The 50,830-nt window shown below is 30.3% G+C and overlaps 6 protein-coding genes and 1 pseudogene across 6 annotated transcripts; 5 read left to right on the top strand and 2 right to left on the bottom strand.

Moving 5' to 3' along the window:
* Nucleotides 1-670: 670 nt before the first annotated feature.
* LOC101222843 (very-long-chain aldehyde decarbonylase CER1) lies at nucleotides 671-6,153 on the bottom strand. The gene is made up of 10 exons (XM_004153152.3): nucleotides 5,931-6,153; nucleotides 5,442-5,662; nucleotides 4,624-4,856; nucleotides 3,644-3,863; nucleotides 2,539-2,914; nucleotides 2,035-2,142; nucleotides 1,706-1,906; nucleotides 1,463-1,558; nucleotides 1,197-1,370; nucleotides 671-1,056 (listed from the first exon to the last, which is right to left on the bottom strand). Exons 1-10 carry the CDS (start codon nucleotides 5,988-5,990, stop codon nucleotides 889-891), a joined length of 1,857 nt encoding a protein of 618 aa, XP_004153200.1. The 5' UTR covers nucleotides 5,991-6,153; the 3' UTR covers nucleotides 671-888.
* An 8,484-nt stretch (nucleotides 6,154-14,637) lies between these two features.
* Nucleotides 14,638-17,432, top strand: LOC101214769 (endoglucanase 13). Its single transcript, XM_004153649.2, has 6 exons — nucleotides 14,638-14,853; nucleotides 15,417-15,830; nucleotides 15,964-16,050; nucleotides 16,177-16,329; nucleotides 16,453-16,734; nucleotides 16,948-17,432. The coding sequence occupies exons 1-6, from the start codon at nucleotides 14,638-14,640 to the stop codon at nucleotides 17,263-17,265; spliced, it is 1,470 nt and encodes a 489-aa protein (XP_004153697.1). The 3' UTR covers nucleotides 17,266-17,432.
* Nucleotides 17,433-17,704: 272 nt separating this feature from the next.
* Nucleotides 17,705-20,387, top strand: LOC101214526. Its single transcript, XM_004153648.3, has 4 exons — nucleotides 17,705-17,929; nucleotides 19,578-19,674; nucleotides 19,814-19,868; nucleotides 19,981-20,387. Exons 1-4 carry the CDS (start codon nucleotides 17,789-17,791, stop codon nucleotides 20,156-20,158), a joined length of 471 nt encoding a protein of 156 aa, XP_004153696.1. The 5' UTR covers nucleotides 17,705-17,788; the 3' UTR covers nucleotides 20,159-20,387.
* An 858-nt stretch (nucleotides 20,388-21,245) lies between these two features.
* Nucleotides 21,246-24,368, bottom strand: LOC116404609 (annotated as a pseudogene).
* A 3,177-nt stretch (nucleotides 24,369-27,545) lies between these two features.
* Nucleotides 27,546-33,847, top strand: LOC101220640 (ent-kaurenoic acid oxidase 1). Its single transcript, XM_011658410.2, has 8 exons — nucleotides 27,546-27,954; nucleotides 31,793-32,270; nucleotides 32,372-32,641; nucleotides 32,713-32,802; nucleotides 32,931-33,009; nucleotides 33,134-33,240; nucleotides 33,339-33,460; nucleotides 33,567-33,847. Exons 1-8 carry the CDS (start codon nucleotides 27,740-27,742, stop codon nucleotides 33,658-33,660), a joined length of 1,455 nt encoding a protein of 484 aa, XP_011656712.1. The 5' UTR covers nucleotides 27,546-27,739; the 3' UTR covers nucleotides 33,661-33,847.
* A 3,732-nt stretch (nucleotides 33,848-37,579) lies between these two features.
* Nucleotides 37,580-42,955, top strand: LOC116404785 (putative two-component response regulator ARR21). The gene is made up of 8 exons (XM_031888246.1): nucleotides 37,580-37,721; nucleotides 39,068-39,220; nucleotides 39,489-39,701; nucleotides 39,921-39,997; nucleotides 40,522-41,202; nucleotides 41,858-41,890; nucleotides 42,431-42,544; nucleotides 42,899-42,955. The coding sequence occupies exons 1-8, from the start codon at nucleotides 37,580-37,582 to the stop codon at nucleotides 42,953-42,955; spliced, it is 1,470 nt and encodes a 489-aa protein (XP_031744106.1).
* Nucleotides 42,956-47,218: 4,263 nt separating this feature from the next.
* On the top strand, nucleotides 47,219-49,132 carry LOC101203652 (E3 ubiquitin-protein ligase PUB23). Its single transcript, XM_004145024.3, has 3 exons — nucleotides 47,219-47,860; nucleotides 48,183-48,469; nucleotides 48,553-49,132. Exons 1-3 carry the CDS (start codon nucleotides 47,300-47,302, stop codon nucleotides 49,058-49,060), a joined length of 1,356 nt encoding a protein of 451 aa, XP_004145072.2. The 5' UTR covers nucleotides 47,219-47,299; the 3' UTR covers nucleotides 49,061-49,132.
* Nucleotides 49,133-50,830: the final 1,698 nt, after the last annotated feature.

The following is a 50,830-nucleotide window of genomic DNA, read 5'->3' as shown; positions in this document are numbered from 1 at the left end:
AGTTTGTTCGCTTTATATGCTACAACAAGATTTAGCAGGTTTCTGAACTGTGATAGTCCACATGTCGAACTGTCTAGAGAAAGAAAATGTTATGTGTAAAGATTTGGATTTATTTATTGTCTGTTGAGATAGTGAATTTTTTAATATGATCTTTGGTTGATGATACATGTTTTAATCAATTGAGTTAGGTTTAGGTTGACACTTTCTTTGCATCGTTGCAGTACCTTTACATATGCTCAAATATGACTCTTCTAAATTTATGCGTCACCTTTACATATGCTCAAATATGACTCTTCTAAATTTATGCGTCCTTCCTTCTAGCAATATAATTGAAATGAATGAAGGGTTTAACATTCATCACAAATTGATCTATCAACTTGACTTGATAGGTCTATTAGTATTAGACTTGATAGGTCTATTAGTATTAGATTTATGATTATTTTGTTCTCTAAATTATTTAGACATAAACTTTGGCACAAACTCTATTTTATTCACTTATTAACTTAATCCTAAGAACTTTGTGAAAATTTTGGAAGGTATGTAGGACCAAATTGTCATTATATCTGGAATAAAATCATAACAAATAATTCTCATAAAAAGGTAAAAGTCAAAATCATTGTAGTTTTACTATTTGTAGAAATTATTCCATGCCATAATTATCACACATTAGTTCCTTCAATATTTCATCACATTCTTCATTACCATTTATATTAATAGCAAAGTTCATAAGGGTATCAAAATATAAAACACCAGTAAGGTGTTGTCCACAAACATCAATAAGTAGCAAAAGATGATATAAAATCGAAACTATCAAATCTTTCCCTTAGTGTAGTTTTGCTATGAATTTTTGAAAGATGTTTCGCTATAGTACTGTCTCTTAGCTTTATTTTAAATAGAAGGAATTTCCAAAGGAAGAAATCCATTTTCAAGGCTTGCTCTCCATGCGTCGTCCAAACTCAACATTGTTTCTCCACACTCATGCCCTTCTCTTCCTTCCAAAGCATGCAATATTCCCGCCATTCGCCATGCACTCATCACTCTTCTCGGCAACCAATTCTGCAATCAAAAAATTGTCAATTCAACCATAAGTACTCAGTAGATAATAAATATATATATGGACAACAATGAATGGATGTAGTATTTGAATATCTTTTTATTGATTTGTACTACAAATTTTTTTGACTGATATGACTGACCTCGCAAGAGTCGATGTTCTGAAAAGAAGAAGGAACCCTCATGGAAGGAGTGATGTGATAATAGCAATCTTTTCTAAGTCTTTGTGGAGGAAATTGTGAATAGGGAATGAAGATTGTCCCTTTTGGTGCATTTAGTTGTTCAAACTCTTCCAATCCATCTCCCACTATCCATATCTGTCAATACACATTTTGGTTAAACACAATGAATTTTTTTTTTCATCATTTATGGGTAGTAATTACATAGGTATGCATAATGTAAATATTACCTTGTGGGTAGTAATTTTTGCAAGGACCAGGTTGTTAGAATTGGTAGTGACCTTTGATTTAAGCTTCTTATGCTCATTCTCATACAAGGTAGCCACCTGAGAGACAACAATACATAGAAAAATCAAAACTCAGACTAAATATTTTGAGTTTGTTGACTGTTTTTTTTTTGTTTGTGAATAATTTACTAATTAAAATGGTTATATATGTAAATTAATTAAAAGAAATTAGAGAGAGAGGGAGACCTGAAAACCCAATTGACATAAGGCATCTGCAATGGCATAAGCAACCTTAGAAAGGTTTCCTCTAAGAAGCACTTTTGTTGTGGCTTTTGGGATTGTATTGATCACAATAGCAGCTGCTAAACTACTTCCATCAACCAATTTTATTCTCAAATTTGGATACTTGTGTATGTAAAATTCTCCATATTCATTTAGCTCTTTTCCCTGCATCCAATAATCTCAAAATCATAACCTTTTTCCTTAAGATATCCTGACTCAATAAAGTTCAAAAAATGATTTTAAATCTTGTTGATTTTACATCGGAGAATAATGAGTTTGAGTTTTTTACTTGCCTGATTAAGGAGGCCTAAGCTTAGCACCTTGACTCCCTTCTTATCAGCATCTAAAATGGCTGCTTCTATCAACTTGTTGATTGCTTCTCTTCTCCCTTTCATGAAATACTTCAAATACCAATTTCAAATTTAGGATTAATTAGAGTTAATGTTAAAGAAATTAATTATTTATAATTAATTTCATATTATTATATTAGTATAATTAATTTCATGATTATCATTGTACTAAGAATATACATTAATAAATATAATTTATCAATTCATATTATTTTATAGTTTAACGATGATATAGCTTAATATAAAAATTACAGTAAGAAGACAAATTCAACTGCATTTTCTTCGATTAAATATTGATCTATAATGATCCTAAACTAAATTTAGAAAACAAAACAGATCCTAAACTAAATTTAGAAAACAAAAACAAGTAAAAAAAAATATGAAGGTGGGATATTTTGTATGATATTGAACAGTAATGGAAAATAATAATTAATAATAATGGCTTACTTGAAGATTGAATCTAGGGATGACCCAAGATTGCAATTTGAGTGCCTTGAAAGTGTTTCTTTCATAGACAAAAATGTGGCCATAGAATGAAGTGGCAAGTACATAGAAAGAAGTGAAAGGCCAAAGTAGAGTCAACCACCACTTTGAGGTAAATGGTTGTGAGGCCACAGTTGCCAACCCAAGCCTCATATGATATATAGATTGTGGGGTTGTCAAATGGCTTAAATGAACCACATCTGCCACTTCTTCTTCTCTTAGCAATGAGTTTTCATATAAACTATCTGAGTTCTTGTCCACTGTCCCATATATGTAATCATATATTGGCATGAATAGACTATAGTTGGTTCTGAATTGGGTATGGTGTAGTGAATGGAACCTGCATTTTGTATCAAAGTCGATTTCACTCTCGTCACTTGTCAACACATTTATGAGACTCGTATTGAAATTTGACGAAGTAATTGTATGAATTTCAGTGTAGCAAGCTTTATTTAATGCATGATGTGATTTAGAGCTGGAGGCCATGTGTCAAAGCCAAAATCAATCCAGTACAAGCACTCCTGTCTTTTCAAACTCTTATTTGTTCATATCTATGATTAAGACTCGAAGAAAATCACTTTTTGTTACATTTAAAATCCTATTGAAACATCTTTTTAATTATTGAAATCAATTTAGTTTTTAATTACACCCAAATTCGATTATCAATTATAAAAGCATTTTTCCAGTGATTCTGAAAATAATAAAAATTTAAACCCTTTTAAAATCAACCTATAAATTACTAGTTTATTTTAGTTCTTGATCTTTCACTTTATGTTTATAAATTTATTCCTAAACCTTTAAACCTTTCGACTTTTGAACTTCCATTAGGTTCAGCAAATGCCTAGTAATTAGGTTGTTTGATTAATAATTTTATGTCTATTACATTATTTATGTGATAAGTTACAAAATTTATTAGATACTTTCGGAAGTTCAAATGACGAAATATAGGTATACACACAATTTGAAATTAAAGTTGAAGAACTCAACATGTCTAAGTTTTATTTTATTTCAGTAACTTAACTTTCAAAACGATTTGTCAAATTAGATTTAATTAGAGAAAGAGACTTACGAGGGAGTGTAGATGAGATACTTGAGAGGAGGGAAAATGAAGAAAAGGCTCTTAGGAACAATCTCAAAGTTGCAATGACCCATATTGTTCATAAAATCAATGAACATCACATAAAGAACAAAAGACCCTATTGATGCTGTTTCTGTTAGCACTGTCACCAACAATGGTATTGTAAACAGCAAGAAATACACTATGTGTTCTGCAAATGGATGTATCACAGCTGAAAAACAAAATACACATACATTCTAATCAAAATCAATTAAAATACATCTTATCAACTGATTTAGACAAATATATCGATTAAGATCAGATCAGGTCTAAAGTTCCTCTAACATGTGAGAGACGACGGTGTCCCATTTCATATATCAACGTCAGATATTAAAATTGTGGTCCTTAGGTGCAATTTAATCATCTATTACATAAACTTGGGTGGTAGTTAATTAAAAACCTTTATCTTTATATGGCCATTCTCATCCTTCGTTCCTTAGTAACATGCATGTGATCCACTAGATTTGAGGAAGAGGGAGATGAACAATTAATTTGTTCATTGAAAGTGTAGGGTCTAAACTCACACATCCACTTGTTGCTTTTTTTCACGTCTCTTCTTCACTTTATAGAAAAGCATTTTTTCAGGTCAAATTACACCTTTATCTTATATTAACACATTTGACTTATCAAATACCCTATATAACAATCAAAAGAAATATATAATCTTTAATTTCTCAACCATTATTCTAAGCAAAACCAAGAAACCAAATAGTTTTGAAGCAAAAATTAAATAGAAGAATTAAAAAGTAGGGCCTCATTGATGGAACTGCTAAAACAACATTTAAAGAAAATGGACACGTTATACGCTTATTTGTTAAGTATCTAATTAAGTTGATTAAGACATGGTGAATTTAAAGTTCAATATGAACGTTACGTCATGAAAAATTGGTAGATCGAGACTTGGAAATTAAAAGAAGAGAGATATAATTTACAGGTGATAGGCTCAGTAGCAATGGAGGAATGGTGGTGAGAATGGTAGCGAGAGTAAAGAAAATGGTGATGAAGAGCTCTATGAAACCAGTAGTACAGAAACTCCACCGGACCAGCGTGCAGCAATGCTGCTATAACCACCCCGTTGGTCCTCCATAGCGGTAGATTTTCACCCTTCTCCACCACCATCCTCCCCAAGCAAAACAGCAGCCCATTGAACAAAATTTGGTCATCCCTGCAATAGAACACATACCATTACTTTTTTTTATATATATAAAAATTGCAAGGATAAGAAATCACTTCAGAAAGAGAGGGTGCATTGTACTATGTTATTAAAAATAAGAATGAAATTCTAAATATATAGTATTCAATTCACTTGTGCTTTAAGTTTGTTGGTACGCACGTAGTTCAATAGTGTCGAACATAAAGTTATTGATGAGTATTTATGAATCTGTGATACTAGAAAATGGTAGAAATTTAATACATATATAAGAAGATGGGACTTCTTTAATTTATTATTATAACGAACTTAAATTATTAAAGACTTCAACTAAAAATACTTTGGAAGTTAAATAATCATTAGAATTTATAAGCAATTAGGAAAATAACTTCCATTAGTATGAGACCTCTCCATCAATTATAAAACCATAATCACGAAGGTAAACATATAAAGTGAACAGTATATAGAAAATTTTCAACGAACATCTTTAAGAAATCAATAAACCATTTTTTTTGTCAACAAGAGACAAAGGTACTAAAAAGTTCAAGACCAGAAATAAGAAATCAAACCAGTAGGGAGAGAGAGAGAGAGAGAACTAACCATGAACTTTCTCTATCAACTTGTTCGAACTCAATGGGTTTATCAACAATCCTTTTAGTTCCTTTAGCCGTTTGGTAACGAGAGAGAGAAATCCAAATCTGATTGTGAATCATTCTCAATACAAGAAATGGAAATATAAGAATATAACTTAAATCTCTCTTTTCTCCTCCTTTGAAGTACAAGTAAGAGCTATGAATCACCCATGGAGTCAATATCACAAACTAGAAAAAAAAAAAAAGATAAGAAAAGAAAAAAAAAACTCGTCAGAGATGAATTAATACATTATATATTATCAACTAAAAAGTTAGCAGTCGAACTCATTAGAAAAAATAGCCCATAAAAGATATATTGTTCATAACATCAATTCAAAATGAAAGGTAGAAGAGAATTAAACAACGTTAACACAATATATATATACTCTCAACAAAAAAGTCGAGTCAGTTGAACTAAAACCAATTCATAAAAAAATGAGCCAAAGAATTTATATACCTTGAAACTTCCAAGTGGCTTCCATGGCCAATCTGTGAGAATGCCTGGTTTGGAAGCCATTGTTATTGTTTTAGAAGGTTACAATATTTCATGGCAATGGGTGTCACAAGATTATATATAGAGAGAGTCTCACTTAGCTTGGTGAAAGTGAAAGTGAAAGTTCACCATATTAGCCACCAACATATGAGGAAATTACAACTGCATGCCCTTTTGAAGTTAAACCATTAAGAAAACACACTTGGGCTACTTGTTTGCATCCATATTCTTTACTCATTCAGAACAGTGCAGTGTGTTTGAATTGACTAGAAAAAATATTTTGATTTAAACTCTTTTGATAACAAGTTTTTAAAATTTATCTACTTTGGTGGAAAATTAATGATTTAGGTAATTTGACAGTTGGAGGAATACAGTATACTCTCCTTTCTTTTTCTTTTTATTACTTTTATGGGTTGGTGAGTACGTAGCATATACATAATTAGGTATATAGCTCTCGCACTTGTTCTTTCATCCATATCTATTACATTATTAGAACAAAGGTTTTGAATTTATACGGGGAGAGACATTAATAATATAAGTTAATGTTTTAAAATATTTATCTAACAAAGGTATCTTTACCATCAACAGTCCCATAAATCACTTACAAAATATTATAGTAAAATTTTGTAATATAGTAATGATAGACATGATAGACTTCTATAACAGTCTCTCAATCTATAGATTATATAAAAATTTTCTATATTATTTTGTAAATATTTTGATTTATTTTTGTTATATTTAAAAGTATTATTTTTCTAAACTAATACAACTTATTAAAATAAGAATAAATTCCCTACTCATTATTCTTAGCGTCTACAGTTCTTTGTGTACAGTTTCTTTACATTCCATCCACCTTGTTGTATGTATTGAATATACAAAATTTTAGTGGTTGTGTAATATATCTCATACTTTGCCAAACTGCCTATAAAATAAAATAGTAACATTTGGTGGATTTTGTAAGATACACATGTCAGGTTGAAATTAAATTGAAGATAGTGAAAATTATTAGAGAGGTTTTTTATTTTGTTATTATTATTTACCTATTTGTACAGCAATAATGTAATTCTTACACCAACAATTGTGAAATTAAAAGAGAAAAAAAAAAAAAAAACTAGGTGTTATATTGCAACTCATATGTCTTTGCAACTTGCACACCAATAAACATTAAAATGTGGCAGATGTTTTCTTTTATTTTAATTTACTAGGTATATATGGAAAATTGGATTCATGAGATTATACATATTTACATATATGTTTGGAGATATATGCATAATGAATGTCCTTGAAGAAAAGTGCTTTTAGGTCTATGTGACTATGAGATCTTTTCTTTTTCTCTCAACTTTTTCAAACTTAATTCAAGAAAAACCTACATGCATCTTTTGTTATTAAAAATTTATTTTATTCTTATTGTTTTATTATTAAATTAAAAAACTTATATTAAATACTCTTTTCTTTTTTTTTTTGTCTCTCTACTGTCTTGAAGTTGATTCCTCTAACAATTATGCCCATTATATTATGATACATTAATATGTCTTCCATACCTATGTGTTTGAGACTCCATCTTTATATATAATTATTACTTTCAAACTTAACAAAATGAATCAAAATATATAGCAAAATATCGTAACGATGAATTTTGGTAGATCAAGATAGTAGCATGTTAAAGATTGTGATATTTTTAGAAGTTGTCATTTAAAATAATTTCACGCATCGATCAACACAATTAAGTATATTTTCATAAAAATAGATTTTATGATAAAGATAATGATAATAACTCAACTTCGATCATATCCCACCAACAATCTATGGCTATGTTTCTTCTCCCACTTTTATTCAAATTGATAAGTTTAATTAGATCATACATATTTAATTTCGTTTTTCCATGATTTATTTTTGGTATTATTTGTTTCTTTCTATCATTATGTAAATACTCTTAGAATCTACTTCAAATTAGTGTGAATTTCAATTACTTTTACATGGTGAATAAATATATGATATATATTATTGTATGCGAGGGTAATATAATTTGTGAAGAACTATATATATATCATTAATGGAGAATATAAAATGATTTACTAATTAATGGTGTATTTCTAAAATCAAACTACAAATAATCCATCAGAAGTTATTCAATGTGGTTTGGAGTTGGTAGTTCGTTTTTTACTAGTTTGTATTTTTTTTTACAAAGTCACAGGAGATTGTATTCAAAAGTTGCACCCGATCATCTAAACTAGGTTAACATAACTTTAAGCTATATATTTTTCACATATCACAAAATTATCTTTTGATAGGAAAAAAAAAAAGGAAATGAAAGTAAAAGAAAGGAAAGAAAAGAAAAAGAAAAAGATACCCCTAAAATAGCTCAATTGATTAAAGTGTGTATCCTCGATTAATTAATAGGTTAGATATTCAAATCTCCTACCTCAAATACATTTTACCTAAACAAGTATACATTAAAGTTTTTTTCACTATATGTTTAATTAAGTTGTAGTTGATTAGAGTTGGTCACATTGATGCCACCAAAATGTTCGACTATTATATTAATTTTGAAGCTAATTGTTGTTATACTTACACACATATATCTTTGGCATTTCTTCTTATAAATGTAGCTAAAATAAAAAATAGGTGAGTTTGAGTTTAGTTGTTGACATCGTTATATAACGTTATTGTTTTAAAACGAAGAAACGAAACATAAAATTACCTATGGATCCTTCCCTCTTTACTTTTATTTTTTTATTTTTTTGAAAAAAAAAATAGAAACATAACATAACATTAACCAAATATGACTCAAAATTTGCTTCTAGTAAGACATTGAATATAAATTGGATGTCTGCACCCCTAACTTAATTGTGATATCATTTGGGTGGTTGGATGATTTTTTTCTAGAAAAAGAAAATCTATTTAAAAGAATTTATTAAGCTTGGTAGACACACACACACTGTTGTAGTAACCACTTGATGTAATGTTATTATTATTTTTGAACAGACTACATTGATAATTATTTCATATAATTATTTTCCAATAGACTATACATTGATAATAATGTCATATTATTATATATACATGGTAAAGAGAAATGATGAATATAATTTATTGGTCTCACAAAGGAAGTTCAAGTTCAAGGGAGGCAAATTAAAGCATTATTAATTATTATAAGATAGGTGTAGCCAAAAAGGAAGACTAAAATTTACATTCAAACTCTTTTTGTGAAGAGCAAAGAGAATGGAGACAGCTAGCTCTTTAGTTATTAAATGCATACAAGAGGTGGTTCCATTGTGGACACAACTTTCTCTTCTTAATTCCCACTTTACAAAACTCATCCACTCTTCGAAACCTACATTTTTTTTTATTATGATCATCCTTATTATTATTTTAATATATGATCAAATCCTTGGGGTTTTAAAAACCTTATCACCTATGTATAATATTATACCATTGAAATTTATTTGGAAAATAATATTTTAGAATAACTTGACACCTTTAATTGCAACACTTGAGATATTTTTGGTTTTATTGGGTTTATAGGAAAACAATTATTGGTATTAAGATGAAGGATTTTTCATTAATTAATATTCGCCTCTTTTAGTGTTGAAATTTTCTAATCTATATATCTCATCTCTTGAGATTATTGCACAATAATGGATCTTTCTTCCTTCAAAATTAAAAACTAAACTCTTGTCTTTACCAAAAACAGAAAGAAAAGAACCCCTCAACACAACACGTGTATGTATGACCTTAGCTTCTTCTTTTTTCCATATTCATAATTGAGAAAATAGGCCTATATATATATAATTAAATACACATCATCAACCTAAAAGATTAATTCAGAGGTGATGAATATTAAAGTGTATTAATTGGCTATAGGAGCAGAGTTGTTGTTTGTGTGTGAGAGCTGACCAAACGTTAAAGCACCCACCAAGGAGGAGATGTTCTTCCAAATGTTGATGAAGCCATTTCTTGAGTATCCTTCAAGTTTTGGTTGTTTTGAGTAATATATCCTAAACGACGGCATTTATTTTGACAAAGATTTGTTTTTAGTTTTATATATTTAAAACTAATAAGTTCGCTCGATTTTTTTTTATAAATTTATGTACTACCAATTGTTATTGTTAGTGTTATTAATTTTATATATAGTCTTTACATTATAATAATCTATATTTTCTAAGATAAATTATTTTAGTTTGGGTAAAAGAATAGTAAAACACGAAGCGGAAAAGAGATGCGTATAAAATAGGTGCAAACTATAATAATTAGAGTATAAAACATAAAATGAACTATAATAGTCTATTCGGTTTTGGTAGATGACCTAAACACCCGTATAAATTCTTAGTCTATTTCTAAAAATATTTATATATTTTTGTTAGTGTAGAAAGTTTAACCTAATAATTTCTTACGACATTAGTAGAAAATATATAACATTTCAAAGGAACTTATAGTTAAAAGTAACATTCATAAATTTAAATTCTAAAATCCAGATGATTATCCACATGGATGTAAGTTAATTCTAATCTCAACTTATTATTTGTTTAAAAAGAAGGAATTTTCATGCATTTTTCCATAAACATAATTATAATTGTCATGGGTTAATTTGGACCATAGAAAAAAAATTGACACATTTGTACTGGATAATAAATTTAAAATTTAAAATGAAAAAGAAAAGGAAAGTTGGAATCAGGAAAAGACTCATACCACTCGAGTCGAGGTCGAGGTCGAGCCGTATTCAACCCCAACTCAAAGAAATCCTAAAGAAGCCCACACTAACCCGCTTGGCCTCACCTCAAGCCAAGGCCAAAACCAAAAGAAGTTCTAAAGAAATCCTATATAAGATAAGAAAGAATATGGATTGTGCGAAAAACCCTCCGAATAGGTGTTGATTTCTTTTCTATTCAATAGTTCTCTTGCTGACTTAAACATCATTAACCATTTTCTTGTTTTGCAAGACTTAAACATCATTAACCATTTTCTTGTTTTGCAAATTCTTTCTTTTCTAAAATTTAAATTTATTGTTATTGTTACGTAAAACTCATATATATGTTTTTGATTGAACAAAAACTGACATCAATAATTAGAACAGAAAAGGAAGATAGATACAAAGATAATAATGGATGGGTTTAAATATGTATTGAATTATGTGCATGCAACATTCACCTAATGTAAGTGGGTGGAAAGGTGGTAGCCAACGCTCTCATGGCTAACTAATAACTTTTTTCTATAATGGTTTTGTACTATTCCGTACAATATATAATTTCTACATTTCACCAAAAGAAGAAAGAAAAAAGTGAGACGAAAAATCGCATTTAAAAGTTTATAATTTTAGTGTATACATGTTTGTATAGTTATTTACTTTTATATGATTTTGTGTGGATGTGATAAGTTTGAAAAAAAAGAATAATAAATAGATGTAAATTAGTTAGGGTAGTTGAATAAACGAGTGTTAGTGTCAAAACGTTTTTGTATTAACTAACATAATTTAAATGATATAGTACTATTTGTATTAGCAAGCTCGAAATAAGAGGTTCAATTACTATCCTCTTTGATCTCTCTATTGATAAAAGGAATAAAAACTACTACGTTTAGCACAATTAATAATACTATAAAATCATGAATAGACTGAAAAATGATTGTGTGTATAAAATAATTTTCAACCAATTTATAGTTTTCATTCATTGAGAAAAAAGAAATATCTAAATAAAATCATATGTATGTTGAGAAACAAAAAGTTTGTAGTTCAAATCTTTCACTTCGTATGTAAACTAAAAAGCTTCATCCCAATTTGAAAGTATGGAGTTCCATCTCATAACGAATTGACAATAAAATGAGTAGCTGATCTACCTTATATGGAGTATGAGTCTCCTTGGTTTTTTCAATGTGGGAGTCTCAACTTCTCCAATATGCCCAATCAAGATGGTGGCACTTTTGGGTTCACCTATCTTGGACCAGATACCCGTTTCGGTTTAGTGGATTTTGATACCATGTTAAATTTGATAGTACGAGGTTCCATCACAAAACCAATTGGCTATGAGAGGAATAACTCATCTATCTTATATGGAGTATGAGTCTTCTTGGTTTTTCCAATGTGAGACTCTCAACTTCTCCAACATAATGTGATAGACATTAGAGATTACTAGGGTTCTTTTTTTTTTTTTTGAAAAAGATACGATGGATTAGTAGGTGCACCCATACATCTCCACTAGGTGGACACCCCTTAGCACGCTCACCCTACTTGCTTCATTAATATATAATAATAAATACAAGAGAAGCGAAAAACAAAGTACATCAAAAGATCCAAGGGCTAGAGACAAGCCTCGATAAACCCTAGAGATTACTAGGATTAAAATTAAAATTAAGATTCATATAAATTATGTAAGATTAGAAAATACTAAGATAAAAATTGAGCAAAACTCTAAAAATAGCATCTTTAATCTAACTTTTTTAAAATGGTAACTTCTCATTTGTTTCCTTTTTTTTAGTCTATGTGCATCCAATACATATAGGAGGAGCACACCTCAATGGTCATGCGATGTGAGGGCGGACATGCCCTGATCCTTTGATAGATCCACTTCTAAACAATGAACGTTAAAGTTGGTCATTAAAATTGGTTACCCAAGTGTTATTGATCGTCGGAGGTGTGGTGGTACAATATTTTATTTAGAGAGATATATTTTGTTTTGGCAGTTAGATTAGATATGGAAGTTTATTCTTTTTTATATGGAAACCTAAATTTAGGGGTTTATTATTAAAATATTTGTGTACTTATTATTAATTATTTGGTTTTTTTGTAGTAATTTTTAATGAGTAAGTTGGGCTCAATTTTCATATACTTGGACACATTAAATAAACAAAATAACATTTATAAAAACCAAAAATATTTAAAATTTAATTCTCTAATAATAATAACAAGAAATATTTTAGAATAAGTTACAATTGAATTCTCTACAATCTCTATGATTAATTAACTTAAAGTACTAACTATATCTTCTCGATCCTCGTATGCTTGCATTTGGTTCTCAAAAAGAAAAAAATATTTTATATATATATATCAAATAAAAGTTAATATTTTCATATATTCATATATTACCATACTCTTTCATTTTGGATGAAAAGCCCTTGCTCTTTCCTTTGCTCAATAAAACTACGCAACAAAAGGTATCATCATTTTTAATACCATTGCATCGGTACTGTAGAACTTATAGTTGGAGAGAAATAATCGCATTTATAAGGACAAGGAAAAATCTACCATTGATTTTTGGGAAGACATTCTTTCTCTCTCGGGATTGTGGACTAGCGAATCCTCTATGTTTGCAAATTCTAGTGCTTCCTCTATCGCTATCAATTTAAGTGCTTTTTAAACTTTTTTGTTATGGGCTTAGGTTTAGCCCTTTAGCTTTTGCACTGCCGTTTGACTTTTGTCTCTTGCTATAATTGTACTAATTCTTACTGTATTAATGAAAGCGGGAATGATGAGGGTATTAAGAGAGTGTCAACCTAGTAGAGATGTCCATGTGCACGACCTAACGTATATTTTTTTTTAAAAAAAAGATATACTAAAAGTTAAACTAGAAATCGATTAGTCTTAAAATCCTTAAGCATATAGGATGATATAATCTTCAAATGTTTGTAACTTATTAGAAATTCTCTCGTCTAAGAATTCGTTTCGATTCACTAAAGTAAAAAAATATTTTTGCAAAAAATTATTTTTATTTAAATGTTTGGATGAAAGTTGTTTAAATTATATTTTAAAAGCTATTTAAGTGGTTACTAACCATTCTAATATTTTTTTTTTTCAAAATCTAATTATTAAAATTAGACACAATTGAAACTTATATTCCAAACATACTCTAAAGGAAACCACATGATACCTAGTTAAATTTCAAACTAGAGTTAACATATTCATAACACTCTCCATGATTTACAAGCCATACATTAAATTTCAAAATCACTTTACATCACATGTTTTGAAAACGGCTCCAACAAAAAATCACTCACCAAAATGAGTTTAATTTAGTGGTATTGACCTAACCTATTTTCTTAAAGGTTAGAGATCTAATTTCTCATCGGATATTGTAAGATATATATGTTTTTTTTTTATTGATTTAAATCTTTGAAAACTCATCCCAATTTCTTTATAATTCACTTAAAAGTAGATGAAATGAAAATATGTATAATTATTCTCCCAATCAGTAATTCCTTCCCAATTAAGACTTTGTTCTGCATGCAATGGTAAATCGATAAATAAAAAAGGTAAAGTTTTGTGTCTTTCGATTTACTTGCAAAGTGAGAAAGAAAATAATAAAAAATGGGAACTTACTTTTGCATATCGAGAGAGTTATTATTATAAAATAGACTAATTAGGAGAGTTAATGGAGATTTGAGGAGGCAATTGAGAATCACATAAATAAATGAAACTTTTTTTTTGTGGAAAAATCAAATAAAAATTACCAAAGTTCTGAGATTTTTTTTTTAATCTAGTCAACTTTCTTAAAATACATATATATGTCCAAAATCTTGATTAATATTTTCTCTTTTTTTCCCTATTAATTTACCCAAAATCACTCTAATTAGCAATCAACGAGGATTACTCTCTTGTTCATTATGATATCACAAAGATATGTTTCTCTATATAAACAAACCCTAATGTCTTCTTCTTCTTCAATAATAGAGATTAACAAATATGGCTTCTTCTTCTTCAAGTAGCATTATTGTTTGTGCTTTGGTTGGGGTTGGAATATTTCTTGGTCACATCCATGGGTGTGTTGGAGCAGATTATGGGAAAGCTTTAACAAAGGCTTTGTTGTATTATGAGGCTCAAAGATCTGGAAAATTGCCTCATAATCAAAGAGTTCAATGGCGTGGAGATTCTGGTCTCCAAGATGGGAAGGATGTTGGAGTAAGTTTTCATAATTTACTCCCTTATGTTTGTGTGTTATTACATTAATTCCACTTTAAAAGGTTACTTACTTACACTGATCTTCATTTAATAAAAGAAAATTTAAAGTTTAAGGTTCAAATAATCACATGTTTAGTTATATCTTTATTTTTTTACCAGTAGATTAGTTAACCGTTTGTACATCCAAATGAGAAACAAAACCTCGAGTTTAACATTCAAATAATCACACATTATTTACTATTATACCTTTGGAGTTGAGAATAACAATTTTATGAATAATTAAGTATATAATTTTTTAAAATATTTTTATATATGTTAATATTTTAAATTTAATTATTGTATTATGCCATTATTCATAATTTATTACTTCTATGGTAGAATTTTAAATTTTCATCTACATCTCATTTTTTTTATCACCAATTAAACCTATTTAATAGATATATAACTTTTATTTGTTTATAAAAAAAAGTGACATTTTCATAACATTGAAACCTCAACAATTTTATAATCTTTTTACGTAGAAGACTTTATTTTTATCAACTCAAAAGCTTAAGTTGATATAGGTAGATTTGACCGGAGGGTACTATGACTCGGGTGACAACGTGAAGTTCGGGTTACCGATGGCGTTCACATTGACAATGCTATCATGGAGCGTGGTGGAGTACAAAACCCAACTTTGGGCCAAACATGAAATAAGCAATGCTCTAAACGCCATTAAATGGGGAACAGATTACTTGGTGAAGGCTCATCCATCGCCAGACGTGTTGTATTGTGAAGTTGGCGATGGAAACTCAGACCATGCTTGTTGGCAGAGACCCGAAGATATGACCACGCCCCGCACTGCCTACCGCATTGACGACCAGCACCCTGGCTCCGACTTAGCTGCCGAGGCCGCCGCTGCTCTCGCCGCCGCCTCCCTTGCTTTTAAACATTTCAATCCTTCCTATTCTTCTATGCTTCTTCGTCATGCAAAGCAGGTCCTTAATATATATATATATGTGTGTGTGTGTGTGTGTGTGTGTGTGTTTAAAGGATTTTCTTAAATTTTTGTGTTCGACATCATCATGGTTATTCTTATCATTTGTTTGTTAATTTTACGTTTATCTGTAGCTGTTTGATTTTGGTCGGAATCATCAAGGGCTTTATCAAAACAGCGTACCAGTAGCCGGCCAATTCTATTCCAGCAGTGGATTTCAGGTAATATTTTTATAAATGATTTTCAAACGTAGTTTTTGAAAATAGTAGTTAAGTGTAGTACCATATACATATATTTTTTATTGCTTTCTTCATATTTGTAATGGTGTGTTTGAAATAATAATAAAGGATGAACTATTGTGGGCATCTGCTTGGCTTTATCGAGCAACAAACGATGAAACGTACCTTAATTATTTGGGAGGCTCTGGTACTACTGGTGGAACAAGAACAATGTTCTCTTGGGATGATAAGTATGCTGGTGTTCAAATCCTTGCAGCTAAGGTATATATTAATCGTTTGGGTTTTACTGAAATAATTAGGTGATGATATATATGTCTGTTTGGATATATTTGAGTGTAGCTATTATTTTGGTATTAACTGATTTTTGATTTGGTGGTGGTGCAGCTAGTTTTGGATGGGAAGGTTCCATCCTCAGGTTTGTGGGCAGATTTCAAGAGCCAAGGTGAGCAATTCCTTTGTTCTTGCCTCCAAAAAGGAAACTCCAATGTTCAAAGAACCCCTGCTGGCCTCCTCTGGTTCCAGCCATGGAACAACCTTCAATATGTCACCTCTGCCGCCTTCCTCGCCACCGTCTACTCCGACTACTTGTCTTCCAAACATGCCTCAATCCAGTGCCCCAGTGCCCGCGTCCATCCCTCTGACCTCATCTCCTTTGCTAAATCTCAGGTACATAACGGGCCACACGTAATATGTAAACTTGATTATTTAGTATATATGTTTGAGACATGAATGAGGGTGCAACTACATAATTTAGATATCTTGATGTACTTATTAATCCCAGACCTTCTATTTACTTTTTTAAAAATAGAAAACATTGAATAAGAGTGTAAATCATCTCTAGATGACCAATTCACTCCTTATTGGACATTGATTTTTCAGGTTGATTACATTTTGGGTTCAAATCCAAGTGGAATGAGCTACATGGTTGGGTTCGGGTCAAAGTATCCAACTCAACCTCATCATAGAGGAGCATCTATTGTTTCAATCAAGAGGGACCACACCCCAGTCACATGTCATGGTGGGTTTGACTTATGGTTCAATCGAAACGGACCAAATCCAAATGTTTTACACGGAGCAGTAGTTGGAGGACCAGACCCTAACGATGTATATTGGGATTCAAGATCCAATTTCAAGACAGCTGAACCAGCAACAGTAACTCCAGCACCATTGATCGGCGTCTTGGCTCGTTTGGCTTGAAGTACTAAATCGAGCCCTAGGTCTTTTGTGATTCCTAATAAGATCATATTTGGATTGGACTTTAGGGAACATTAATGTTGATAGTAGGGCTAAAATTGCCTTTTCAAAGATTGTATTTGTTAGAAATGTCTTTGAAATAGAAATAAAATCCCCTTTCATTTGACACATATTATTGTGCATACTTTATACTTTATAATATATACATTCATCAATTAAACAAAAATAAATAGAGGGTTAAAGATGAAAATTATAATCTAATACAAATTTTATCTTATTTTCATGAAAGGAACTAAATAATTTAAGATTTGTGAAATTAATATTGGATATGTTTTTCAACTTTTCACAAATATTAAATAAATCCTAATAAATTTTAAAAGTATATATAAAAAAAGTAAATTAATAATGAAAAAGTTATTAAAATTTATATACTAAATTGTTACAAATTTAGCCACTAGAGCTCAGTCGTCACCGCCATAAAACGAAACGGCAAAACTGAGCGACGGAGGTCGTCGGCCGGTTTTGGATGGCAGCGAGAGCAACGCCGATTATTCTTCCAGCTCTTCAATTGAAAGCCACAGACTCAAATGGCGTAACTCCTTCTGGGAATTCAATCTTTCTTCCTCGTCTATCAATTTCAAAGCCTTCTTGGATCGTCAGAACAGAGGTAATTCCCTCAACTATACTTTGAATATTACCTTCTTCTATCTTTCGTTTATCTCAAGCCCCTTTTTTGTTCTCTGTTCTTGAATTCTCTTCGTGTTTAATGTCTGAAGGACATTTCTTAACTGTAATTGAACGTACTCAATGTTAATACTCTTGTTCATATCATTCCCCGACGTGGGTTAATTAATTTAGCTCTTAATTGAAGTTAGGGTGTATTATCTGCAGCAGAAAACTTATAATTGTACTTCTGTTTACTCTACTGATGAGGGATATAATTGTACCTGCTATTTTACTGAATGTGAAAGAGCAATCCTTGACTAATTTACCAAATATTGTTTGTTCTGAAGACCGTTGGAAAATGAAACCACATAGTACCTAGCTTTTTCTTTAATGGAACTTATTTCTATTTCCTTCAGCTCATTTTATGGTGCTGATTTCAACGATAGACTTGATTGAATCATTATTGGAAAATTTTGAAGTAACCCCATTTTGTAACTAGTTGGTTTTTGGTTTTTGGAAATTATTCTTATAAACAATACATACACCCATGTTTCTATGTTTTGCTCCCCAATTTCTACTAATGTTATTGAAAAACCAAGCAAAGTTTTGAAAACTAAAAGGTAGTTTTCAAAAACTTGTTTTGTTTTTAGAATTTTACTAGGGGTTCAAGTGTCCCTTTGGAAAAGGTGAAAACTATAATTCAAAATTAGGAAGAAAACCAGCAAAAATTTAAAAAACAGGAAACGGAAAATGAAACCATTATCAATGGGACTGGAACCTTAAAAATTAGTTAGGGAAGTTAGGGTATAGGGAAATAAATAGAGGGGGTGGGAGATTAAGAAGGTAGGCAGTTTTTTGAGTGAATTAGAATTTGAAAGATATGTAAGAGGGAGGGTTCAATACCTCAAATACTTGGGCGAGTTCTATTTAATTTCATCATCTTTTATATTTCAATAGATTCTATCAATACTCTGTTAAGTAATTTTCCTATTGATATAAATGCTTTTACTACTTGGGTTCTGTTTTGTGTGTTTGGCTTTCCTACCTACCAAATAAGATTCTAAGAAATGTTTTCATACAATCTGAGGCTACAAATGATATGATGTAGTTTTCTTCTGTCTCCTATACTTGTGATTATTAGGTGTATCGGTTTTGATACTTCTATGGTACTTTTATCTCGGTTCTCAAGTTTGTTTTGCTAACACGAACATGATTTACCTAATCAAACTAAGTGGCAGTTGAATAAGATGTTAACGGAGGATTAAGGCTTGCGTGGGAGTATATTTTGCCATTGCTAAATCACTTCCATTTTAATACGATTATGTGTTGGCAATGTTGTGGATGTTTTTTTTCAAAATTTCTTAAATCACTTTTACGTTAAGTCACTTGTGAGAGAATGTGGGTCAAATGATTGACCAATAACTATTCAAGAAAGTAACCAGTTTTTTAAATGGCGGTCTTTAGTAATTCTATGATTCTGTAATCACTTTTATAACCAACTATTATAGATCTATCATTCAACATCACCTTTAATTATATAAAATCTTCATTTTATAGTGTAAAACCAAACATTAATTGTTATTATTAAACACATTGATACCACTTTTCATAGACAGTCTCATTGTAGTGTTTCCTCTCTTACTCTCCAGTCAAATGTTAGAAGAGAAAAAATAAAGAAGCCAGATCCACCTTGTGTGATATGCAACGGAAGTGGTAGAGTTGACTGTCACCATTGTTGTGGAAGAGGTATCTCTTCTCCCTCTCTCTCTCTCTCACCACAATCCCTCCATTAGATGGCTAATTAGGACCTGCTGTATCAGAACTTTTGAGTTGAATTTGTTTGTTCAATCCCTTTAAGTAACATGTCCTTATTTTCTAAAACTAGGGAGGACAAATTTTGTTGACTTAGAAATGCTTCCAAAAGGGGAATGGCCAAAATGGTACGAGTGTTTGTCATATTTCCTTTCTCCTACTCATAACTTCGTAAACGTTCTCTCTTTTCACATCACCAAAACTTGGTATCAAATAAACTGCCGTCAATTACTATTGCAGGTGCAGGACTTGTGGAGGGAGTGGTCTTGGCTACTGCTCCCGTTGCCTTGGGACGGGAGAGTATCGATATATTATGGGGTTCCAATTCATGAAGATGGAGAATGATGAAAGTAAAGATCCTAAAAAGTACGAGGATCAAACAAAGCAACATCCCAGAAATGCAAATCCAGAAATTTGAGAGAAGTTTACAATGGTGTGACAATAAAATACTAATTCAAACTGATGAATTCCCTGTTTAGTATAGAAAAAGTTGTAATATAGTTGGGGTATATGATAAATTTTTGCCCCTATTTTAGGATGTTTTTCGAGTTAATAATATTGTAATTGGCAAGATGTGGTTGCGACTCAAGTCTATTTGTTATGGTCATTTGGAAATTATCAATTCCAAAAAATCTTCTTTTCTTTTTCTTGCATTTTTTTAGTATAGTAAGAATGAAAAATTGGTACTACATATCTCTTAGTTGCTAACTACGAATATTATATCTTAGTTTAAAGACAACAACTTGTATCGTAGGATATCTTAATTTGTAATTTGGTTTAATATGATTCTCGTAACAATTACAGTAATTTTTCCACATTTTAGGTATTGTTTAATAATTATTTATTATTTTTAAACGTTAAGTTTATAGATACAAAAAATAAAAGAGTTGTTTTGATTGTTAGAGAAGTCCTAGAAATTGAAATATCCAACATAGGTAGTTATCATTGTGTTTGAACTTATCCCAACAAAGTTACTTTTAACATTTCCACTTCATCTCAATCACCACTAGGCCATATTTGTTGCACTTCGTACCATACATAAGACTCGTATGATCAGATTTTGCGAGGGAAAAAAGAAAAGTTCAGATTATGAAATCTCTGACTTAAGACTAAGAGTTTGAATTCATGATTTTGAAAGATACCAAACTATCTCAAATCTTAAAAGCTATGGCCACCAAATGGAGGATCTACACACCCAATGGTCTGTCATACGTGAATTCTTTTTTCTTGACAGAGAGCTCCAAATAGTTTAAGTGCTAAATTTTTCTTCATTCGGATATCTCACCATTTTAAAATGTATGAGTCAGCTTGTGCACACCTTAGTGAATCTCACAAACAACTCATCAGTGAAAAGAATTGATTCCAAAAACCTATCAAAAGAAGAAAAAGAATACGAGAAATGAATTTTCAGCAACATGATGGTTAATTGAAAGTGATTTTAGCCCTACCAAAATCCTTCCCCTTGAAAGGGAATTCAATTGAAAGGGCCAGATTCCAAGATAAGATAATCAGGAAATAGATAGTGTAAACTTAATTTTTCTTGAATGTATATAAGCTGCCAAAAGCTTATTGCCAAAATTCTTGATGGCAGGTTATGACAATAACAGTATATCTATACAGCAAAAAGGACCAAGTGACTCGATAGTTGTAGTCAGTCTACAAATGAGTAGAGATCAAAGCGCTAAGTAATACTTGTAAGATTTGAGAGGTAGAAGAATCCTGCAATTTAGAGGCATCCATAACAACAACCGAGTCTGGCTCTGGGCGGTGGGTCATGAAGAAACTCCATAAGGCAGAAGCGCTGCAGCTACAATTCTACCCTCCTCATTTAGGATATTATAAGTTGATGCCGCATTTCTCTGCAAATAACAAAGCTTTGTTAAGGATAAACATGCCAACTCGAACATAGGTCAACTGGTCTATACATGTACTCTCAACCCCCCAAGGTCTGAGGTTAAAGGTTAAGTGAAAAGTAGTTGTACAAGAAGAGACAGCCCTCTTCCCAAGTAGAGTGCATAATTCTGCCCTATATCTGAAGTACCCTCATTTTTCAAATATCAAATATCGATTAGGTTTGTAGTGTACGGAAATACATAGGATATGAAGAGAATTGCTGGACATGGATGATTTGCCTTGAGAGAAAGAGAGAGTGCAGATAACTACTTGATCTACAGTAACAAATTATCCATCGTGTCAAAAACTAGTTAAATTTAGACAAAATGAGACCATTCGAGATTCCAAACAGCCCACTGTTTAAACTAGCAAGTCCCCGGTTGATCATTGTAATTGGTAATTTACTCAACAACAACCCACTTGTTTCTTTCTTAAGCAAAAGTTGACATATGGCTCTAAAGATAGTTCTTGAACAGTTGAACTTAACATCATTCTCAAATATCACCTATAATTCAGATCCTATTTCCACTACATCATGTGGGTTAGTTTTTTTTTCTTTTCTTTTTATTGATGAAGAAACATGTGGTTTTTAATATCCTACACTAAAAAGTCTTTAATACCCATCTGATCAAGGGATTGTAAGGAAAAGAGGATGTTACTGGTGAATTGATGACACGTTAATTTATCTTATCACAAACTAGACAATACAGTAACCCACTACAATCTCTTTTGACGAGGCTATTATGGTTGGTGGATGTTTTCCCACCTATTTTCTTATCCTAAACAAAGAATATACTGTTTCCCACCAATAGTCACAGATCCATAAGATAGCTCAAAATCTTGATTTTCAGATGCATGAAAAGTAATTATCTTATGGATCAAGACAAATTCGACAAACAACATAATTTCAAACCAAAAGTACCGTGTCTACAGCTTCCAACTTCATGCCAGTGGAACGAATGAACTGCCTCAATTCAGGATTTACTGGTTCAGTATATCTCCCACAGCCAAGTATTAGAATTTCTGACAATAAGAAAGATTTAAAAAAAATTAAAATTAAGAAAATTAATCAGTTGACAGTAGAAATCAACAAAAATGTGCTAGCAAAGAGCAAATATGAACAATACACGGCACTAAGATGATGACGGCAGAGCTCGAAAATAAACAGAATATTTGGTTTACAGGCTAGCTTATGCATTCAACTTTAAATGGAAGTAATCTCTCATGTCAGATTCTAGAAGAATGCCTAAGAAAGAAAACCATAAACCTTGTTAACAGAAACGTACACTTGACATCCTCATCTCAGAATCAGAGAAAGAATAAAGAAACAAGAGTTTAGGTCTTGGGTAATTCATTCAATGGCTGAAAAGTGCAAATCTTTCACATATTCAAGAAGCTTTTAATTGATAAATATTACGAGTCCACTCTAATTATGTTATTCCTCCCTTTCTCAATAACAAATTTGCGAATTCTAGATTCATTCTCCCATCTCCTCTACAACATATTACACGTCCCTTACAACATTAGCTAGCTGATGTAAATATCTCATTTGGTCCTCTTCCCTCTTCTAGCATAATCAAAATATATGGAGGGTAGACTTGCTTATCAGCCGAAAGAGAAAGAAGGAAGAAAAAAACGAGAAAGAGTGAAGAAAAAAAAATCCTCATCATCTTCCTGTTTAAAAGCTTCAGATCCGTCTACATTTTTAACTAGGTACACGAGTCAAATTATCAAAAATCTAATTATTAAACAGCAAAACTAAGGCATGGTTGTATTGTGGGATACTTCAAAGGAACAATTAGGCCACAAACCTGCACTATCTCACAAGATATCCTCGTCTAAGGCAGACGTGAAAATCTTACCCCACATGTTACAGTATTGAAAGAAGGAAAGGAATGATAAAGTTAAAGTCTTGCTCATGCTCAAGCACAGAAAAACTAGTCCAAGAACCTTACTCGTCCACAGTCGCGGGCCAGCTTGCACTTCACCTCAATAATCTGACAGGACAATACAACTTACCATATAACATTTGGGCACCAATTGCCAAGGAAAATCACAGACGTCCTTTAGTAATAAACACATTTCAATAGAAACGTCAAATCTAGGTATCTTTAGACACTCGTATTAAAACTACTTCAACAATGACCAATAATTCAACACATTTTCCGAACACAACAACAGATTTTACCTGTAATAGGGCGCACAATCTGGAAGATAGATAAGCTGCAAAAAAAAAAAAAACATTTCAATCACCAAAAAGAACAAAAGAAGTAAATCGAGTATTGTAAGTTAGGAACAAGAAATGCAAAGCAAACCTATCAGACGTAATTTCCGAAAATTTCTTAGGAGTCCAAGACATCAACAAATTCCCAACACAAAGCAAGCTGCCCTCATAATCCACTCCATTCACAGTGAACCCCGTCTCAGTATACCTTAAATCCCCGCATAAAAGAGTCAAAGATATAAAATTGAGGAAAGAAATCGATGCAAAAGACAAAAAGGAGAAGTTAGGGCAGTACCGTTGAAAACGAAGCTGATCTTCAGGGACATTGTCGATGAGATTGATCTGATCGTAAAAGTGAAAAGGCACGTCTCAACGACGGCAGAGGCTGGCTGAAACCAGGCTTCCGGCGATCGTTTTTAAGGGTTCTAATTAGATTAAGCAGTGTCGCCACCGCTTTCTGCCTTGCCGCCATTTTTCTCAGGCCCTCTGTCCCCATCACGGAGTTTCGCCCCCAAATCCCTTTTTCTCTTTTACTTTTCTTCTTTAGGACATCAACTTTGATATAATTGCATTTTTCACCCCTTCTAGTGTACCCTTCTAATTGATCATCGGTTCATCGGAGTCGGTCTTTTTTTTTCTTAAATCAATCCCAAATCAATCATGGTCAATTTAATAAAATGTCAAATCGACTTTGACATCCAAGAATGTCAGTCGGTCAGTCTGTCAGGTAAATACTTTCTGAAAATTTTCGATTTGAAGCTTTCTAAAACCGACCTCTCTCGCTTTTTGATCGACCGACTTTGATTTTTCGGTCTATCGTGCTCACATCTACTTCTAAATTTAGCCTAGAAGTCGGTGATTTATCTCTCTTTGAGTCGAATTAACCTAAATAATGTCAAAATAGTATTTTGAGAACATTAAACGTATGACAAGGGCTAAGCTTTAATTTACGCTTTTTAAAGTTGAGTGACTTGTATGTTTTCATTAGGATCAGACTTTTTAAACGTGGGACATTAGAATTTTAAACATCTCGACGTAATGAATAAAAGAAATATAAAAGTTGGTTGTATTAATTGAATTGGAGTAGCATATAATAAAATTGATTGATAAAGTTAAATAGATGATGAACTTATATATATAGGTAGAGTACATGAAGATATAATAAAACATACAGAGCATTCCAACTAGCTAAAATCCTTAATATGTAATGTTAAAAGGCAAACATATGTAGGGAAATTAAACAAGTGGAAGAATGATGAAGATGAAAGATGAATGATGAAAGATGAAAGATGAAGATGAAGGTGAAGAGGGTTATAAACCATATATGCCCAATGGTAGCTAACATTTTTGTTTTTGTTACCAACAAAAAGTGATGGTTAGGAATGAGTGTATATAAGATATAGATCTAAAGACATTATGATAGTTTTTTAGAACAAAGTTTTAAGATTGGATAGGATATGTATTGTCCTTTGCTTCATTCTCTTTTAAGGACCCATTATCTTTTTTTTTCCTATATTCTTCTCTCTCTCTCTCTTTCAAAAGGAGTATATATATATGTCAATTTAATTATATTATAGTTGTTGGTTAAATCAATGGATTAATTAAAATGTTCAATTATAGGTTTTATAACAATGTCACATACTATTGTCCAAATCTATTTGAGTAGGACCATGAAATATAAAATAATTCTCAACCATGAATCTTTGATCAGTACACTTGAACTTTTATTAACAACTTTAGATATGCTCTATTAATTCTACTTTACATATATGAGGTCTAGAGTGTGTTCTCAATAAATCTCTCTTTTTCTCTTTTAATAATAATGGATATATGACCTATATAATATATCATGATATGATATATTATTGCTACAATTCACTTCAAAATTCATTTTTCTCTCCACCTTACAAAGTTGAGAACACATGTAATTATAGAGACAAGTTATAAAATGGATTTTGAGGATATAATGCAATAGTATAGGAACAATTACAATTTTCAAGTTTCTTGGTCACAATCAAATGACTTAATATGATTTGAAAGATTAATTTTAGTTTGTGACATTTAATTATGTAATTTAACATTGTCAGTTGTTAAGTTTCAATTAATAATTCTCTTTCTAATTTAAAAAAGAGCAATATTAAGTATATAGTCTATGTTATACTTTACACATATCACATTTTAATTGAATGGAAGGAGGGTTACACATATATGTGCAAATCAAGTAGAGCCAAATGTTTTCCTTTTAAAACTATAGCACTATCAACAAAGAGACCTCAATATAAGGCAAGGATGACTTTTTTATAGTATATATTTTGTAATGATTCGTGGGAATAAATATATTGAATGCCTTGAACTATTTCAAACATATTATTATTAAAGATATATAAAGCATCAGTCCCAAGGTATGTATATATATATATATATATATATATATATTAAACATGTCAAAGAATAACTTGTGGTTGGACATGACATAATCTTAACTCCATTATACTTTTAAATTAATTAAAATATAGTTCATTTTCTTAAATAAAAAAATGAATTATTACAAAATTACCTAATCCTTTAATTTGTATTAATTAAACAACAAGAGTTTCAAAAAGTTGCATCCCATCTAGTGGCAGTCTATTTTGCTACAATGAGATGGCTTTGCAACTTTTGGAATGAAATGAAATAAAAATAAATGAATGTGGGTTTGATTTAGGGTTTTTGAGTTCAATTTCTAATATCAATTTTATCAATGATCATTCTTTTTTACGTTTTAGATCTCATCTTTGTTCTATCCTTCATATCTCACATATTACAACATTTCCACTTTTGTTTTTCATTTTTAATTGTATTTTCAATTATTTAGTAATTGGAAAAAGCACATAAAAAATTATAAAGTTTGTCATTGATTAGACAAATGAAATAACATTTAATTTAATCAATAAAAGAACCCATGTACGTGTCAAATCTTATCATAACTCTATTAACCTCCAAAATTGATTTAACAATACAATTGGCAAATTTAATTAAGATAGTGATGTTATAATTAATTAAACACATCTTTATTCAGTAATAACAAAAGGAACTTTACAAAATAAATTATATAAACAGATATACATGTGTGATAGCAAGTACAAATAACGACTAGACAATAATAATTAATGATGGATCGATCTAGTGGTTGTCAATACTTATATGTTATGTGGTTGATGTATTTAAAGTTATGTTTACCATGGGATGTCCCATTTTCAACTCAACAACCAAAATAAAATTGTTAGGATTTTTCTTTCTCCAAAAAAAATATTGTAAGAAAAGAACCTCAAACCTAAGAAATATCTAAGATGTAAAAAGTTTAGCATTTATTTTTAGGAACAACGTAGATTAGCCTTGATACAATCCAAACACTAATTAATAAAACAACACATCCTAGAAGAGGCTAACAAATTTATCCTTCAAATAAAAAAGGGTAATTAAAATATGTATACTGAAAAATTATACGAACTATTTCAAGTCATTGAAAGTTTGACGATGGGAATTTTACCAATTTAAGAGTGTAATTGTAACTAGAAAACGACCAAATTGGACCGAAAAGGGGAAAAAAAAGGGTTGCATGGGGGTGTAATTGGTTGTAATGTTTTAGCACCAAACTTCACAAAAACAAAATCCATTCTACCTTTCACATGTTTTGTACAAAATGCAATATACAAAGAATCAAACTCCAACTCACTAAACGACAGTTTCTCAAAAACAAAAAAACTCCCAAAATATAATTCTCAATTCTCAATTCTCAATTCCCAATTCTCTCTCTTTTATAATTATTATAAGTATCAACCCATAACTCAATCCCCTTTCAACCTTCACCCTTCTCTTCCTCCTTCCCGGCCTTCCCCTAAAATGTACACCGCAGTGCTCCTGGCAGTGATCCCCTTCCTCCTCTGGCTTCTCAAGAATGCAAACCACTTGCTCTACGAAACCGCCCAGTTGGGTTCGAAACGCTTCGCCCTACCGCCCGGCAACCTCGGCTGGCCCTTCATTGGCAATATGTGGTCTTTTCTAAGAGCTTTCAAGTCTCCTTATCCTGATTCTTTCATGGACTCCTTCCTTTCCAGGTCTCTCTCTCTCTCTTTGTCTCTTTCTTTCTTTCTTTCTTTATTCATATGCACCTATGGAGTTTATAAATTTTGCTATACTAATAATACTAGAAATGGTTCTTCTTTTCTTTTTAATAAAAAAAATACGTTTTTGTTTTTATTCCAATAAGACATTGTCGTATCTCTTAGACGATACCACAATATCAGAACAATAAGTTTGAAGCAAATATATATATATATATATGATCAAAAGTAGCCATAGTAATTTCTTTTAAGTAAATAATAATACTTTAGGTTTGTCCAACTTCGTATATCTTCGTTACTCTCATGGTAGTCATTGGATGCCATATTAATTATTAGTACGAAAAAGTTTTCATTCCTAAATTTTTCTTAAATGTGTCAATTTCTAATAGGTCATTATCTATATAAATATGTCTATACATAGTCAAATAAGTCTACATGCACCACTTATTGAACCATAAATTAAAAGTTCATTAGACTATTATAGTACTTTTAAATGTTTGAATTTTATTGTTTGAGGTATCATCTACTTTTATTTTCTTGATTTTAGTGGTTTTGAGTACCACACCCTTTATTATTTCTATAGTCAATGATAATTTTGTTTAAGATTATTTTCCAATTTAGCATTTTCTTTAAAAAAATTTAAATGACAAATTTGATTAGTTACACAATAATCTATCAAGTCCAATATGTTTTCATACTTCTTAGATTTGTTTTCTAAAGTGATTCAAAAAATACATACTATAGAAGTTCTATGAGTGGACCCTCTAGTAGTTTTCATGAGATATATTAGTGTAGTTTAAGATTAGGACAAATATTTTTAAATTTAACTATTAGATATGATATGATTTTATTTTATTTTATTTTATTCAAACTTTTATACAATATTAATTATTTCTTAATCCCACCTTTTGAAAAATCTATTTTTTGTTTTTTTAAATTTTGACCCATCTTTTAATATTTTTTAGATATAAATAATAGTCCATAAAAGAAGATTTAACTTTAACACACTTTTTAAATTTTAAATTTTAAATTAAAAAATGTAACCATTTTACTTTATTTTTAATTAATTAATATAACATTAATACATCTTTAATTTTAGTGAGTATTTAATAAAAATAACATGGATAAAATTGAAATAAAATTCAAAATTTTATCGATAAAATTAAAATATTATTTTGAATTGTAGAGATTAAATAAAAACTAGAAAGAAATAAAATACACACCTTTGTTAAACCTAGTACTTTATTTATTTAAAAGAAGAAAACCTAGTACTCTATTATATTGAACACTACCATTCCAATGAAAACTCCTTTTTAGGATAGAAAAGAAAGGTCTTTTTTAAAAAAGAAAATGATAAGAAAATTAATTATTTACATTTTAAGACAAAAATTAATATTTAGTTCATTTTGTAATTTTTTACCATTTTCTTAGAAAATTAGTATTTTATTTCTTATAGTCAACTTTAAAAAGGTTTTCATGGAAATGATAAGGATCCTAAATAATATATAGAATATATATTGTGACAGCAACTTTATGCACTTTAGAAAGCCTTCTCATTTTAATTCATATCTCTATAAGATTGAGAAAAAATAATTGTCCATAGAAGTTACAAAAACAACTTCATTTATTGGAAGACACTTTTAAATATAACAAAATAAACAAAAATATTCACAAAATATAGTAAAAATTTTAGATTCTATTGATAACAAATATTAATAGATATTGATAAGTTTCTATCGATGTCTCCAATAGTTACTATAATAAACTTTGAATCTTTATAAAAAGTATTTAATATACTCTCTAGTACTTTTGTAAAAGAAAATTTTGAATTTTCCTAATATGTTTTAGATTTACGAGGTTTGTAGTTTGAATTCTCAACGAGGATATTTTTTACGTGTATTATAGAAGTTTTTTTAAAGAAAAATTCAAAAGTAAATTTATTAATTTAGCAATTTTCTATAATTAATATATATATATATATATATATATTAATTTTTCATTTTACTTTTAAATTATAATCAAACTAGAAATGATATTATTACAAACAATTTTTAAAAACATATATATTATTAAAAATTACGTAAAAAAAGAATGAAAAAATAAAATAAGAGGGAGAAGAAAAATCCATAGTTGTAAAAGTCATTGGAAAATCAGAGCGGCATGGCAAAAATACATCTCTTTATTCAAAACGGTCATTTCGTCTCTATTGCCGTCGCGGTTAGGCCAATCCTACTCTACTTTTATTATTTTTATCTAAATATGTTTCAGATAATTTATATCGTTACTGCTTACGTGAAACCCATAAGAATCACAAACTTAGCTCATATTGGTATATGGGTTTTAGAAACACCTTCTTAATGACCTTAAAACGCTTTTAATGGCTCTCAAACAAATAGCTCCTAAGATTCAGATTCAAAACACATTCTAGTTTAAGTTTAGGGATAGATGAAGCTACTTATAATAGAATCCCAACCACTTAAAATAATTGGTAAAATTGTGAAGGACTAAATGAGAGAATAGCTAATGATAAGCACCAATGTGAAATTATAGAGAAGAAGAAGAAAAGTGTAAAAGATATATTTAATCGGAGCTATGAGACAAAGCTTTGCTGCGTCGGTTTCGGTTTCGGTTCTCCAAGGAGTATCGTTTCGGGTAAACCTAACTTTGCCATCTCGCCCCAAGAAATATTTGAGAAAACGTTTAATAATATATATTTCTTTTTTTGAACTTTTTTTTTTTTTTGGTATTATTGTGATTATGATTATGATTATTTATTTATTTATTTATTTGTGTTTGTCGTTTTCTAATAATAAGTGAAACACCTTTTTTCAAATTTGTGGAAAAGATTTGTTGGGATAAATAATAATGACTTATGAATTACTTTATTTTGTTTGGTGGGTGTACCCAAGTTTGTGTAAACCACTCTTTTCAATTTGTTCCAAATTTAAAATGGTGTGTTGTGTTATATTGCCTATGCTTTGATGTCTATTTGCATTTGGAAATGTCTGCAAAGTGGTTTTTGTTTTCAATCTCAGTGCTCTGAAGATTTTGATTCTTTTACCTTTTCTTTATTGTATGAACATAATCTTTTGTTTTTCTTGTTATTCCCTTTCTTTTTAACTTTCTCTATTTATATATATATATATGGTACAACTCCACTAGTTTTAATGCTTCTTGTTATCTTTTTAGTTTGATGTTTAAGAGGGTTAGTTATAAATTTAGTCTTCAAAACTTTTTTGTTTCAAAACTTTAGTGAGTGTCTAACATGGTGATTGAACTTTCAAATTGGTTTCTAGAAAACATTTTTCACTTTGTAAATGTTTATAGCCTAGTTAGATTCTTAAGCTTTCAATTTAGTCTTTAAGAGAAGAGATTGAGACAATGAACTTTCTCGATGTTAGTATTTTTCTTTTTACTAAAAACATATTTTAAATCTTAAGTTAGTCCTTGCATCCCTTTTGAATTAGGGTATGATGAAGATACTACGCATGAGTCAATCAAGTTTAGAGATGTTTTCGGTAGTACACCCCAAAAAGCAAGTTTAGATAATACCATGAGGATACTTATTTTTGTTATTGAACTTTTGAAATGTTCATGAATTTCTTTGTTTTTCGTTTTTGTCTCAAAACATTTTGATTCATACTTGAAGATGACCAAAATAGAGTAAAACAAAAATTTAGTGCAGAAAATTAAAGTAACGTAACATCAATTCAAAATCTTTGTTTTTAGAGACGATTAAAATAAATGGTTAAATAGAAAAGATCATATAAACGTTTAGAGACTAGAACGGAACAAATTTGAAATATACGTTTGTGTATTTCTTTTGTTTTAGGTATGGAAATACAGGAATGTACAAAGCCTTCATGTTTGGAAGTCCAAGTGTGATTGTAACTTCAGCAGAAGCATGTAAAAGAGTTTTGAATGATGATGAAGCTTTTGGCTCAGGATGGCCTCCTTCCACCATGAAACTCATAGGGGAAAACTCTTTCATTGGCATTTCTAACCAAGAACACAAGCGGCTCCGCCGTATAACCGCTGCTCCGGTCAACGGTTACGACGCTTTGGCCACCTACCTCACTTACATAGAAAAGATTGTGGTTTCTTCCTTGGACAAATGGGGTAATATGGGAGAAATAGAGTTCTTAACAGAGCTCAGAAAGCTTACCTTTAAGATCATTATGTATATATTTCTTAGCTCTGAAAGTGAGACAATAATGGAGGCTTTGGAGAGAGAGTACACGATGCTTAATCTTGGAGTCAGAGCTATGGCCATCAACATTCCTGGTTTTGCTTACTATAAAGCACTCAAGGTCAGACATATATGCAAATTATTCGGTTTAGTTTATGAACTTTCTAAATTTTTCTGAGACTAATACTCAAGGTAACACTAAACTTGTAACTTAATTACTAGGCACGAAAAAATCTTGAGGCAACATTTGGATCAATTGTGAGAGGGAGAAGGATGGAAAGAGAGAGGAAGGAGAATTCAAAAACAATGAAAAGAGATATGCTGGATGCTTTGCTAGAAGCTGAAGATGAAGATGGAAGAAGGCTAAGTGATGAAGAAATAATTGATGTCTTGATAATGTATTTGAATGCAGGCCATGAATCTTCAGGTCATACTATGATGTGGGCTACCATTTTCTTACAACAACATCCCCATTTTCTTCAAAAGGCCAAGGTAATTAAGTATATATAATTTAAGCCAAAAATATATAAATATATGATCTAACTTTGAAAAGAAAAAATTAGGCCGAGCAAGAAGAGATGATAAAAAAACGACCTGTGGGGCAGAAGGGTTTAACTCTCAAGGAAGTTCGACAAATGCCCTATCTTTCAAAGGTATACATATATATATGTTTAATTTGTTACCTTTTATTTTTTTTACAAAACTACTCTTAAATTATTTACTAATCAAAACCAAAAGTTGAACTATCAACGTTTATGATAAATGGTGTAAATTTTTGTAGGTGATCGATGAAACACTACGAGTGGTAACATTCTCACTCACTGTCTTTCGAGAGGCAAAGCATGATGTTAAAATTAGTGGTTAGTTCCATTCATTTTCATGTCCAAACTTTATCTTTATCATATCATATGGTATTATCCATTATTTGTACATATATAGCTTATAAATTAAGTAATAGCCTTCTCTCTTTTCTTTTCAATGTAGGCTATACCATTCCAAAAGGTTGGAAAGTTCTAGTTTGGTTTAGAAGTGTTCACTTCGATTCTGAAACTTATCCAGACCCGAGAGAATTTAATCCTTCAAGATGGGACGTAAGAACAAACACATATTTACATAATTCACTACTCTTTTTTTTTTTTTAAGCATATAGACATGTAATCTCACTAATATACGTAATGTGAACGTTCAGGATTTCATACCAAAAGCAGGAAGCTTTCTCCCATTTGGAGCAGGAAGTAGATTGTGTCCCGGAAACGATCTTGCAAAACTTGAAATCTCTGTCTTTCTCCATTATTTTCTCCTCAATTATAAGTGAGATCAAGCTCTCTTAATCAAATTTAATTAATTTTTTTATTCTTTTTGACTTATTTTCCCGACGAAACGAGGATATACTGAATCGGGTTGTTTTTGTGGTCAGGTTGGAAAGGGTTAATCCAGAAAGTCCAATTAGGTATCTACCACATTCAAAACCTGAAGATAACTGTTTGGGAAGGATCAAAAGACTTGTTTAGCTTGAAGCAATTTGGGATGAAATGAAAAGATGTTGGTTGAAATATAGAGATTATTTTTTGAGTCAACTAATAATATAGTTTGTGTTTTTAATTCTCTGTTATTGTTAATGGTATCTAAATGTATGAATATATATAGTGTATGAAACTTATTATATATATATAATCCAAGGTTTTTATTATTAATCAACTGATCATTCTCACAACTCTTCTGTTTGCCAGTTAGCCATATTCAAGATTATGGTCAATTCAATCTCAAATTTTAAAAATTTACTTAATCTCAACATTTAATTACTTTTCACATCTAAAGCATGGACCTAAGGGTGCATGAAAAAAACTTGGAAAAGCGGGCCACAAATAGGGGGAAAAAAGTTCAATTGGGCCAAAAACGAAAAGGTGTGATCCAATCGATTTAATACTTTGAATATCACTCATCAATTTCTTTTTATCTCAACTAGTTCGATGTATCTATAACATCATCCTACCTTAAATCTCTACAAGTGTTTTGCGTAATCACAAGAGAGAATTACAAGGGCTTTAGTGCACTCCATATGTTGTTTAACTTACAAGAAGATTGTTGCTTCTTTTCCTTAGAGTTAATTCATAAATATTGATAGGTTTTAGTAAATTTTCTTCACTTGCATCTTAAAAATTGGTTGATAGTTTGATAGGTGGAGTTCATTGCTACTTAGGAGGTAAAATAACTTCATAACAATAGTTCGAAATTCAAGACCTCCTATACCTCTAATAATACAAGTCAAAACGTACATTGGTCAATCTACGAGCAAAATTGATGAAAACTTTTAGGATAAACTTAATAATGTTATGTATCAACACTCTAACACATAGGTGATGACACTTATAGGTTTCATCACGATGTTTTCATTTTGAGCTAGTGTGTGAAAGCATACATAATATTATGAATCCCAAGTCAGTTTTAAAAAGCATTCTCTCATTGTAGGGAAAAAAGTTTGTCTCATTCTCTCACTCTCTCATTCTCTCGTTGTATACTTGTCTTATCCTTCCAATCAAAGAGAAAACACATATTTTTCAATAATCTACTGAACACAAATGGAATCTATGTGTGTAACTTCGACTTCAAAAACACAACAATTTTGAAACTAAAAAATACAAAACATCATACAAAAAAAAAAACATAGAAGAAAATGATATATATATAGTGAGAGACATTTACATACTTAATTCATTAACAGTATGTTTGCTACATCTACAAACATGGGAAGCAATCAACTTATTGTTAGAGGAAGAATAACAAGTAATATGCTAGAGTGTTGACGAAATCCACGTTTGATCATTGACAGCGTTAAACAACATGCATACTATTCAAGATATTCCAATACTTTTTAAATCCTTGCTTTTGCATGTTTATAATGTCATAATTACTCTTATTTGTATTAAGACAAATGGAAGGGAATCCTAACTTTAATCCCTCTTTTCCTTTTCCTTTTCTTTTCAACCCACTCAATTTTTCTTTAATAATTAATATCTGCCTTATTTACACAACTGTGGGTTTTATTTTTTCTTTGGTCTAAAACCTTAGCTTAATTAGATGTTGTTTTCTTGGTATTAGAAATGTGAAAGTCTTTGTCTTGTTGTAAAATCTTGTCTTTGTCCAAACTGGCTATTTGCATGCAGAACAAGTAGCCATTTACTGAGGCTGTGGTTCAGACCATTGGTTGTTTCTTTGTAAGAATAGTGATATCATCTTTTCATAACGCTTATATTTCTCATTTATGCTTTTCAGCTTCTTGGATTAACAATTCACTAACTCTCATATAACCTTCTTTTTTGTTTTGATCCCTTTCATTTTTTATTCCATCTTCGCACATTGAATTGATTTCTCTTCTGGGTTAGTTCAACATGCAGCTAGCAGTGAGAAAGAAGGATTTCTACATATATATATATATATAAATATAGTTCTATATTTCAGCTAATTAAATCATATGTATATCAAAAGATTAAAAGTTCAAATCTCTTTACCTTTAAAAAAAAACCTACCAACTAAGGTGTTCCTTTCTTTTTAAGAAATGGTTTGCATGTGTTTTTTCCCTTCATGTTTAGTATGTGTGTATATACACCCAAAAAACTCAAATATATTTGATGAAGGTTGTTGAGCAGCACCCTGTTTAGTATTAATTGTTTTTCTTCTTATTAATATATATATTTTTTTTGTTTGTTTGAGGGAGAAGTTAAAGTGTTTATACCATTTTTAGGGTTTGTTTGAATTTGAGTTGGAAGTATTTAAAATAATTCAGTCAATCAAAATGGTCTGCTTGTTTCTTGATTTCATCATTGCTTACCTATTAATAAAAGTGTGAGTTTGATCCTTGATGAAACCCAAAAACAAGAAAATCCAAGAGATCAATTCTTTTTCCCCTTAAACTTGGTTCATGACCTTTTAAAAAAAAAAATAATAATGTATAATGTATAATGCAAGACTACATAAATATTACTTTTTCTTTCTTTCTTTTTTCTTAAAAAAAAGAAAAGAAAAAGATATATACTTCATTATATATAGCCAAAAAGATCACTTTTGAATTCAAAATGACCTTTCAATACATATAACATGAAATTAATCAAAGATAATTGTGTAAGGAAACAAGAAATCCATGTTTTTTCATTGATATCATTTCGAAAGAAAAGAAAAGAAAAACTCCTTTTATATTCATGCTCTATATAAATCATAGGCTTTAATTTTTTTCAACTTAAATTGAGGATTTGTTCTTAAAATTCAAGCTAAAACTTGATCTTTATGATTAAAAAAAATTCAACCATATAGTTTGATCAAAATCTCAGTAACTATTTCAAATGGGTTTGATAAAATTCTAACTAGGATGAATGCTTAAAAATTAATTAATTTTAAGTTCTTAGGAGGATTATTTTAAAGAACAATAATTAATTAAATGTAATTAATAAAGGAATTTAAATGATATATTAAATGTAAATTATAATAATTTATTAATATCCATTGGTAAGTGATCACTCTATTCTCTACTATACCTGAAAGTAAGTGTCATTAGATTGGTAACTTGTTCAATTCTTTTTCATATTTGTTTATAAAAAATTGAGTAAAATACACCTTTTTTTTAATAAAAATAAAAATAATAATACTTATTCTCCATAATAATTCACATGATATTATAAAGATGGTAAGACTTGCATTTTGGACACTAAATTCAGAGTTGTCACATTACTACCACAAATTAGTATCAAAATTATCCTCATTAAAAGCTTTAAGAAATTTATACCAAAACAGTGGGACTAGAAATAGCAGGAACAAAAATAAAAATGTTACTTTTTAAAAAATATATATATAGTAGTATGCTTTTAACCTAAAAGAAAGAACACGATAATGCATGGCTTTCAAAAGGGTGCAATACGGAGATTTTTCAAGTGGTCATTTTCGTCTAACACACTTAGCTATGGAGTTACGTTAGAATTTGATGCATTAATACTTGTATGTTCGCACGAAAAAAGAATATATATAATACACCTTATCTTTTTCGTATGAACAATTGAATGGTTTAATTTAATTAAGTTATTTTGTGATGAAAGATGATATACATTTTAGATTAACTGTTTAGGAACCTCTTAAGCTTTGGTAATTTGCATTCAATTTCTTTTTTTTTTTTAACCTAGATTTTGCCACAAATTTATTACCATTTTTTAAAAATGGTTCAAAGGGGGTTTTTTCTTTTACAAAACATTTTATTCACTCTCTTTCTCATTCTCTCTCTCTTTCTCTCTTCTCTCTCCTTTTTAATCTCCCTTTCCTTTGTGCTCTGATCTGTTTTATCTTTGTTCAGAAACTGAACAAAGCTCGAAGTGATTTTCCTCAAAAAAGAAAGAAAAAGCCTTATTATAGTTTTTTCAGAAAAGCTCTGATATCAAGAACACAACCATGGATTGTCAGCAAGAAGTTGAAGCTTCCAATAACATAATTGCAATTCCTGATCCTCTCACCATTCATGTTATGGTTGTTGATGATGATGCTATTTCTCTTGCTGTCCTCTCAAACTTGCTCAAAACTTTGAACTATCAAGGTAAAAGCAAAACAAAAACAGAAATACTATTAGGTTTTAAATTCCCCTCTTCTTGTTTTGTGTTTCTATATTTTTGTCTTGCCATGTTTTTTTAGGTAAGAAAAAATGTTTTTAATCTAAGAAAGAAAAAAGAATTGGAAGAATTGAAGGTAGAACCAAGTTTTTGGAATATTGGTGATCCCTAATTCTCCTCTTTGTTAGGTTGGTATCTTGAATTTCAAGGTTGAATTCTTTTTTTCTTTTTCTCTTTCTGTAATTGAGACAATCAATATTAAAAACAATATATCTTTGTCGGTGTGTCTTTTATGTTATTCTTCCCTTTTTTTCGATACATAGCACATAAACACGTGCGAGTATCGACGAATATAAACGTAGATATGATCATTATAATTTAAAGTAGAGCTAACAAAAATGAAATATCTCTTTTTGGTGAAGAAATTATTGCTTAGATTGGATCAAATCCAACTCCTAGATCTTTTTACATCATAAGACACACCAAGACCCTTTTTTTTTGAGTAATTTACTCATTTTAATGAATTTCCCACAAATCATTTCCCTTCATAGATACAATTTTGTGCATTTTGAGTATAATTTATCAAACCCTAGCTAGCAAATCACTTTAGAAAATATATGTATTTATATTTAGAATAGAAAATTGATTAGAAATCAGTTAACTTTCAAATATAATTTTTTTTTTTAAATAATAAACTTAATGTTAATATTGTATATATAATGACAGCTTAAAGTGATGATGAAGATGATCAAGAGATGTATAGCTTTTGTTTCACAATTACACATAGAATTGTTTTCTAATTGCAGGCTACCATGTATATAATATTCCTTTCTTTTTCATTTTTAGTAAGCATTTAACCAACTTAATTTTTCTCTTTGAAACAACCATAACATATATATTATACTATATATTTATCATTGTCTTCATTTTTCCTGGTTGATATAGTTAATTATTTATAAACTACATATATATATATATATATATATATATATATATATATATTGCACATTCTTTTTCTTTTAACAAATCATACGTGGGGATTGGAATAAAAAGATGTATTCGATCCTCTCAACCAAGTTTGACACAATCTTAACACCAACACCAACACCAACCTTCAAACTCACTCACGCAATTAGGAAATTTGTATATTGCCACAAAAAGGAAAAATTTGCACACATTCTCAAATCTTGCCTATGCCCTTTTTTCCTAGTATATATATAAACAGAGTTCAATTGTTTTTTTTAGGAAGAAACTAAAGGATAAATGAGAACATAGGTGTACCAGACATCTAAGTTTACTTTAATAAATTTTCTTTTTCCAAATTAAATTTCAGTTGCTTCATTTGTCGACCCGGTTCAAGCTTTGTCCACGCTTCGGGCGGGAAAACAATCTTTTGATCTCATTGTGACAGCTCTCCATATGTCAAAGATGAATGGTTTGGAGTTAACAAAGAGAGTAAATGATGAATTCAAGCTTCCTGTGATTAGTAAGTGTTTTTTAACTTTTTTGCCTTTAAATTTTTGTTTGAATGATTCACTCAAATATCAAATTTGAAAAAGCAGTGATTTCGACCGACAATGAAGAAAGCATCATGTATAGGGCGATACAAGAAGGGGTTGCACTCTACTTAGTGAAACCCTTCTTTCAAAATGACCTAAAAAACATTTGGCAATTTTCCATAACCACCAAATCACAAAGTAAACCAAACCCTAGCTTGACTATTGAAGAGACAATAAGCACCAATTATGGCGAAGGCAAGCTTCAAGCATTTGAAACGCACTCGGTCTCAGGTTCAAATGAAGTAATATCGTCAGAAAGGAAGAAGAAGAAGAGTTCAATAGAAAAGGATCAAGAGAAATCAAATGGTAAAAAGGAAGTGAAGTCTACAAGAAAAAAACCAAAGGTGGTTTGGACAGATTTCCTTCAATATAGATTCTTGCAAGCTGTTCATTTCATTGGCTTGGACAGTAAGAACATCATCTCAATGTGCATTATATTATTTTTTTATTCTTTTCAAATGTGTGTTGTTTCGAAACGATTTTGATCCGTCAAAATTTTGATGGTATGAAAATCGTCAATTTGTATCATTATTTGTGAGTGATTTTGACTCTTAAACGCATTTACAATAAGGTATATATATATTATTATATATGTGATTAGTCTAATTTAACTTGATAAATTTGCAGGAGCTGTTCCAAAGAAAATCCTTGAAGTCATGAATGTGCCTGGTTTGACAAGGGAAAATGTTGCTAGTCATTTGCAGGTTCTTTTTTTATCATTATTATTATCATCCTAAATTCATATGATGTGTTAAATTGTTTAATTTTATACATTTTATTTTATTTATGAAATTTGGAGTCTTAACTTACAAGTTGAGTCAATGAAATCTCAATTTCATGTCTAATAGATGAAATCTCAATTTCATGTCTAATAGATATCTCGACTTTGATAATGTCTAATATATCGTTCTTTTAATTTTTAATGTTTGATTATGGTGAAACAAAATTTAAAAAACTCCAATATATATGAGACTCTAATAAAAATTCATGAAAGGGAAATTTGATTTTAATTTCTTCTTAATAAGTCAAGTTTTTGAAAATGTTGCAAATATGGGAAATTATTAATAGCTAATCTCTTAATCTGGGAAGAAAAATACCAAAGTCAACTAGAAGAGAGATTCTTAATTACATTAAACTTATATTAAATAATTCCATCTTTACCTTCTATTAATTTCTTCACATTCCATGCTCCATGTTTAAGCTGTATGCTCTAATTGTTTCAAAGCAGAAATATAGAATCTTCCTTAGAAAAGTTTCAGAAAGATGCATGATTGCACCAACCAAGACAACTGAAGAAATCCTGTGGTCAAAATTCCTCTCCCAACATGCTTCATTCATGTTACAAAATGTCCAACAAAAAGGAAACTCCCATCTCAATCCTTCTCAAAACCCTAATATCCATCCTTTAATTCCTATCCATCAAACTTGTTCATTAAACCCTAACAATGGCGACGGTCACTCCAAGCGTAAACCATCGAGTTTCGAGGCATACCACTTGCCCTACTACGGTCTAGGGAACCCAACAAGTTTTATGACCAACTTCACCGGTTGTCCATTGCCAATAACGAACCAAAATTACAATGCTCAAGCTTTCAACCACAGTGGTGCTCAGTTCCCAAATTTGAATCACCTTGAGGATCCTTCTTATCTAGGTTGTTCAAGCTTCTGTGGCTATAACAACTACAACAAGTTCCCGGTCGGCTTTGGCGAGGGAGTTCCGATGGCAACTCAGATGGGGATTCCTTCAAATGGATTTGATGGAAATGGTGAGTTTGGTCAATATGGTATTGGATTTGGTGGGAGTCATAACAGTTACAATTGGGGGTTGATGTGTAATAATAATGGTGTCAACTTTGGTGGGGATTCTCAAATCACAATGAGGCATTCAAGTCATCCTCTTGGTAATAAGGTATGCTACGAAGAGTCAAACCTTCCCTCTTTAGATATTTAATTTCTTTTGTGCCTTTGTTGGTGTGTTTAATTTCAAAATTAAGCTAAATCTATAGTGTTTAACCAAATACAATGGTGAATGGTTTGTTAGAAGGATTGGCTCCTTCCCTCTTTAGATAGTAATGTTTTCAAATATAGCAAAATGAACGCAAGTTATTTATAAATATAGTAAAATTTTAATTTTTATTAGTGGTAGTTATAGACTGTAATAAACATCTATTATGTGAATCTTCTAGGCTTTATTGTAGGTAGGAAGTAAAAATTTCGTTATATTTATAAATATATTTCAACTATTTTTTTTCATTTAAAACAATTTTCCTTTACATTTTGTTGAGAAAAAAAACCTATAATACTGTTAGTTATTTTCTAGAAAGTACGATACATTCAAAGTCTATGAGCAATAGAGCCTACAATTCTATGAACAAAAGAATCTTTAATTCACTCATACATTTCGTTATATATATATATATATTTTTTTTTTTTTTTTTTTTTTGTTATATAATACCCACATATATATATATATAGTAGTGCAATTGGTTTCATTTGTAAAATTAGGATAGGAGCCAAAGCAGATTCTGATTTCTTAATTTTTCTTTTTCTATGTTCCCTTGCAGAACCCTGTTGATAATTCAATATTCCATCAACAAGTAAGTGATGAAATCTCAAAAACTTAACTTTCCATACTTTCTCAATATATAATGTATAGAAGAACTATATATATAGGATAAATATGTGTTGACAATTATTTCCTTTTCAATATATATATATATATAGTTCACATGGTTTTGAAAAAACTCAGTTTAATCCTTTGAAATATACTAAAACTTGTCAATTTAGATTAAAGTTTTTTGTTAATTAAAAAACAAAATTTCAATTTAAGATCTCACTATTGAAAAATGTTAAAAATTGATTAATTATATACTCTTACGTGGCACATACTTAGTGAATTAGCCAATAATTTAGAGAGAGAGAGAGAGAGAAAAAGTCAACAAAAAGAAGAAAACTCAAAACTCCAATCAATTTCTTAGGCATTTCACTTTTTTGTCTTTTAAAGATGAAAATGAAACAAACTTTAATTTAAAGTTTTTTTATGGAATAATGAAATAGAATTATATTTACTTTAAACCTTAATTGTAATAAAACTATGTAAGTGTAGTTGAGATTAATTGTTATTTAATTATTTGCAGCAGCAGCAACCTAATGGAGGTTTCATGAAAGACCAAAGCCAGCAGTTGTGCAACATAGTGTCCACAGCAGCTGAAGAAACTCCAACAACTGATCCTTTATCCATTGATGAACAGGTAAACCCTTCTTAATTATTCTAGAATTTCATCATTAATATATATATTATCACTAAACGATGAGCAAATTAATTTTGATTTTTCAACTTAAAAATAGTTTTCTATTCAACTTATTTTATTGTGTACTGTGCTACATTGAAACTTTCAGAGTATCTTATCCAAAACTCTGAAATAATCTCATGATTTATGGTTTCATTTTGTTGATAACTTTGAATATATGTGACAATGATGGCTAGTTGATTCAAGAAATGGATAATTGTGTAACACGACCTTCTGAAAATTTTGACTTTCGATCATTATAATTGGTTTTAACTTGTAGAAATTTCCACTAATGAATTGAGTGTACAATGGCAGGTTTTGGACGAATTCATGGCATCGTTGCTAAAAAATGATAGCCCTGCACAAGGCTAAACCAAAGGGGTAGACGATCTAAATCCCTGCGTAGACTAATTAAGAGAAGTAAGAAGGACACAAGTTGTGTTATTGTGAACCTTTTTGTTGTTAAAGACTTGTATCTTTATCATAAGTAAGGTTTAAAAATTGGAGTCTTGGTTCATATATGAACTTTTAATAACGATAGATATATACATTATCATAAGGTTTTAAACTAGACTCTTTCTTCATACTGAGGATCATGTGAGGAGGGTACTAACGATATGCCAATTTAGATAAACTTTTTTATCCGAGATTAAAGAGAAAATAGTGTATATTTAAAGAAAACGATCTTGTGATGCTTTCATGAATGAAATAGGGTTTATTGAAGTTATGCAAGCATGAATTAACAACAAACTACTTAAAGAATTGTCCAAAGATTACCAATTCCTAATAAAGAGAGTATGAAACAATTAAGTTTTTTTTTAAAAAAGATACGTTTAGTCAGTAGCTACACCCGGACATCTCCACTAAGTGGACACCCCCTAACACCCTCATCATGCTTGCTTTCATTAATATAGGAAGAATTAGTACAATTACAGCGGGAGACAAGAGTCAAATAGCAGCGCGAAAGCTAAAGGGCTAGAGCTAAGCCCATAACAAAAAATTTAGAAAGCATTTAAATTGATAGCGATAGAGGAACCACTATAATTTGCAAACATAGAGGATTTGCTAGCCCACAACCCCGAGAAAGAAATGATGTCTTTCCAAAGATCAATGGTAGATTTTTCTTTGTCCTTGAAAATGCTATTATTTCTCTCCAACTATAAGTTCCACCGCCAATGCAATAGTATTAAAAATGATGATACCCCTTTTATTGCGTTGTTTTATTGAGCACAAGGAAACAACATTCTGCTATTGGTTTTTGCATCCAAAAAGACTTTCAAGTTTGTGCCATAGAATTTTAGCAGTATGACAATCTATGAAAATATGGTCAATCTCCTCTGAGTGACTTTTACATAAAGAACACTAATTTGAACTTAGATTGAGAGTTTGAACTGTTCTTTGAAAAATGTCAGCAGTGTTAATACATCAATGTAAAAGAGACAGACCATATGAAAAAACACATTTCTTGAAAATTTTGGTTTTCAATATTAATATCATCTGTTAGATTTAATTAAGTTAGGCACTATATATGTTAGACTTAATAATCTAATCACATGTTGTTAAACCTTAATTAAAAGTAATTCAAAACTTTAATCTATAAATAAAATAATAAATGAAATAGTGATGGGGGCTCCTCATTGTCACCGCAATTTTGGACCAAACTTTTCTTATTTAATATAAATGAAGAAATTGAATGGAAAATTAAAAGGGAGAAAAGTTGTAACAATTTCAAACATATTATTAAAAAATCCATAAAAACAAAGTAATTATATTCAACTAAATAATAATAATAATAATAGAAAAGTCTTTTTCTAAAAGAATAATTGAAATCCAATTAAATTTCTAGTGATTACCTGATAGCTCTAATCATATCCATCTGCTTCAATTATGACATAGCCATCTGCTCCAATTTAACACAACAATATAACAAATAATAAAAAAGAATTTACGTTTTTAATTTGTTTCTAACAAAATCATATATGAATTCACATTGCCTCCTACCTCAAAAGATGTATCATAATGCCACTAAACTACTAATTTTTTAAGTCTAAAAAAGCATTTGATATATTGGAGTATTAAAATGAAAAGCATAGGTAGGAGAGAGTCAATGAAACGTGGTTTTTTTTATGGAAGGTCCTTGAATTATTTTAATAATTTTAACCTAAAGTTTAGTACATTTATTTCCTTTATGTATCTAAGTTTTTCCACTTAAATATCTTTCGCCTTCTTTATAATTTATTTATTTTTTGAAAAAAATATAAGAGATATAAGACGATATCAAACAAGCGGAATAAAAAAGAATAGACTAGAGAAAAGCCTTCCAATTTAGAGCAAACCAAGATTCAAATTTTCGAATTAATATATTCAAGTTGTTAGAAATATAAAATAATAAGACATCCCAAGATTCAAAGTTTTTTTTTAAAAAAATGATACATGAGTCAGTAGGTGCATTCGGACATTTTCACTAGATAGACACCCTCTTAATACTATCATCATTTCCACTTCATTAATATATCAAAGAAAGAAGTCCATAACCATCATCAATCCCAAGATTCAAAGTTGAATGTTCATCCATTTCTCATCCAATTACACACGATTAATGTCTACCGCTTTATCTTTCATATTTAAATTGTGTTTCAATTTGATTTTTATATGTTAATTAGATTTACACTTTTAATTAATAACCCTAATTTTTCACTAAATACCCACCTTGAGTCTTTAACATAATTATTTTGGAGGAGAAGTTTAAATTAATTTTAACCATGGGTAAATTTTAATTAATTATAATTCTTATAAATTAATTAATTAATACTTACCACTAAAGATGGCACCTGAAAGTGAGCATTTAGTCAATAAATATTGAACTCTAATGACTAAATTTGGATCCAAAAAATCAACCTAATTTCTAATAAACTTCGAATCTCAATTATCCTGTTTTTTCTTTTTATTAGAAAAACGATGGAATAATAGAAAAAATAAATAAATTTCAAGGATAAAAATGTTAACAAAAATGGAAATAAAAATGAGAAGGATATTTTTCTTGAAATAAATGATATCATAATTGTGACCCCTTTTCAAAGTCTAAGTTTCAAAGATCTCACTAAAAGATGCTTCATTATTTGTTTGGTTTTAGCACAAATAATTATAAATTTAATGTATATTATTTTTGGGTTGTGGAATTTAAAAGCTTTCTGTCTCCCTCATCTTCAACTTGAACCCAATCAACTTTCTCCATTACCACCTTTTCCAACAACATGTTGGCATACCAATTGAAAAAGAAATGTATTAAAAACTCATGAGATGATCTATATTTAGTAATAATGAATCTCTTAATTATTCCCATCCATTTCTTTGATATACAATATATAAACCCTCAACTTGAATAAAAGTAATGTATGTCAAATCTCTACTAAATTATACTCATTTTGACTATAAGTTAAACTCAATTTTAACTAACTACTTTATGTATATAGCCAATGGGAACTTGGCTGCTTTCAGTTTCATAATATAATGTATTTAGTGGATGGGTTATGTGTAACCAATCACCTAAATGATATAGAGAAAGAGAGATGATTGAATAATGTGTAAAATGGGTATGAATGAATTAGTATTATTGGTCAATTAGATGAATGACGAACTTACACTTTTGTATTTTAATATAATGAAGGTCAACCCCTCTTTTAATCACAGAGTCGGCAATCAATTTCACCCATTTTCTCGCTGCCCCAACTGCAATATTTTCTATATAATATGTATATGTTGAAACTTTAATATCGTCATGGAGCTTTCTGTCATTTTATCCTTTCACACCCAATCCAACGAATACATTAAGTTGATGATGTATCTCGAGGCAGATTGGTTGGATTCCAATATTAAACAAAAATTTACCCACCTTCAAATTATCAATAATTTCTCTCCAATTACTTTTTCACTTAACCTTTCTAAATATTAAAACTATAAAAAAATGGTAATTATCATTCAAGTTTAATGTTTGTATAGATAGTCCCTAAAATTTGAATTCGAACATACAAAAAATTGAATACATATGATATGATTGTTGCATGCATGTATCCATGAATCATATACTTATAATTGAGAATATGTTAATGATATTATTTTCATTACTCTCTTTGAATTGATAGAAGGGAATATATAAATATGTAGTTAGGAGTTTTTCTTCTTTTTTTTTTTTTTTGTGATAATTTAACTACTCTCCAATTAAAATATATCTTTAGTATATGTTGCTGTTTTTATTTGATCACTTGACTGTATTTGTATTTATGCCTAAATACAAAAGTATAAAAAAATTAGTTGAGATTTAGGATTAATTTGTAGGTTTTAAAAGCATAAATTACTTTTAAAATTACATGGATAAATTAAAATTGACTACATCCCACTACCCAATTCAATAATTTAATTAAGGAATTGTAAATATATAGGATTAGGTAGAAGTAGAATCTCGTTTCTTCTTGTTTTTACTTGAATTATTCAAGAAAAAAATATATTGTCTTATTTTCCATATTTTAAAGTTCAAACAAATATAAATAAAAAAAATTCCAAGAAATAAAAATAAATAAATAAAAGTCGTTTTCTTTGACTTTGATTTTCTTGGCTAATTTAAAGATTCAACTCTCTCTTGCAAGACCCACGAGAGCTTAATGTTGCCTTCAATAATCTACCCAACTACCTCTCTTTTCAATTCTTCCACCGTCTTCAATGGAGGATATTCACCAAAATCCTTTTCCTCCACCGCACGCACCGACCCCCACCACTGTGGACTTTCCGCCACACTTCCGATGCCCGATTTCCATGGAGCTCATGCAAGATCCTGTCACGATTTCCACCGGAGTTTCCTTTGAAAGAGCCAATATTGAGAAGTGGTTCTTCACTTACAATAAGAAAACTTGCCCTGCAACCATGCAAACCATTGTCAACTTTGATATCACACCAAATTATACGCTCAAAAGGCTCATACTTTCTTGGAAAATGAAAGATCAGTCTTGCTCCTCCACGTCGTCGTTGTTGCCATCGTCCTCGATGGAGTATCATGATGTTGTGGCTGATCTCTTGAAGAACATCGAGTCGTCGCCGTTCAAGGCGAGTTCTTTGAAGAAACTGCGATTGCTCATGGCGGTGGATGATGTTGCTGCTGTTGGAGCGAAACCCGTCTTTGTTCGAGTAAATGGGTTTGAAGTTCTTATCGGAATAGTGACGCAAGTCGCCATTTGTGAGAGCTCCGATTTTGCTAACTTTGAAGCTTGCGAGGAGGCTTTAGGGGTATTGTTTCAAAAACTGGTCACCTCTAAAGTTTAACTTTTTTTTTTTCTTTAGTTAACATTTAAGTGATCGTTGAAATACAGACTATAATCTATTCGATTTAAAATACATGTTTTAACTAATTGAACCTATAAATTTATTTGGTCAAACATTTACACTTTATTTATATTTATTAACAGAAGATTTACGTTTATAGATACCGATATTAATAATTAGAAATGAGGAATATCACTGAAGAGATGAGACTAGCTCTTCAAAAGCTTAAATATTTGAAGGGATAGATAGTGATATATTCAATCTTTTATTCATATTCTTAACACAGGTATTATCTCAATTCCCATTTTCCAAAACCGAGAAGCCATTCGAGTTGCTATCAGAACCAGAAGCCATCAAATCAATGGCGATTGTCTTACAAAGAGGAAGCATAGAAGGAAGATTTTATGCCATGGAAATGCTCCAGCAAATATCCAAAAAGGGCTACGATTGGAACTCTTTGACGAAGCATCAAATCATTGATTTATTCAAATCAATATTGGAGCTTGCATCAGATGAGATAATCAAGAAAGCAAGTGCAATCAAGACAACGGATTCCTCGATAGTTACACACTGGTACAGTATCATCGTCCACATGCATATTTTCATTTTATATACAGCATCACTTTTAGTTGCTAATTAACCGTTTCTTTTCTTAGTCGATATGGGACATTGTTCTCGTCCGCCCTAGAGCTTTTGATAGAAATCATGGAATCGTCGAAAAAAAGTCGTCTTTTATCGATTGAGGCTGGCGCTGTTTGCGTCATGATTGATCTTCTTCCGGACTCAAACCGATCGAAGTGCGAGAAAATACTACACATACTCAAACTTCTAAGTGAGTGTGCCGAGGGAAGGTCAGCCATGGGAGAACATATTATGGGAATAGCAACAGTGACAAAGAAAATGAGTATATCAAACACAGCTACAAAAATTGGGATGAAAATCTTGTGGTTGATCTGTAATTATCATCCAAGTGAGAGGGTTTTAGAAGAAATGATGGGGTGTGGGACAGTGAAGAAGCTTTTAGGGATCTTGAATAATGGTGATGGAAGATCTTCAACTAAGGAGAAGGCCAAGAAGGTTATGAAGCTTCATGGGAGTTTTTGGAGGAGATTTCCTTGTTTTCCTTATGAGTATAGGGATTATTTGAAGTTGATAAATCAATAGAATATACATTGAAATGAATGACAATTGGAATTTGGAGAATATATATTAGAATACAAATTTAGTTTTGGAAAATTTTTTCCAATGTCTACTAAATTAATGGATTTTCAAAAATGTCTAATTAAAACTTAAAAGAACTTGTGTATGACATATCTATTAGTAAGCTCATTAGATGTGTTATAATTTCGTGCTAATAATTCTTTGTCATATTAGAAAAGTTAATAGTTGCATTACAAAAATTAGTGAAAAAAAGTGTAAATATAGAACGATCTAATTGAATTTTTTTTAGAATTTATCAAATAATTTTTAAAATTCAAAAGATTAATAAACATTTTTAGAAATTGGGAGACCAAATACAAACACAAACTTACAAATTTAAGATTAAACTTGTGATTTCTAATTTAACCTTTTTTTTTTTAATGCTATAGGAAAAATAAATATAGATAAATTAAATTATTGGTATTTTTTCTAAGAAAAATGGCTTTTGTAGAATATAAACTAATTAGAAATATATAAATTCACGACAAAAGATTTATTATTCATTCTTCTTGAGATCTTCTTCATTGGGCACACAGTTTGAGTTCACTGTCTCCTCCCACATGGAAGGCTTTTCACTTTCCCTTTTCTCTCTCTCTCTTTGCAACCCTAACTTTATTGTTTGGATACTTGGGAACCATTTAGCTTTACAATCCCCAACACACCTTATTAATTCACATGGGAATCCACATACCTCATGGCTACTTGACTCCCTCTTCCCTTCTAATACAAACACACCATATACTCTATATATATTAATTACTTTACCTTGTCCCTAAAGTGCTTTTATTGTTCTTCTCAAAATCCTATTTCCATGCCTATAAGTATAACTAATATGTTTTGATTCATCTTGATGTTCTTTCTTCTCCTACCTCTTTTTCTATTAGCTCACTTTCCCATTTTTATCGCCGTTTCTCTATATATCTAAGTATTGATGGCATCAAGCTAAGCTAGTTATTGAGATATATGTTAAATGGAACGATTATATTCCATTTTATCTAAATCTTTTGTTACAAGAAAGAAACAAGACACACATATTTAAAGTGACGCATTGATGCGAACATAAAGGGAATAATTAATTTGTTTTAACGTTTTCAAAATGGTTCTTTAGATCTCTTCCGTCGAAAGTGACAATTTCACTGGTAGTATTAGTTGGCAGAAGTTATGTCTTCTTCCATTAAAAAAGATAATTCCACTCATAATAATATATTAATTAGGTTGGCCAAAACTATGTCTTCCATTAAAAGTAAGAATATTAATAATTATGTCAACGATTTTCGCAAAATTGATTGACATGAACTTAGCAATATTGCATTAAATCCACCAACTAAAATCTTTCTTAAAAGCAGAGATCAAATATATATCTTTTGATTAATTTCAAGATGTGTCTACCAAACAAAAGAATGCTTATGGATTATCCTAAGTTTATAGTAGAGATTAACAAATGACCATTAATGTTCAAATAGTATTAGTGACAAAAATAAATAATAATAATAAGGCAATAATGTTTTATTTAATTAAAAAAGTATATGGTAAAAGAAGGCAGGTGGGAAGTTGGATTGGTGATTGGTTACTTAATTGTCTCAAAGCATAGTCAAAAGGAAGAGAAATTGTACTTCTTCATGTGACCCTTCTATATCAGAGTATTTAGCAGTAATACTAGTAAGACGTCTTTTTCTGATTGATTACTGAATTGTTGTAAGCATTATATCTCTTTGTTTTTCACCTAGTTAGATT

The sequence above is a fragment of the Cucumis sativus genome, chromosome 6 (genome assembly GCF_000004075.3).
Source record: "Cucumis sativus cultivar 9930 chromosome 6, Cucumber_9930_V3, whole genome shotgun sequence".
Lineage (NCBI taxonomy): Eukaryota > Viridiplantae > Streptophyta > Magnoliopsida > Cucurbitales > Cucurbitaceae > Cucumis > Cucumis sativus.
This window is presented reverse-complemented; position numbering and strand designations above follow the sequence as displayed.

Coding starts and splice junctions, on each gene's coding strand:
- LOC101203652 (XM_004145024.3), top strand. CDS start 47,300: ATGGAGGATATTCACCAAAATCCTTTTCCTCCACCGCACGCACCGACC. Junction 47,861..48,182: donor CTTGCGAGGAGGCTTTAGGG/GTATTGTTTCAA, acceptor TTCTTAACACAG/GTATTATCTCAATTCCCATT. Junction 48,470..48,552: donor TCCTCGATAGTTACACACTG/GTACAGTATCAT, acceptor TTCTTTTCTTAG/TCGATATGGGACATTGTTCT.
- LOC101222843 (XM_004153152.3), bottom strand. CDS start 5,990: ATGGCTTCCAAACCAGGCATTCTCACAGATTGGCCATGGAAGCCACTT. Junction 5,663..5,930: donor AGCCACTTGGAAGTTTCAAG/GTATATAAATTC, acceptor TTTTTTTTCTAG/TTTGTGATATTGACTCCATG. Junction 1,559..1,705: donor TATGTCAATTGGGTTTTCAG/GTCTCCCTCTCT, acceptor GTTGTCTCTCAG/GTGGCTACCTTGTATGAGAA.
- LOC101214769 (XM_004153649.2), top strand. CDS start 14,638: ATGGCTTCTTCTTCTTCAAGTAGCATTATTGTTTGTGCTTTGGTTGGG. Junction 15,831..15,963: donor TTCTTCGTCATGCAAAGCAG/GTCCTTAATATA, acceptor GTTTATCTGTAG/CTGTTTGATTTTGGTCGGAA. Junction 16,051..16,176: donor ATTCCAGCAGTGGATTTCAG/GTAATATTTTTA, acceptor ATAATAATAAAG/GATGAACTATTGTGGGCATC.
- LOC101214526 (XM_004153648.3), top strand. CDS start 17,789: ATGGCAGCGAGAGCAACGCCGATTATTCTTCCAGCTCTTCAATTGAAA. Junction 17,930..19,577: donor CTTGGATCGTCAGAACAGAG/GTAATTCCCTCA, acceptor CTTACTCTCCAG/TCAAATGTTAGAAGAGAAAA. Junction 19,869..19,980: donor AAAGGGGAATGGCCAAAATG/GTACGAGTGTTT, acceptor TTACTATTGCAG/GTGCAGGACTTGTGGAGGGA.
- LOC116404785 (XM_031888246.1), top strand. CDS start 37,580: ATGGATTGTCAGCAAGAAGTTGAAGCTTCCAATAACATAATTGCAATT. Junction 39,702..39,920: donor TCATTTCATTGGCTTGGACA/GTAAGAACATCA, acceptor ATAAATTTGCAG/GAGCTGTTCCAAAGAAAATC. Junction 41,203..41,857: donor GTCATCCTCTTGGTAATAAG/GTATGCTACGAA, acceptor GTTCCCTTGCAG/AACCCTGTTGATAATTCAAT.
- LOC101220640 (XM_011658410.2), top strand. CDS start 27,740: ATGTACACCGCAGTGCTCCTGGCAGTGATCCCCTTCCTCCTCTGGCTT. Junction 33,010..33,133: donor GCATGATGTTAAAATTAGTG/GTTAGTTCCATT, acceptor TTTTCAATGTAG/GCTATACCATTCCAAAAGGT. Junction 33,461..33,566: donor TATTTTCTCCTCAATTATAA/GTGAGATCAAGC, acceptor TTTTGTGGTCAG/GTTGGAAAGGGTTAATCCAG.